General features: G+C 39.3%; 4 protein-coding genes across 4 annotated transcripts; 3 read left to right on the top strand and 1 right to left on the bottom strand.

The window, feature by feature from the left end:
• Window positions 1–28,324: 28,324 nt before the first annotated feature.
• Window positions 28,325–33,875, top strand: LOC121809887 (calcium-dependent mitochondrial ATP-magnesium/phosphate carrier protein 3-like). Its single transcript, XM_042210728.1, has 4 exons — window positions 28,325–28,968; window positions 32,352–33,125; window positions 33,201–33,291; window positions 33,360–33,875. Exons 1-4 carry the CDS (start codon window positions 28,509–28,511, stop codon window positions 33,541–33,543), a joined length of 1,509 nt encoding a protein of 502 aa, XP_042066662.1. The 5' UTR covers window positions 28,325–28,508; the 3' UTR covers window positions 33,544–33,875.
• Window positions 33,876–35,314: 1,439 nt separating this feature from the next.
• Window positions 35,315–36,193, top strand: LOC121807685. The gene is made up of 3 exons (XM_042207952.1): window positions 35,315–35,324; window positions 35,402–35,487; window positions 35,743–36,193. The coding sequence occupies exons 2-3, from the start codon at window positions 35,417–35,419 to the stop codon at window positions 35,990–35,992; spliced, it is 321 nt and encodes a 106-aa protein (XP_042063886.1). The 5' UTR covers window positions 35,315–35,324; window positions 35,402–35,416; the 3' UTR covers window positions 35,993–36,193.
• Window positions 36,194–44,678: 8,485 nt separating this feature from the next.
• On the top strand, window positions 44,679–47,611 carry LOC121809913 (calnexin homolog). Its single transcript, XM_042210764.1, has 6 exons — window positions 44,679–44,963; window positions 45,078–45,147; window positions 45,639–46,762; window positions 46,847–46,918; window positions 47,013–47,126; window positions 47,218–47,611. The coding sequence occupies exons 1-6, from the start codon at window positions 44,868–44,870 to the stop codon at window positions 47,350–47,352; spliced, it is 1,611 nt and encodes a 536-aa protein (XP_042066698.1). The 5' UTR covers window positions 44,679–44,867; the 3' UTR covers window positions 47,353–47,611.
• A 5,078-nt stretch (window positions 47,612–52,689) lies between these two features.
• Window positions 52,690–59,722, bottom strand: LOC121809388 (ribonuclease TUDOR 1-like). The gene is made up of 17 exons (XM_042209972.1): window positions 59,566–59,722; window positions 58,663–58,826; window positions 58,403–58,480; window positions 58,178–58,291; window positions 57,983–58,087; window positions 57,656–57,862; window positions 57,351–57,563; window positions 57,141–57,248; window positions 56,242–56,412; window positions 55,958–56,155; window positions 55,522–55,881; window positions 55,186–55,416; window positions 54,916–55,104; window positions 54,775–54,852; window positions 54,506–54,700; window positions 53,535–53,912; window positions 52,690–53,159 (listed from the first exon to the last, which is right to left on the bottom strand). Exons 2-17 carry the CDS (start codon window positions 58,810–58,812, stop codon window positions 52,974–52,976), a joined length of 2,961 nt encoding a protein of 986 aa, XP_042065906.1. The 5' UTR covers window positions 58,813–58,826; window positions 59,566–59,722; the 3' UTR covers window positions 52,690–52,973.
• Window positions 59,723–72,089: the final 12,367 nt, after the last annotated feature.

The raw sequence follows: 72,089 nt of genomic DNA on the forward strand, positions 1-72,089 counted from the left end.
GTCCTTGCTGGAATTGCGCCCCATTCGTCGATACGTGTCTTCCTTCTAGAATGTAGTGGTCCGTGATAACCGATTGACGCTTGCCAGCGCATCGGATATACGTGCCTTCTTTCTGTTTCGCAGTGGTCCCCCGGCTAACGGCTTGACCATCAACTTGATCAACCCACACTCTTTTTAGCCTTTTCTGCCTTCTGCGCCAGCATGATCAGTTTGGCCTTGTGGCCCTTGGTCAAGCGGTATTCCTGCACAATTAACACTCGCTTTCTGCGTAAAACTGATCAAATAGCCTACATTTTACCCTCTAAATCAATGCATGAAATAGGCCTTATCAATACATATGCATTTGGCAATTTTCACTCATGTGGGGATTGTTGGAATTGTGCTTGGTAACGATTTTGACTAATAATAAATGTTACAAGACATTTAATTTTATGAAATTAAATGTAATAGCGTCAATCTAAGTTCCGAGTAGATGACCGTAGCATATTCATTTTCTCAAATCCGATTCCCGGTGAGTGAGAAATAATATATTAAACTTATTCACAATAAAGCTAGAAATGAGCTATGAGAAAAAAACTAAGGGATTAATAACTAAGTGTTAATTATCTCACATCGGGGATGATAAACTTCTTTGATGAAGTATTTAATAAGATGAATTATTACGTGTAATAATTATTGTGGAATAAGATGGGTGACAGAGCCCGCCCGCACGCGCCACGACCGCCCGCCCTCAAGCTGTGAGCCTCGAACCGCGCACCATGACCCGTGCCCCGTACCCCATGCACCGGGCACCGTGTGCCTTGTGCCGTGTGCCTTGGTCTTTGGACGGTTCTTTGGAGTTGGTCGTTGAGCGTTGTTCAAGCCTTGCTTGTTCCTTTTAGACCACCTCAAACTCCACGCCATCCCCGTCGGACCCCGACGCATAACGGGAGACAAAAGGTCCCCGCTGGACACCGACACATAACGAGAGACAAAAGGTCCCCGATGGACCCCGACGGTCCATGGTGTATCCTGTCGTGTAGTGTGTCCAGATGCATCGTGTCTCTTCAGCTCCCAACAGCTAGTGCACCAGTCAGTAACCCCCAGCGGTTACGGTCCATGGCCTTGATCACAGACATTATGTCTGTTGACTCCAGCAACCCCTGCGGGTAGACTTGGCCTATAAATAGGCATGCATCCATTGCATTCAAAACACAACAAACCCAAGCATTCTTACATGCACGCTCTCTTCCTCTCTGCATAATCTTCCCGTCGAAGCTCTGCCCCCGCCTTACTCCCGTTAGCCGAAGCTCTGCTGCTAGCGGTGCTGCTACTTCAGAGACGAAGCCGTTTTATCTTTGGGGACGACATGCCAAACCGAGAACACTACCGGGGAGTATCTCGTCTTGGGGAAAGAGGACTACTCGACTCGGCTTACCGCTTTCCACAAGTTTTTCCGTGTAATTTTTTTTCTGTTGTTTCCGTGTAATTTTCTCTTTATTTTTACCGCGTAATTTTCGCCCGGCAAGTTTGTATCTCAAATTTTTTCGACAGTACATGTAAGAATTTTACGTCTTACTAGTGTAAGGGACTTCTTGGTATGATGGAATGGAATAAGGAGGGAATGGAATGAATGTGGGAATGGAATGGGCCATTCTTGTGCTTGGTAAGCACAAGGAATACAAAAGGAATGAAATTGTTATTCCTTGATTGATTTCATTCCTATGTGAAAGAGCAGGTTTGTGTCAGGTGTCGTTTCGAGCACAGGATGTATCCTACTGATCAGGATGGAACCCCAGCTATGCCTGAACCTGGTATCAATAATTCCTCAACCCACTTCTACTAACTAGTATAGTGGACGTAAAGGTCGAATCCCACAGAGATGAATGCGCTTTGGGAATTGTGGTGAAATTCTGGAGAGGTTTGGTTAGCTACCACCCTTTGGGTTAAGACTTTATCTAGGCTGGAAGTTAAGATGTTACTCTACTGATTAGGAGGTGTGAGAGACGTTTGATAAGCAGTTGTGTACGTGAGAGTAGGGGACATTATGTCTCTGAAAATATGTGTAAGGTACGGGATTACTATAAAAAGCTAAACGGAATATCAGAGGAAAAGAGGTAGTTAGGTGACTAGACTGACAGATCTGTAGGGTACCAGCTGAAAAGGTAGAAAAAGTAAAGGACAAAAGCAAAAAGTACTAAAAAGTAAAAGTGGTCACAAACTTGGATGTGGATGTTATCTTCTTCAACATGAATAAACTCAGATCAACAATCTCAGATTTCATGAACGAGAAACACAGATTAACAAATTTCACAGCTCAGATCCAAAATTAAAAACTCCAAATCGAAAGATTAATCTAGCGGAACTGAAATCATGCTTACTGGGTCACATGCAAGGTGGCAGAAACTACGAACTAAGCTTTCACATTTAACCATTTCAGATCTAAAATCTAACAGCTATCTAGACTTGCAAACTCAGGCAGATTAACTACAGAAATGAAAACATGCGATTCAACACTGGAAATTACTGTAACTACTGGATTTAAGCTACCTAGGCAGAATGAAACAGATTCAACAGAAAACGATGCTCAAAGACAGCTTCATTGCATAAAAGGTGTTAGGATCTAAATGAAATTCTTCAAAAGCAGACGGAAATTGAAAGTGCAACATGTCCAACGTGAGGAAACACGTAAAGATTAACTAAGAAAGCAATTAAAGATTGTTTGTCACTCCGGGCGATGAAACTGCTAACTCTACGAAACACGCTGGCTGGAACGAGATAATGCGGAACTCCGGCGAACTGATGAGCTTCAGGTGACCATGGCTGTCGGCGAGGAACGAGAATATGAAGGATAATGCTGAAGGATTGATCTACCGAAGAGAGATTGCTAACTAAGCGTAGGAGTTCATGAACTAATTGATGATGATTCTCTCTCCAAGTGGCTTCCGTTTATAGGGAGGCCTGCCCTTGATTTTTAGGGTAGACTTCAAACATGAAGTGACTCTTTTGCCCCCTTGCTTGCGGCTAATCTTCCCAGCTATCCTTCTTCTCCATCTCGAGCCTTTTTAGCATGCATACTGGTCAGGATAGCAACATCCTTACGCCCTTTTCACCTGAATTCTCCTAACATTCTCATACTGGCTGGAACACTTCCCTGCACACTTTAGCAACTGTTTTGCAGATATATTCCAATTATGCACATTATACTGACCAGTAACCAAGTCATAGAATACGACTTATCACTATGTTTGATAACTACAAATTAATATAGAAATATGTTTAAAACTTTACACACTTCACACATTTCACACACTTCACACATTTCACACACTATACACACTACACACACTGCTCACACGCTACACACATTTCACACACTACACACATTTCACACATTTCACAAATTTCACACACTACACACATTTCAAACACTACACACAGTTCACACACTACACACACTACACATTTAACACAATACACACACTACACAGTTCAACCACTACACACTACACACTTCACACACTACAAACACTACTCACATTTCACACAATTTTTTTTCTTCAGCTTTTTGATTTTTTTCGATCCAAACCGAACCGAATCGAAAAACTGAAATTTTTCAAAAGTTTAAACTAAATCAAACCGAAAAACTGAACTAAACTTGAAATTTTAGATTGTGTGAAGTGTGAGTGTAGAGTGTGTATTTCGTGTAAAATTTGTAAGTGTGTGTAATGTGTGTACAATGTGTATATTTTGTGTAGTGTGTTTATTTTGTGTGCAATGTGTGTATTTTTTTGTATAGTGTGTGTGTAGTGTGTGAAGTGCGTGAAATGTGTGTAGTGTGTGAAGTATGTGAAATGTGTGTAGTGTGAGAAATGTGTGAAGTGTGTGAAATGTGTGTAGTGTGAAGTGTGTGTAGTGTGTGAAATATGTGAAGTGTATGAAATGTGTGAAGTATGTGTAGTGTGTGAAATGTGTGAAATGTGTGTAGTGTGTGAAATGTGTGAAGTGTGTGTAGTGTATGAAATATGTGAAATATGTGAAATCTATGTAGTGTGTGAAATATGTGAAATGTGTGGTGTGTAGTGTGTGTAGTGTGTGTAGTGTGTGAAATATGTGTAGTGTGTGTGTGGATTTTTCAATTATTAAAAATTTTAAAATTTCAATTTTATTATAAAATTGTGATGATATTAAATTTAAATATACTATAAAATAATATTTTAATGGCAATTTAACAAGGAACGCTGAAATAAAAAACGATTCAATTAACAATTATATTAATTCTGTATAACTCCATGTACTCAACAATATAATTGGTATATCATTTTTGCTGGCACGATTCTATTATTGATGTGCGATACTATCCATTAACTTGAGTTTGTCATCGATTCCAAAAAAAAAAGAGATTCTAAATAGGAATGTTGTCCATAATTTATCGTTGCAACTTGCATAAGATGAAGATTTTTTTTCTTAGTCCATAAAATGAAGATCTTTGAGATTGACGAAGCATATGTATCACCACATGCAGTATGGGGCCTTATCTAGTAGGAGTAACTTGTAATGCTCAACAAAATTACATATTTATTTATCTATTTGCTGATATCTTATTAATTTCTCAACTGAAACTTAATGAATTTTGATTAAAACGAAGAAAAAGGTATAGTTGGATTTTAGTGTTTTTAAAGTTCCAATTTGACGTAACTATCTATTGTAATTCCACTCCCAAAAATCTTGAATACGCTGCTGACAAATTAGACAACCAAAAAAGATGTGATAATAATTACTATATGAGAAAAGAAAATCAAAGATGGTAACAAAAAAAATTAAATCAAAGTGATAAACTTATAGTTTTTGAGAAATTGAATACGTACGGCAATAAAAAACTAAATACAGAAATAATTTAAAATAAAAAAAAATTATTCAATTTATCAGAATATTAATAAGGTCATTCACAATATTATATCTTATCTTATCTACACTTTTTACTCTATTAATTTAAGCGACAACACATATAACCATTTATCGATTAACCATCTATTTTCTTTATTATTTATAGGGCCTACTAATTCATTTCTTTTCATTTTCTTTTTTAATGTATTTATTAATAAAATTTAATTAAATTATATTTTTAATTTAATAAAAATATGAGATTTATTAAAATAAAAATATTCACATACGTAGTATAAATTAATTTTTAATTAAAATTTCAAACAAATTCATATTATAACAAGATTATAAACAAGCTATCAGAAAAGAAAAGCGTAAGTATGATACTGTTTGACACGAGATGCGTACAACGGTATCTCGTCCCAACAAGACGAAATAAAGCCTCCAGCAACAACTGTTTGCGAGTAGGGGTATCGGATAATTACCAAACCAACCTGATACCCGACGGGTATCGGGTACTCAATACACGCAAAAGTCGGGTTCGTGGTCAAGATCGGGTACACAAAATGTCAATAAGCCGGGTATCGGGTATACCCAACACCCGACAGTGTATACGCGAATAACATACAATTGCCCGATTAAGATTTGGGAGCAGTATAATTTACCCTATGGCCATGTTTGGTTGGCGGGAAAGTAAAGTTGGCAAGGAAAATTAATCCTGGGAAAATGAATCCCGGGAATATGATTTCTAATAACTTTACTTTCCCGTGTTTGGAAAATATCAAGATTTGAAAGTATATATTTGATTTAAACACTAAACTAAAAATATACTTATCATTTTTTATTTATAAAAAATAATAATACATATTATTTAATAAATTATTAATTACAAATGATAATAATTATATTATTTTATTTATTATTACGATGGATAGTTTAAATATGGATTATACATCATAATATATAATAATAATATAATAAATAAGATTATTATTATTATTATTATTATTATTATATTTACTTAGTTTTTAATTGAATAAATTTTATAATTTAAAATTTCACTACAATTTTATTGTTAATTACCAATTTATAAATTAATAATTATTATATTATTATATAATTATAATTATATTTAATTATTTAATAAATTATTATTATTATGATAATAAAAATAAAAATAAATATTAATAATATAGTTATAATTATGATAATTTGAATTATAGTTATTTATTATCCTGAAATTAAGTATGGTTTATACTTTTAAATTATTTTTAAAACATTGTAATAAATAATAACGATGATGATGATGATGATGATGATGATGACGATGATGATGATGATGATGATGATGATGATGATGATGATGATGATGATGATGATGATGATGATAATAATAATAATAATAATAATAATAATAATAATAATAATAATAATAATAATAATAATAATAATAATAATAATAATAAGCTGTACTATATTGCATTAAATATGTAAGAATCCTAAAACTGAGAAAAAGAATACCTAAGAAAAGTTAGGATTCAGAATCCTGGTAAGTTGTATTAACTTTCCTTGTTTCAGGATTTTTATTACTTTCCCAGTTTGATTAAAAACGGAAACAAACACAAGAATTTAAAATTTAAGGAATCAGATTACTTTCTCAGATAGAATCCTGGCAACCAAACATGGCCTATATTTATAGTACAATGCATGCCACTACCATTACACTTTCAATGTGGGATACTATCAGCCACCGCTATCCCTATTATTTTCTCTCAAAATGTTCCCGAAATATGTAAATACCAAATCAAAGAATCAAAGAATCAAAGAAATGAAACAAAAGTTTTATTGTTAGAACTATAAAATATAATCATAGAAGAATATCAACTGAAATGAACTATCCATCGGGAGAGTATACAAAAATTTCAAAATATTTATTGAACATCATCGTAAACTTTGGGAATTAAGATCTAAATTCCTTAAAATCTTGCTTAAACATCGATGTCTTTTATTAAAATTCGTCTATTGCATATTTCTAATTTTTATTTCTTTCTTTAATCTTAATCTTGTCTTAGGGTGAAAAGTAAACACCAAAATATTTCTAAATTAATTACTCCCTATATTGATGTGTGATTGTGTTACTTATGAATGTGATTTCACAAATTTAAAATATCCCACCACATCGCTGGTGTTATGGAAGAAGGCTTAACATAATCAATATATAAATATTGGCGGATGATCTCTTAATCAAGTGCACAGCGGGTAATTGGGATACCTGATTACCTTGTCGGGTCGGGGTGCGGGGAAAAATATCTGTGGGTATCCGTTCTGACACCTCGGGTTGTCAGTGCACTTGAGAGTACCTATAACCGTGCTCTTGCCAACGAGCATGGTTATGGGCCCGGCGCCATTTTTTCTGTCTGCTCTTAGGCAAGAGCATAACTCCCACAGCTATGCTCTTTCGCAAGGACGAGCACAAGGGTTTCATCATTCTATTATTCAATTTAAATAAAAATATTTCCACAAAATTAATATACATTACTCATACCCGGAATAATATTACGAAATACATTAAAAATTAAAAATTACATAATTAAAATCCTAAAAATTAAAATTGTCATAATTAAACTCCTAAAAATTAAAAATTACATAATTAAATTCGTAAAATTAAAAAAATCCACTACTCGTTGACGAATTTCGCTCACATGTGTTTGATTAGGTCTTCTTGTAGCTCAACGTAAGTTCGGGTATCGCGCATTGTGTGCCTTGTTTCGATCCTCTCACCCACCGTCGTATGCACACCTCGGCGTGGGGGAGACCTCGCGCTTGAGCTTCCGGCTTCATCCTCGTCGTAGAAGCTAGCCGCCCTCGGTCCTTCGTCGGCTATAATCATGTTGTGTAAGATAATACACGTGTACATGATATCGGCGATATTATTCACGTACCACAGCCGAGTCGGGGCCTTCACAATGTTGAATCGGGCATGAAGGACCCCAAAGGTTCTTTTGACGTCTTTCCGTGCGGACTCTTGACGCTGCGGAAAAAGAATCTGTCTCGGGTCTTGCGGGTTGCTGAGCGTCTTCACGAAAGTCGACCACCTTGGGTAGATACCATCGGCGAGATAGTAACCCATGTGGTATGTATTTCCGTTGACGGTGAAGTCGATCAACGGTGCTACACCATTCAACACATCATTGAAGATGGGTGAAGAATAGAGCACGTTCAAGTCGTTGTTGGATCCGACAACGCAGAAATATGCATGCCAAATCCATAGGCGGTAGTCGGCGACCGCTTCAAGGATAAGTGTTGGGCCGCCGCCTTTGTGGCCGCTTAAATGTTGCCCCCTCCAAGCAGTCGGGCAATTCTTCCACCTCCAATGCATGCAGTCAATGCTGCCATGCATTCCAGGAAAGCCATGGACTGATTCGTGAAGACGAAGCAACCGTTGGCAATCATCGGTGAAAAAGAATCCGTCTCGGGTTTTGCAGGTTGCTGAGCGTCTTCACGAAAGTCGACCACCTTGGATAGATACCATCGGCGAGATAGTAACTCATGTGGTATGTATTTCCGTTGACGGTGAAGTCGATCAACGGTGCTACACCATTCAACACATCATTGAAGAGGGGTGAAGAATAGAGCACGTTCAAGTCGTTGTTGGATCCGACAACGCAGAAATATGCATGCCAAATCCATAGGCGGTAGTCGGCGACCGCTTCAAGGATAAGTGTTGGGCCGCCGCCTTTGTGACCGCTTAAGTGTTGCCCCCTCCAAGCAGTCGGGCAATTCTTCCACCTCCAATGCATGTAGTCAATGCTACCAAGCATTCCGGGAAAGCCATGGACTGATTCGTGAAGACGAAGCAACCGTTGGCAATCATCGGTGGTGGGTGCCCGAAGGAATTCATCACCGAAAGCTGTACGAAAGCCCTCGCAAAAAAATTTCAGACAAAGGATTCCGGTGGACTCACCGACATGCAAATACTCGTCAAAGAGGTCTGTTGTTTGCCTAGTAGGGAGTTGTCGGATGGCACACGTACACTTCTGCAATGCCGAGATACTTTGCCGACCGGCTGCATCTGGACCTGTTTGGAAGAATTCAACGCGGGCGGACAATGTGTTGACAATACCATAAACAAGCGCTTTGACATGCGAAAACGGCACCTAAAAGTAACTGCCGGAAACCGCAGCGGGTCGACAAAATAGTCGGCAACGAGCCTTTCGTGGGCTCCCTCCCGGTCACGATGGATGTAGCGGCGAGTTGATCTAGTTGGTTGAGGAGGAGGGGCGGGGGTATTCGCTGCGACATATGCTTCATAAGCGGCACGATGTTGTTCGTAGTATTCTAGTTCTTCGTGCTCTGCTTCCGCAATGAGATGGGTGAAATCCATTTGAGGTTTTGAGTGATAGATGAAGGTGTAGATAAGTTGTATGAAAAATATGAATGAGAGATGAATGAGAGATGAATGAGATGTGAAAAATGGATGATGAATGTGTGTATTTATAGATGATTTTGGGGGAAAAAAATTTAAAAAAAATACAGAAAAACAGGCAAAAAACAGGCATTTTTTTGGGATTGGGAAAATATTATTATTTTTTTATTTTTTGGTATTATTTTTTATTTTAAAAAAATAATAAAAAAAGATTTTCCAATGGAAATGTCGTTGGCCAATCACACGCTGCCACGTCACCTGCTCGCTGCCGCGGACGTGCTCGATGCATCGAGCAGCGCCGTGCCAGCGGCGGACGACGTCTTCCGTGCCGCTGGCACGGACGGACGGACGCCGTCCGTCCACCGTTGCAGATGCTCTGACCAAGATGCTCATAGAAATCGAATGCAATTAATTATTAAGACTCAAATATCCTCTAAAAATAGTTGTTACCAGCGATATTTTAAATTGTTTTGTAAATAACTTATATATACCTAACCGGGGGAGTGATTAATTACTAACTCATTCTCTAGTTGCTAACTAAAACTAATTTAAGACCATAGATTTTTAGAAATCTAGTGGTCTAAAATTTGCCACGTAATTTCCGTTTTTATTAATTAAATCAAAATAGATAAAAAAAACTATCAAATTAGGGATTTGGATGAAAATGTCAATATAGTGTTTTGAAAATATCAACACAATACTTTGAGAATGTCAACACATTGCTTATGTCGACACTTTGCTTTAAGAATGACATTCTACATGTATTATATTGACATACTCCCTCCGTCCCATAAAAATATGGGCGGATGAGATGGCACGGGAATTAAGACAAAATTGGTAAAGTAAGAGAGATGGGAGAATGGTATGGTAAAGTAAGAGAGAGGAGGAGCATGGTAGTTAAAGTAGAGTTAGTGGATAATGGGACCTATATTGCAAAGACAAGGAATATATTGCACCCAATTTTGAGATGAGAATTGAGGATGAAACCACTAGTTATAAATCATTGGATGAAGAGCCAGAATCACGCAAGCGAACAAGGCCTGATCCAAATGATGTGGTACTAAGACGTGGTAGCAGGGTCAGAACACCAAAGACATTTGGTCCTGACTATATTGCATTTATGATGGATGAAGAACTGACATCGATAAAAGTAGCCTTTGCTGGCCCAGACGAGTTGCATTGGAGAGAAGTTGTTCAAAGCGAAATTGATTCAATTTTGCTAAACCACGCGTGGGTGTTGGTTGATCTACCTGAAGGGGCTAAACCTTTAGGATGCAAATGGGTCCTTAAAAGAAAGTTTAAGGCTGATGGAACAGTGGACAAGTATAAAGCTCGACTAGTAGTCAAAGGCTTTAAACAAAAGGAAGGGTACGGTTTCTTCGATACCAACTCACCTGTAACGAGGATTACATCAATTCGAGTGCTTCTCGCGATTGCTGTTGTACACAGTCTTGAGATTCCTTAAATGGATGTTAAGAGTGCGTTTCTAAATTGTGACCTTGAAGATGAAATCTATATGGAACAACCTGAAGGTTTTGTAGTACCTGGACAAGAGAAAAAAGTAGGTAAACTGGTTAAATCCCTTTATAGATTGAAACAAGCGTTGTTGTAGTGGCACTTGAAATTTGATAACGTGATGTTATCAAATGGATTTAAAATCAACGAATGTGACAAATGTGTCTACATTAAAAACACTGATAATGGATACGTTATAGCGTGTCTTTATGTTGTTGATATGTTAATCATGGGTAGTAACACCCAAGTGATTAACGACACGAAAGCCATGTTAAAGAGAAACTTCGACATGAAGGATATGGGTCCAGCCGATGTAATTCCTGGAATGAAAATTCTAAGAACATCTGAATGAATCACCTTAACACAATCTCATTATGTTGAGAAAGTATTAAAGAAGTTCAATGCCTATGATGGTATCCCGGCTAAAACGCCTATAGAGCTCAACATTCACTTGAGCAAGAACAGGGGTGAGCCCGTTGCACAAGAAGATTATGCACGGGTCATTGGATGCATTATGTATCTTACTAATTGCACTCGACCTGATATTGCTTGCGTCGTGAACAAGTTGAGCCGTTATACGAGCAATCCAGGCAAAGAGCATTGGAAAGCTCTTGTAAGAGTTTTGAGGTATCTCAAGTATACTCAAAATCTTGGGCTACACTTTTCGAGATACCCCCGGTACTTGAAGGGTACTGCGATGCAAACTGGATATCCGATAACAAAGACTCACTTTCGACAAGTGGATATGTTTTTACCATTGGGGGTGGTGCTATCTCGTGGAAATCCACGAAACAGACTCGTATAGCCCGATCCACCATGGAATCAGAATTCATAGCTTTAAATAAAGCTACGGAAGAAGCCAAATGGCTTAAAAACTTCCTTGAAGATATTCCATGTTGGTCAAAGCCCGTGCCTCCAGTGTTCATTCACTGTGATAGCCAATCCACTATTGGGAGGGCAAACAATGGCTTGTACAATGGTAAGTCTCGACACATTCGTCGACGACATAATACCGTGAGACATTTGATCACAGCAGGGGTGATCACAATTGACTACGTGAAGTCATTGGATAATCTAGCGGATCCGCTAACCAAAGGGTTAAATCGTGATCAAATGAATATTTTACTAGAGGGAATGGGTTTGAAATTCACAAACTATAGAATTGTCATAGTGGTAACCCAACCATAATGACTGGAGATCTCAAGAACTTGGTTCAATGGGAAAACTAAGCTGTGAGAATTCGTGTGAACACTCATCTATATCTATTTCCTAGAGAGTAATAGAGTGTTGAAAAAAAACTTGCCTAGTGGTGAGGTTAAGTCTATGACTTTTAATGATCCCTAAAGGATCTCGTTGAGATGAAGTTCTCAAGGAGACCGAGTATGGCAAGATACTTAACGAGGAATCACCTATGTAAGTGTGAAGTGGGGTCTCTTCAAATAATACACTTATGAATCCAAAGTGGTGTCCAAGGCCTGAAATGGACACAAAACGTGAGAACGGACAAGGTTGAGGTGTTTAAGTGTTAACATCATTGTCTCGGTGCACGCCGTGGAGGAATAGTTCAAAGCATCATGCTACTAGTCCGCCTGTGTATCCGATGGTGTTGACTATGGAAGGTTTAAAGACAAAAACTACCTATCCTTATGCTTACATAACTCTTGAGGGTTGAGCTTGTATCTGCATACATGGTGGAAGATGAAAATTTCGCAGATCAAGTTATATGGAAAAATAACCGACCGGGTGGATCAGTTTGCAAATGTCATTGCGACTTGATCAAGGCGCTTTTCTCTTACACAAAAAATATTTATAACTCCCTAACATGCAACCTACTTTTAACAGTAAAGCAACAAGTACGGGGTCGATCCCACAGAGAAACTGGTGCGTTGAGTGTGTGTTTAGTGAACAGGGTTTGGCTGCGGCCACACTTTAAGTTGGGAGTTTTAAACTGCTGGATTAAACTAGGCAGAATGTAACTATCTACTTGATCAAGGAACATATCATCCTGAAAACCGTAAACTGATCAGGTAAGCGACAGACTGAAGAAAAATGACTTATCTACTTTAACATGCTACGAATCTACGAAACACTTTTCCATTCAACATTATGCAAGCTCAAACTTTGGATCTGGGTATTTAAGACTAAACTAAGCTCAAACAGTCAACAAGATTTCGAAAACAAACAACTTTGATTTAAAACAGAACTCAGAACAGATCTTGGAAAATGCGAAATACAAAACAAGAACGATTGCTTTCAACTACTTAACAAACACGGAATTTAACTAAGTAACTAGAACTGAAATGAAAGAAAGTGATAGATCCGAGAGATCCTCGGTCGAAAACTGAAACGGCGGTGAACGGATCTGGATCTCTCTGTCGCGCTCCCTTCTACTCTCTAGCTAACCATTCTAGCTCTCTACTGGAAAACAAAACTAAAACTACTGATAAAAGAAAAGAAAATAAACGGGAGAAGAAAGAAGATAAAAAAACCTCTCCAGCTATGGCGATGCGCCCTCTATTTATAGGCTTTTGGTAACAACCTCCAGCTGCGATAATAAAGTTGGCAGCGAATCTTCGTCCTTGCTGGAATTGCGCCCCATTCGTCGATACGTGTCTTCCTTCTAGAATGTAGTGGTCCGTGATAACCGATTGACGCTTGCCAGCGCATCGGATATACGTGCCTTCTTTCTGTTTCGCAGTGGTCCCCCGGCTAACGGCTTGACCATCAACTTGATCAACCCACACTCTTTTTAGCCTTTTCTGCCTTCTGCGCCAGCATGATCAGTTTGGCCTTGTGGCCCTTGGTCAAGCGGTATTCCTGCACAATTAACACTCGCTTTCTGCGTAAAACTGATCAAATAGCCTACATTTTACCCTCTAAATCAATGCATGAAATAGGCCTTATCAATACATATGCATTTGGCAATTTTCACTCATGTGGGGATTGTTGGAATTGTGCTTGGTAACGACTTTGACTAATAATAAATGTTACAAGACATTTAATTTTATGAAATTAAATGTAATAGCGTCAATCTAAGTTCCGAGTAGATGACCGTAGCATATTCATTTTCTCAAATCCGATTCCCGGTGAGTGAGAAATAATATATTAAACTTATTCACAATAAAGCTAGAAATGAGCTATGAGAAAAAAACTAAGGGATTAATAACTAAGTGTTAATTATCTCACATCGGGGACGATAAACTTCTTTGATGGAGTATTTAATAAGATGAATTATTACGTGTAATAATTATTGTGGAATAAGATGGGTGACAGAGCCCGCCCGCACGCGCCACGACCGCCCGCCCTCAAGCTGTGAGCCTCGAACCGCGCACCATGACCCGTGCCCCGTACCCCATGCACCGGGCACCGTGTGCCTTGTGCCGTGTGCCTTGGTCTTTGGACGGTTCTTTGGAGTTGGTCGTTGAGCGTTGTTCAAGCCTTGCTTGTTCCTTTTAGACCACCTCAAACTCCACGCCATCCCCGTCGGACCCCGACGCATAACGGGAGACAAAAGGTCCCCGCTGGACACCGACACATAACGAGAGACAAAAGGTCCCCGATGGACCCCGACGGTCCATGGTGTATCCTGTCGTGTAGTGTGTCCAGATGCATCGTGTCTCTTCAGCTCCCAACAGCTAGTGCACCAGTCAGTAACCCCCAGCGGTTACGGTCCATGGCCTTGATCACAGACATTATGTCTGTTGACTCCAGCAACCCCTGCGGGTAGACTTGGCCTATAAATAGGCATGCATCCATTGCATTCAAAACACAACAAACCCAAGCATTCTTACATGCACGCTCTCTTCCTCTCTGCATAATCTTCCCGTCGAAGCTCTGCCCCCGCCTTACTCCCGTTAGCCGAAGCTCTGCTGCTAGCGGTGCTGCTACTTCAGAGACGAAGCCGTTTTATCTTTGGGGACGACATGCCAAACCGAGAACACTACCGGGGAGTATCTCGTCTTGGGGAAAGAGGACTACTCGACTCGGCTTACCGCTTTCCACAAGTTTTTCCGTGTAATTTTTTTTCTGTTGTTTCCGTGTAATTTTCTCTTTATTTTTACCGCGTAATTTTCGCCCGGCAAGTTTGTATCTCAAATTTTTTCGACAGTACATGTAAGAATTTTACGTCTTACTAGTGTAAGGGACTTCTTGGTATGATGGAATGGAATAAGGAGGGAATGGAATGAATGTGGGAATGGAATGGGCCATTCTTGTGCTTGGTAAGCACAAGGAATACAAAAGGAATGGAATTGTTATTCCTTGATTGATTTCATTCCTATGTGAAAGAGCAGGTTTGTGTCAGGTGTCGTTTCGAGCACAGGATGTATCCTACTGATCAGGATGGAACCTCAGCTATGCCTGAACCTGGTATCAATAATTCCTCAACCCACTTCTACTAACTAGTATAGTGGACGTAAAGGTCGAATCCCACAGAGATGAATGCGCTTTGGGAATTGTGGTGAAATTCTGGAGAGGTTTGGTTAGCTACCACCCTTTAGGTTAAGACTTTATCTAGGCTGGAAGTTAAGATGTTACTCTACTGATTAGGAGGTGTGAGAGACGTTTGATAAGCAGTTGTGTACGTGAGAGTAGGGGACATTATGTCTCTGAAAATATGTGTAAGGTACGGGATTACTATAAAAAGCTAAACGGAATATCAGAGGAAAAGAGGTAGTTAGGTGACTAGACTGACAGATTTGTAGGGTACCAGCTGAAAAGGTAGAAAAAGTAAAGGACAAAAGCAAAAAGTACTAAAAAGTAAAAGTGGTCACAAACTTGGATGTGGATGTTATCTTCTTCAACATGAATAAACTCAGATCAACAATCTCAGATTTCATGAACGAGAAACACAGATTAACAAATTTCACAGCTCAGATCCAAAATTAAAAACTCCAAATCGAAAGATTAATCTAGCGGAACTGAAATCATGCTTACTGGGTCACATGCAAGGTGGCAGAAACTACGAACTAAGCTTTCACATTTAACCATTTCAGATCTAAAATCTAACAGCTATCTAGACTTGCAAACTCAGGCAGATTAACTACAGAAATGAAAACATGCGATTCAACACTGGAAATTACTGTAACTACTGGATTTAAGCTACCTAGGCAGAATGAAACAGATTCAACAGAAAACGATGCTCAAAGACAGCTTCATTGCATAAAAGGTGTTAGGATCTAAATGAAATTCTTCAAAAGCAGACGGAAATTGAAAGTGCAACATGTCCAACGTGAGGAAACACGTAAAGATTAACTAAGAAAGCAATTAAAGATTGTTTGTCACTCCGGGCGATGAAACTGCTAACTCTACGAAACACGCTGGCTGGAACGAGATAATGCGGAACTCCGGCGAACTGATGAGCTTCAGGTGACCATGGCTGTCGGCGAGGAACGAGAATATGAAGGATAATGCTGAAGGATTGATCTACCGAAGAGAGATTGCTAACTAAGCGTAGGAGTTCATGAACTAATTGATGATGATTCTCTCTCCAAGTGGCTTCCGTTTATAGGGAGGCCTGCCCTTGATTTTTAGGGTAGACTTCAAACATGAAGTGACTCTTTTGCCCCCTTGCTTGCGGCTAATCTTCCCAGCTATCCTTCTTCTCCATCTCGAGCCTTTTTAGCATGCATACTGGTCAGGATAGCAACATCCTTACGCCCTTTTCACCTGAATTCTCCTAACATTCTCATACTGGCTGGAACACTTCCCTGCACACTTTAGCAACTGTTTTGTAGATATATTCCAATTATGCACATTATACTGACCAGTAACCAAGTCATAGAATACGACTTATCACTATGTTTGATAACTACAAATTAATATAGAAATATGTTTAAAACTTTACACACTTCACACATTTCACACACTTCACACATTTCACACACTATACACACTACACACACTGCTCACACGCTACACACATTTCACACACTACACACATTTCACACATTTCACAAATTTCACACACTACACACATTTCAAACACTACACACAGTTCACACACTACACACACTACAAATTTAACACAATACACACACTACACAGTTCAACCACTACACACTACACACTACACACTTCACACACTACAAACACTACTCACATTTCACACAAATTTTTTTCTTCAGCTTTTTGATTTTTTTCGATCCAAACCGAACCGAATCGAAAAACTGAAATTTTTCAAATGTTTAAACTAAATCAAACCGAAAAACTGAACTAAACTTGAAATTTTAGATTGTGTGAAGTGTGAGTGTAGAGTGTGTATTTCGTGTAAAATTTGTAAGTGTGTGTAATGTGTGTACAATGTGTATATTTTGTGTAGTGTGTTTATTTTGTGTGCAATGTGTGTATTTTTTTGTATAGTGTGTGTGTAGTGTGTGAAGTGCGTGAAATGTGTGTAGTGTGTGAAGTATGTGAAATGTGTGTAGTGTGAGAAATGTGTGAAGTGTGTGAAATGTGTGTAGTGTGTGAAATATGTGAAGTGTATGAAATGTGTGAAGTATGTGTAGTGTGTGAAATGTGTGAAATGTGTGTAGTGTGTGAAATGTGTGAAGTGTGTGTAGTGTATGAAATATGTGAAATATGTGAAATCTATGTAGTGTGTGAAATATGTGAAATGTGTGGTGTGTAGTGTGTGTAGTGTGTGTAGTGTGTGAAATATGTGTAGTGTGTGTGTGGATTTTTCAATTATTAAAAATTTTAAAATTTCAATTTTATTATAAAATTGTGATGATATTAAATTTAAATATACTATAAAATAATATTTTAATGGCAATTTAACAAGGAACGCTGAAATAAAAAACGATTCAATTAACAATTATATTAATTCTGTATAACTCCATGTACTCAACAATATAATTGGTATATCATTTTTGCTGGCACGATTCTATTATTGATGTGCGATACTATCCATTAACTTGAGTTTGTCATCGATTCCAAAAAAAAAAGAGATTCTAAATAGGAATGTTGTCCATAATTTATCGTTGCAACTTGCATAAGATGAAGATTTTTTTTCTTAGGGCATTAGCAATGGGGCGCCCTAAGGCGCGCCCTAAGGCGCGCCCTATGGCGCGCCACGTCAGCAGTTTTATCCTCCTACCTCCCCACCTGCAGTGGGGCGCCCTAAGGCGCGCCCTAAGGCGCGCCCTATGGCGCGCCACATCATCATTTTATTTATTTGTTTAATTGATTTAAATGTTTTCAACTAACAATTAATAACGAGTAAATAAAAAGGTCGAAATAACAAACGGGGACACATTAATAAAAAAAGAAGTTACACCGTTCAACTTACAAAAAAAAGAAGCCATTTCGTAGTAATTATGTAAATGTAAGTTTCGAAAGTGAAATTGTGAAATGAAATGTAAAACGAATGAACTCTATTTATAAAACAACCAAACCGCGTGCCATCGTCCGCGACCTATCGTCCGTGTACGCCACAATGGGGAGGACGATGGCGCGCCCTTAGTATCGGCCGCGACGATCGTCCGCGACCTATCGTCCGTATCCGCAATGGGCGCGGACGATCGATGGCGCGGACGATGCGCGCCATCGGGCGTGCCATCGTCCGCCCATTGCGGATGGCCTTAGTCCATAAAATGAAGATCTTTGAGATTGACGAAGCATATGTATCACCACATGCAGTATGGGGCCTTATCTAGTAGGAGTAACTTGTAATGCTCAACAAAATTACATATTTATTTATCTATTTGCTGATATCTTATTAATTTCTCAACTGAAACTTAATGAATTTTGATTAAAACGAAGAAAAAGGTATAGTTGGATTTTAGTGTTTTTAAAGTTCCAATTTGACGTAACTATCTATTGTAATTCCACTCCCAAAAATCTTGAATACGCTGCTGACAAATTAGACAACCAAAAAAGATGTGATAATAATTACTATATGAGAAAAGAAAATCAAAGATGGTAACAAAAAAAATTAAATCAAAGTGATAAACTTATAGTTTTTGAGAAATTGAATACGTACGGCAATAAAAAACTAAATACAGAAATAATTTAAAATAAAAAAAAATTATTCAATTTATCAGAATATTAATAAGGTCATTCACAATATTATATCTTATCTTATCTACACTTTTTACTCTATTAATTTAAGCGACAACACATATAACCATTTATCGATTAACCATCTATTTTCTTTATTATTTATAGGGCCTACTAATTCATTTCTTTTCATTTTCTTTTTTAATGTATTTATTAATAAAATTTAATTAAATTATATTTTTAATTTAATAAAAATATGAGATTTATTAAAATAAAAATATTCACATACGTAGTATAAATTAATTTTTAATTAAAATTTCAAACAAATTCATATTATAACAAGATTATAAACAAGCTATCAGAAAAGAAAAGCGTAAGTATGATACTGTTTGACACGAGATGCGTACAACGGTATCTCGTCCCAACAAGACGAAATAAAGCCTCCAGCAACAACTGTTTGCGAGTAGGGGTATCGGATAATTACCAAACCAACCTGATACCCGACGGGTATCGGGTACTCAATACACGCAAAAGTCGGGTTCGTGGTCAAGATCGGGTACACAAAATGTCAATAAGCCGGGTATCGGGTATACCCAACACCCGACAGTGTATACGCGAATAACATACAATTGCCCGATTAAGATTTGGGAGCAGTATAATTTACCCTATGGCCATGTTTGGTTGGCGGGAAAGTAAAGTTGGCAAGGAAAATTAATCCTGGGAAAATGAATCCCGGGAATATGATTTCTAATAACTTTACTTTCCCGTGTTTGGAAAATATCAAGATTTGAAAGTATATATTTGATTTAAACACTAAACTAAAAATATACTTATCATTTTTTATTTATAAAAAATAATAATACATATTATTTAATAAATTATTAATTACAAATGATAATAATTATATTATTTTATTTATTATTACGATGGATAGTTTAAATATGGATTATACATCATAATATATAATAATAATATAATAAATAAGATTATTATTATTATTATTATTATTATTATTATTATATTTACTTAGTTTTTAATTGAATAAATTTTATAATTTAAAATTTCACTACAATTTTATTGTTAATTACCAATTTATAAATTAATAATTATTATATTATTATATAATTATAATTATATTTAATTATTTAATAAATTATTATTATTATGATAATAAAATAAAAATAAATATTAATAATATAGTTATAATTATGATAATTTGAATTATAGTTATTTATTATCCTGAAATTAAGTATGGTTTATATTTTTAAATTATTTTTAAAACATTGTAATAAATAATAACAATAATGATGATGATGATGATGATGATGATGATGATGATGATGATGATGATGATGATGATGATGATGATGATGATGATGATGATGATGATGATGATGATGATGATGATAATAATAATAATAATAATAATAATAATAATAATAATAATAATAATAATAATAATAATAATAATAATAATAATAATAAACTGTACTATATTGCATTAAATATGTAAGTATCCTAAAACTGAGAAAAAGAATACCTAAGAAAAGTTAGGATTCAGAATCCTGGTAAGTTGTATTAACTTTCCTTGTTTCAGGATTTTGATTACTTTCCCAGTTTGATTAAAAACGGAAACAAACACAAGAATTTAAAATTTAAGGAATCAGATTACTTTCTCAGATAGAATCCTGACAACCAAACATGGCCTATATTTATAGTACAATGCATGCCACTACCATTACACTTTCAATGTGGGATACTATCAGCCACCGCTATCCCTATTATTTTCTCTCAAAATGTTCCCGAAATATGTAAATACCGAATCAAAGAAATGAAACAAAAGTTTTATTGTTAGAACTATAAAATATAATCATAGAAGAATATCAACTGAAATGAACTATCCATCGGGAGAGTATACAAAAATTTCAAAATATTTATTGAACACCATCGTAAACTTTGGGAATTAAGATCTAAATTCCTTAAAATCTTGCTTAAACATCGATGTCTTTTATTAAAATTCGTCTATTGCATATTTCTAATTTTTATTTCTTTCTTTAATCTTAATCTTGTCTTAGGGTGAAAAGTAAACACCAAAATATTTCTAAATTAATTACTCCCTGTATTGATGTGTGATTGTGTTACTTATGAATGTGATTTCACAAATTTAAAATATCCCACCACATCGCTGGTGTTATGGAAGAAGGCTTAACATAATCAATATATAAATATTGGCGGATGATCTCTTAATCAAGTGCACAGCGGGTAATTGGGATACCTGATTACCTTGTCGGGTCGGGGTGCGGGGAAAAATATCTGTGGGTATCCGTTCTGACACCTCGGGTTGTCAGTGCACTTGAGAGTACCCATAACCGTGCTCTTGCCAACGAGCATGGTTATGGGCCCGGCGCCATTTTTTCTGTCTGCTCTTAGGCAAGAGCACAACACCCACAGCTATGCTCTTTCGCAAGGACGAGCACAAGGGTTTCATCATTCTATTATTCAATTTAAATAAAAATATTTCCACAAAATTAATATACATTACACATACCCGGAATAATATTACAAAATACATTTAAAATTAAAAATTACATAATTAAAATCCTAAAAATTAAAATTGTCATAATTAAACTCCTAAAAATTAAAAATTACATAATTAAATTCGTAAAATTAAAAAAATCCACTACTCGTTGACGAATTTCGCTCACATGTGTTTGATTAGGTCTTCTTGTAGCTCAACGTAAGTTCGGGTATCGCGCATTGTGTGCCTTGTTTCGATCCTCTCACCCACCGTCGTATGCACACCTCGGCGTGGGGGAGACCCCGCGCTTGAGCTTCCGGCTTCATCCTCGTCGTAGAAGCTAGCCGCCCTCGGTCCTTCGTCGGCTATAATCATGTTGTGTAAGATAATACACGTGTACATGATATCGGCGATATTATTCACGTACCACAGCCGAGTCGGGGCCTTCACAATGTTGAATCGGGCATGAAGGACCCCAAAGGTTCTTTTGACGTCTTTCCGTGCGGACTCTTGACGCTGCGGAAAAAGAATCTGTCTCGGGTCTTGCGGGTTGCTGAGCGTCTTCACGAAAGTCGACCACCTTGGGTAGATACCATCGGCGAGATAGTAACCCATGTGGTATGTATTTCCGTTGACGGTGAAGTCGATCAACGGTGCTACACCATTCAACACATCATTGAAGATGGGTGAAGAATAGAGCACGTTCAAGTCGTTGTTGGATCCGACAACGCAGAAATATGCATGCCAAATCCATAGGCGGTAGTCGGCGACCGCTTCAAGGATAAGTGTTGGGCCGCCGCCTTTGTGGCCGCTTAAGTGTTGCCCCCTCCAAGCAGTCGGGCAATTCTTCCACCTCCAATGCATGCAGTCAATGCTGCCATGCATTCCAGGAAAGCCATGGACTGATTCGTGAAGACGAAGCAACCGTTGGCAATCATCGGTGAAAAAGAATCCGTCTCGGGTTTTGCAGGTTGCTGAGCGTCTTCACGAAAGTCGACCACCTTGGATAGATACCATCGGCGAGATAGTAACCCATGTGGTATGTATTTCCGTTGACGGTGAAGTCGATCAACGGTGCTACACCATTCAACACATCATTGAAGAGGGGTGAAGAATAGAGCACGTTCAAGTCGTTGTTGGATCCGACAACGCAGAAATATGCATGCCAAATCCATAGGCGGTAGTCGGCGACCGCTTCAAGGATAAGTGTTGGGCCGCCGCCTTTGTGGCCGCTTAAGTGTTGCCCCCTCCAAGCAGTCGGGCAATTCTTCCACCTCCAATGCATGTAGTCAATGCTACCAAGCATTCCGGGAAAGCCATGGACTGATTCGTGAAGACGAAGTAACCGTTGGCAATCATCGGTGGTGGGTGCCCGAAGGAATTCATCACCGAAAGCTGTACGAAAGCCCTCGCAAAAAAATTTCAGACAAAGGATTCCGGTGGACTTACCGACTGCAAATACTCGTCAAAGAGGTCTGCTGTTTGCCTAGTAGCGAGTTGTCGGATGGCACACGTACACTTCTGCAATGCCGAGATACTTTGCCGACCGGCTGCATCTGGACCTGTTTGAAAGAATTCAACACGGGCGGACAATGTGTTGACAATACCATAAACAAGCGCTTTGACATACGAAAACGGCGCCTAAAAGTAACTGCCGGAAACCGCAGCGGGTCGACAAAATAGTCGGCAACGAGCCTTTCGTGGGCTCCCTCCCGGTCACGATGGATGTAGCGGCGAGTTGATCTAGTTGGTTGAGGAGGAGGGGCGGGGGTATTCACTGCGACATATGCTTCATAAGCGGCACGATGTTGTTCGTAGTATTCTAGTTCTTCGTGCTCTGCTTCCGCAATGAGATGGGTGAAATCCATTTGAGGTTTTGAGTGATAGATGAAGGTGTAGATAAGTTGTATGAAAAATATGAATGAGAGATGAATGAGAGATGAATGAGATGTGAAAAATGGATGATGAATGTGTGTATTTATAGATGATTTTGGGAAAAAAAATTTAAAAAAAATCAAAAAAATACAGAAAAACAGGCAAAAAACAGGCATTTTTTTGGGATTGGGAAAATATTATTATTTTTTTATTTTTTGGTATTATTTTCGATTTTAAAAAAATAATAAAAAAAGATTTTCCAACGGAAATGTCGTTGGCCAATCACACGCTGCCACGTCACCTGCTCGCTGCCACGGACGTGCTCGATGCATCGAGCAGCGGCGGACGACGTCTTTCGTGCCGCTGGCACGGACGGACGGACGCCGTCCGTCCACTGTTGCAGATGCTCTGACCAAGATGCTCATAGAAATCGAATGCAATTAATTATTAAGACTCAAATATCCTCTAAAAATAGTTGTTACCAGCTATATTTTAAATTGTTTTGTAAATAACTTATATATACCTAACCGGGGGAGTGATTAATTACTAACTCATTCTCTAGTTGCTAACTAAAACTAATTTAAGATCATAGAATTTTAGAAATCTAGTGGTCTAAAATTTGCCACGTAATTTCCGTTTTTATTAATTAAATCAAAATAGATAAAAAAAACTATCAAATTAGGGATTTGGATGAAAATGTCAATATAGTGTTTTGAAAATATCAACACAATACTTTGAGAATGTCAACACATTGCTTATGTCGACACTTTGCTTTAAGAATGACATTCTACATGTATTATATTGACATACTCCCTTCGTCCCATAAAAATATGGGCGGATGAGATGGCACGGGAATTAAGACAAAATTGGTAAAGTAAGAGAGATGGGAGAATGGTATGGTAAAGTAAGAGAGAGGAGGAGCATGGTAGTTAAAGTAGAGTTAGTGGATAATGGGACCTACATTATTAAATTGATATTTACTTTCCAAAAATGAAATGCACATATTTTTGTGGGACGGACGAAAATGGTAAGTGCACATATCTTTATGGGACGGATGAAGTATTTTATATACTATGTTGACATTTGTTGTTGTACGAAAAAATTGTAAATTTTTGAAATTTTTTTCAAATTATGACATCAGAACATATACAAGTGAGATCTCGTTAGAATCCTTATGAAATTATCTATAATTTAATATATGTTGTGCGAAAAATAATTTAAAGCGAGAAATTTATATGTGTTTTAAAATTAGGTTATATTTTTTAAAAGTTAGTTACAACTAAATTGACCTTAATACCCTGATTGAGGTTTTTTTATTGTATTAATATTTAGGGGCTGATGATCTAGACCCTTGATTTGAATATTTAAGAGTTATTATTTAATTGTAGTTAGTAATTAAGTATTCAGTTAGCAATATAACAGTCTCCTACTTAACCAATTGTCGGGAATATATTAATTAAACTGAAAAAATTTCACAAGAGCTCAATGCCAAAATAATGATAAAATATTGTATATGCACCAAACGATTCAATTACAGGACTTAATGCATCCATTACAGTTAAATTCAAGTAGGAGTATGATTTAATTATTTTCCACTTCAATTTATTATTTCCCAATTCAAATTAATTCAATAGGATAAACACATCGTAGTCTGCTTCAACTCGACCAAATATTATTAGAGCAAATGAGCTAATGAATAGGCCTACAACTCCAAGCAATTGTATACTACTACTACTACTATATAATACTATTGCATAAATTATACTGTGTTGGTGCTCTTATTTCAAGTTGAAGCTCTTCTTTTTCATTCTAGTAACAAGATATATTTTTAATCTCTTTTGCTAATTTTTTTCCTCATTGTGCTCAAGTTAAGATTGCAAAGTGGAGTAGCATTAATAGCATCTTAGTAGCTCTAGACTAGCTTCTACGTAATTAAACCTTTTGAAGCATCTTAGTAGCTGTAGACTAACTTCTACTTGTAACATTTTCGTTTAGACCTTTAATAATATAGCAGAAAACGTTATAAACTTAGCTAAATATTAGGGGCCTAATTTGCTTGAATACTTTAAAATAACAGCTATTAAATGTTATAGCCAAAAAAACTATAAACTTAGCTAATATACTTTAAAGGACTATTAGTCTCTAAAATTGCAAATTTTGGGCGAATTCTTATATTTCCCATGAACCACTAAATATCATAAAATTTTAAATTTTTTTTGAATTTCCTCACCCAATCTGATTTATCTATTTCTGGCAAAATTATACTGACATAGACGTCGTATAACTCCATGTTGCACTACCCCTCGTCTCGCCCTTCCTTCGTCCTTGGTCCTCAATCATTCCAAGGTCCTCAAATGCATTTTGGCAATCAACATTGAGTACTCGGGTTTGTATCAACGAAAATGCTTTTGCCTTCCGGTTGTTTCCGGTGATCGGATCCGCTGAAGTACTGAAGTATCGAAGTAAACTTGATGGACACTTCAAAGATACTCATAGACTCCTAGTTTCCTCAGTGGCATGGACAACACGTGCGTCAAATATATTGTATGAGAGCTGAATTTTGAACGCTGCGTGGGGACATCCGACATGTTTGATATATGAGGGATGTAGACATCTTGCGGTACTAATGGGTGAGGCGTCGAAGATCCCACCAATCTAGGGGTGCCCCATTATTGCGGGAAACATGTGAACATCTTATATGTTGGCATACCATTGTTGTCATTGGTTGCTGCCGCCAGAAATAGTGCAAAACATTAGAGAGAAAATCGAGTGGTAGATAGAATTTTTTATGTAAAAAAAACAAAGACTTGAATGAGATATTTATGCTTGAGAATAAAAGATATTGGAGGATAAAAGAATTGGAAAAACAATAGGTAGAAATCCATTAAGTAATATATAGTCCTTTTTTAATAACGTAAATTTTGAATATAAAATTAAATGATTTTCAAAATGATAATAATTAAAAATGCTGAAAAATGAAGCTCACTCGCATGTCTGCGAGTGGACTTCACGATGAGCTATGATTTCCCCTCGAGGGTGAGGGTGGCCCATGTTGGACTTCACGATGAGCTATGAAGCTCAACTTTTGGATATGTTTGTGAAATTTCGAATTTTCAACTCGAATTAAGGCTGTGGAAAAATACCGAAATACCGGTCTTATCGTACAGAAAAAATACCGAAAATACTGAATATTTGGTATACCGTAATTTTCGGTACGGTATGATACCTTACCGAAAGATTTCGGTAAGGTAACGATATGAATTTTCATATACCGCGGTATACCGCTGCATACCGAAATTTGGTATATACCATAAATTAAGGTATATGCCGTAAAATATGAATATAATTATACATAAAATATAATTTTGTATATATTTAAATTATAAAATCTATTGTGAAATACAAATATAATTATGAATAAAATATATTTAATATATATTTTAAATTATAAAATATAAATAATATTATAAAAACTCAAATTATCTATTTTTATTGAGGTTGAAAGTAAGGTATACCGCAAAAGTACGGTATACCGAACTTTGGTATGGTATACCAAAAATGGGGTACTCTATCGGTATGGAAATTCGTCATACCGAAAATAAGGTATACCGAAAATATTGATAAGGTAAATGTATGATTTTTGCACATACCGATTTTACGGTATGGTGGTTTCGGTAAGGTATACCGTTCCTATCCACCACTAACTCGAATCATGTTCGTAGTTCGGATACAATCGATTGTTTGGATACTTTGGTTCGAATTTAATTTTCACAAAATTTCGAATTTCTGTTTCGGATTAGGCAAAAAATCTAATAAAAAACTGAATACTCAACGTTCCACCCATCACCGCGCTCATGCATGACGCCCATTCTCTAACACATCCCATATCGTCGTTCCTTGCCAATGGGACGTGAGACGGCTATGATCAAATAAATTAAAATTTTCCTCGGACTCTAAAGATATCCAAATTTAGGTCACGTCTCCACCCCAAATCATATCGCTTCAACTATTTAACCAAATTCTACAACAAAATTTGGGCAAGTAATAATTGATCAAAATTTGGTGTTTGTGGCTGTGGTTCGCTCCCAAATTATTTCTATTGCAGTATACTAGAGAATAATTTGATTATTTTGATTATAATTTTAATAATATTAGTTTAACTCAATTATTTTACAAATGATTCGAATGAATTAATAAACAAATTATTTGCATTATTTCATAAAGATATGTAATAGAATTATTAGATTCGATTTTGGCCTGGACAGTAATCAAATCGCACCAAAAAGTTTGGATAAGAGAACAACCATTTTGATTTCGAATAAGATTTTTGCTCATTCGAATCCAAAAATCCAAAAGTTTTAGAAAAATAAATCGGATTCTAAAATCCAAAATCTGAAGTACGAAATCCAATTTGAAAACTTGAATTGCACAAAAATATATAAAATCCAAGACCAAAAATCCAAAAAATTGAAAATCAAATACCTAAACCCAAATTCAAATATTCCAAAATATCATTAATGGTTGTTAATTTATATTTGTTAGATTTATATAATTATAATAAGTAGTCTAGGACTATATTTTTATTATATATAGACTTCATATGGGTGTAATCAATTGCTAACTTTCTTAAGTTGCTAACTTGCTAACTCATCAACGTAGTCTATTAAAAATGTCAATACGGTGACATTAAAATGTCAACACATTATTTTGTCGAACTTTAATATAATGTGTTGATACTATATGTTGACATTTTAATATCACCCTGTTGACATTTTTAATAAACTGTATTGATGAATTATCGTAGTATAACGCACCCTAGACTCCATATATATAAATATTTTCGGATTTTTGGATTGCTTTAGATTATTTAGATGCAAGTGGAGTTGGAAAATGTCACAAATGAATTGAAAACTTGAATTAACCAAATCGAATCATAATTTTGTTCGTTTATTTTTGGAAAAAAGGTGATCACATGTTCAAACATATAGATATAGTACTCCAAAATTGAAGAATAAATATAAAACCACTCTGTTAATGTAACGGTCGCCGTAGATATTGGTTAAAACATTATTAAATTATTTTCTGGTTTGTGTCAACTATGGTGGAAAAATAAACGAACCGGAGCTCCAAATAGCGATTCGGGTAAGGCAGAAGATCCTTCCCCCAAATTCCATTATTCCCTCTTTCCCTTCCTCCATTAACATTTAACACCTTCTCTCTCCAGCAGATCTAACAAAAATCCCCAAATTCCCCTGTTTCCTCATCATGCCGTGAATTCTGCCCATCCAATTCCCCGATTCTGATCCTTTATTTATGACTACGGGAGTCGAGAGGCATGCGAATTTCCCAGCACCAGCTGCTCCTGCAATGGCGCCCGAAGCGACGGACCGATCCGGATGCTGCAACCCGGTTAAGAAGTCGGGCCCCGTCACGCTCGACCACGTGCTCTCCGCCCTGCGCGAGACTAGGGAGGAGCGGGACTCCAGGATTCGGAGTTTGTTCAGTTTCTTCGACTCCGATAATCTAGGGTATTTGGATTCCGCTGTGATTGAGAAGGGGCTTTCCGCGATGCAAATCCCCGCGGATTACAAGTTCGCCAAGGAGCTCTTGTTAGTCTGCGACGCCAATCAGGACGGGAGGGTTGATTACCAGGAGTTTAGGAAGTATATGGATGATAAGGAGCTTGAATTGTACAGGATTTTTCAGGCGATTGATGTTGAGCACAACGGCTGCATTCTGCCCGAGGAGCTCTGGGATGCTCTTGTCAAAGCTGGTAATGTTAATTGCTTCTGTAAAATTAGTCAATTGCATTTCTGCACTATTATGCTGATGGGGATGGGGATGTTGATGTTGTTAAAAATTTTATTTAATTTGTATTTATATATCCGATTGCGATGTTTTTAAGAACCACTTTGAGATGACGGCTTTTTTAGTTCACATCACAGATACTCTATAGGCAATTAGGCACAGTTAATGGAAATATCAGATACTACATCACAGGACTGTTCTGATGAACTGTAGCTGTCTCGGAGACTAGAGGCAAGAGCTTGAATTCGAAGCCGAGACAGACTTGAACGCAAATGCCTTTTGTTGCATTCACTGTGTGTGATGTGCATTCTAGATGCATGTAGAATTTCAGTATGCAAATGATATAAGTAGGGACAACAGGATGAATGCTCAGAAGAGTTTGGATTGTTTTGACATTGTTATGTGGCATCCCTTTAGGTAATCTCAGATTCTCAATCATTATCATGTACTCTACTCCAGATTAAGGTGAATGGCTCAAATGTGGGTTTGTATTTTCTTGAGCTCTGTTTGGAGCTTGCATTTTGTTTTCATTTCGTTCCAGAGCAGCGAGGAAAAAAAAGCTCAATCACATCCAAGCACTAAAAAAGAAACCTTGCATGAGATTATGCTGAGTTTCTGAACTTAGTCTAGAAATATAAAATAATGGACATATGGTCAATATTGGTAGCTTATTCCTTGGGTAAAAAATTATATCTCATTTTCTTATGTGGTGGACAAGTTTTTGAGTTTGAAGGCTTCATATAACATTAATAATAACAAAGAGCCAAGGAATTATCACCGCAACGATCAAAATAGGGTCACATAGATCTGATAGTGCTTGCATGGAGCTGGCTCCCTTGGCAGGCTTAGCTCAAATGGGAATTTTTTTAATTTTTCAAAATATTGGGACTATAACACCGATGTTATTATATGGATCTATGTCCATTCTTTTCTAGATATCTATCTAGTTCAATCAAATTTTGTTTAAATTTTGCAAATTTGTTTATCAACATTGTAGATTGTTAAATATTTTGATGGTCGTGTTGACTTCAAATGAACCTAAACCATATCTAAGTTTTCCATCTGATTTGTGGTCATGTTTCTTATCCACTTTCTTTCTCTCCATTTCAGTTCTATGATTACATGTTCAACTTTTCAAAACACCAAAAAGATCTCCAATTTGTAAAGCTTTGGGGATTCATCACACTTGCATGCATGTTGAATTCACCTTTTTATTTTGTGGCTGTGGGGATTTCGGGCATGGAAGAATGTCACATATGATATTTTAGGTACCATGAAGATCAGAATTTGGAAACTTGTACCGCCCACAAGAGACTTCTGCATTTTATGAGGCCAGCATCTTGTAAACAACTTAGCCATTTGTCAAGGACTCTCTCCATCCCTTGTTAAATGAGTCGTTTCTTTTTGGCATTGGATTTAAGAAAGTGGGATTTTGTTAGTTAAGTGAAGAAAGAACAAAGTAAGAGATGGAATAATGTAGAGAAGATAGAGTAATAAAGAAAATAAAGTAAGGGTGTTGATTTTTGCCAAAAAAAGGAAATGACTCACTTACCTTGGGACGTCCCAAAAAGGAATACGAATTACTTAACAAGGGGCGGGGGGAGTATTATTTTTCTAATGAACAAAAAACATTGAATCTTCTATTGATTGGTTTTGTTCTTTGTTTGCCTAAGATAACAGCTACTCCTAAAGACTGTAAAACCCCTGTCAGTTAGTTGAGATCTGTCTTACAAGTTGGACTTCGAGGTTTACATATAAAGATTCATATAAACTGGCATACACTGATATATGTAAATAGGTATAAGTTTCGATGAGATCCTTGTTCTTTTCTCCCTCTCGGATGGATAAGGTTCTACCAGATTGTGTGGTCAAATGAGTGAAGTGATTTTGATGAAAATAATAATAGAAGCTCACTGTTGTTCCTTATTCAGATGATTGTAAGAACACTTAGAATTACATTTTTCTTGCAATATATTGGTTTGCATTTGTCGTTGAGTCTGTATCCTAGCTTCTCCAATAGCTAGGTACCAAAGTAAGTAAAGTTAGATTTTCATTCTTCTTGGGTTCAGTTTTTGTATGTTTCTTTCATGCTACTCAGTTAAGAGCTATAAGTTACACAAATCTTTGTGTTTCAGTCATGTGTGTTTCCATATTGATATAATGATATGCCTGCTGCTTGCATGCGATGGTTTACAGTGTCTCCATGATGTATTATCATTGTTGCCATGATATACCTCTTACCGTAATGTTGTACCGGGTCCCTTGATCTCCTGTGACATGCAAATTCTACATATACTTCTCATTCTCAAGTCTATGGTGAACTGGCTCCTATGTCTTATTAGGGACTGTTCAATTGCGATGTTTACTTGTGTCTAAAGACCATGTCTAATCCTATCTCTTGTTCGGTCAGCATTTTCTCAAAAGCTCGGCCGTGACAATGTATCTTGGCCCATCTCCACAATGCCAAGATTACATTGTATCCCATGATATATCTCACCTCACCCCTATGACCAATTTATTCCTAGATAAACCACATTTTGGCTTATCCCATATTGTATCAACTATTATCTTGTCTAACAAACCGAACGCCGCCTTAGTAGATTGTTTGTACAGTTTCCTTTGTAGCTTGTTTTGAGTGTTTATTTAAGTATTTGCTTAAAGCATCTACTATGGCTTCTAGTTGTTCATCCTCTCATTCTGTTATTTAAATGTTTTCTTAAATTTTTGTACATTTAGGGTATGTTCATTTTGATTGTGAGGGAAAATGAGCGATAAGATAACTCTCACCCTTTGAATCATTCCTTTCTTTTTCATCTTAGTCTATAAAAAAAAGAATTTCACCCTTTCTTGTTCCTCATTTTCACTTAATCACTCCAACAAGGAAAAATATTATTGCAAGGTATTGGAGTGATAATATTATCCCTCCTTGGAAAAGAAGGGATAAGAAACTGTGAAGTTATTTTTTATAGAAAATGATGGAAAAGAGAGAAGGGATTTAAAGGGTGAGATCTATTGACCTTACTAAAATATTTACATGAAATAGCTGCTAGAACATACTTGACTACACTTTTTTAATTCTTCAATATCATTTTGATATTTTATATTCCTATCTAACATACTACCCTCATTGAATAGTCCAAAATGAAAACCAGTACAGAGCCAATACAAAAATTGAGTGCCCATCTTGGTGCCAATGTCGTTCAGTTGGTTTACAGAATTGTGAACTCGATCTGCTACTTGCCCTTAATTGTGCCCATGCATTAATTGTGTGTGCATCTTTTGGGTGAAATTATCTCATTGCTCAAGTTTCTGGAATACAATCTTCATCTTGTCATTTTGTTTTTGCAGGGATAGAACTTGATGATGATGAACTTGCTAGTTTTGTTGAGCATGTCGATAAAGACAATAATGGAATCATAACATTTGAGGAATGGAGGGATTTTCTGCTTCTGTATCCGCATGAAGCCACCATAGAGAACATCTATCGTTATTGGGAAAGGGTATATCTTGTAGATATTGGTGAACAGGCAGTGATTCCTGAAGGCATCAGCAGGCATGTTCATGCAACAAAATATTTAATTGCAGGTGGAGTTGCTGGAGCAGCTTCTCGTACTGCAACTGCACCTCTTGACCGTCTAAAGGTGACTTTACAAGTTCAGACTACGCATGCTTCCATTGGTCCAGCAGTTAAGAGGATATGGAACGAAGGTCGCTTTTTAGGTTTTTTCCGAGGCAATGGGATAAATGTGCTGAAGGTTGCACCTGAAAGCGCCATAAAGTTTTACAGTTATGAAATGTTGAAAAATGTGATTGGCGGAGATGATGGTGATATTGGGACTCCAGGACGACTTCTGGCAGGTGGTTTGGCTGGTGCAGTGGCCCAAACCTCAATTTATCCAATGGACCTTGTCAAAACTCGGTTGCAAACTTATGTTTGTGACATAGGCACTGTTCCAAGCCTGGGTAAACTATCTAGAGATATATGGGTTCAGGAGGGACCCCGAGCATTTTACCGAGGGTTAGTCCCGTCTCTTCTTGGAATCATACCTTATGCTGGTATCGACCTAGCAGCCTACGAGGCATTGAAAGATATGTCCAGGAAGCATATTCTTCAAGATGGTGGTATGGTGTATTTAGTTTGCGTTTACAAATTCATTTATTCTCTGTCCTACCATTCACTATGTTGATATCATGCAGAACCTGGTCCTCTTATACAACTAAGTTGCGGGACTGTCTCGGGAGCTCTTGGAGCGACATGTGTGTATCCGTTGCAGGTAGTAAGAACAAGGTGCGTATCATCGGGCTTTTCTCCTAGAAATATCAAAAGTGTTAAATCTAACTAGAGTTGCATTTCAGAATGCAAGCTCAGCCCTCAAATAAAAACAATAGAATGTCAGATGTATTCTGGAAAACATATCGGCATGAGGGCCTTCGAGGCTTCTATAAAGGCCTTTTCCCGAATCTCCTTAAAGTCGTGCCAGCAGCGAGCATTACCTACCTAGTTTATGAGGCCATGAAGAAGAGCCTGGATCTGGATTAGCAACTTGATTCTTGGTGGAGTGGAGAAACCGATGATGATGACGAAGAAGACGACTACTACTACAGGTGAATAAGATTGTTTGTGGAACTGGTGATAATTCTTGAGTTATACAACGATTTTGATTGCCCCTTTGGATGATAGCATAGGAGTGGGAGCTGAGCTATTATGGGGGGGTTTGACTGACTAACAGTTACTATATGTATGTGTCATGAGTAATACTACTTAGATAATTGTTGTAGGTTTTTGCCACAATTCCTGCACGGAAATTGCCCATTTGCGGAACTAGTCATTTTTGCTACATCATTAATAATACCCATAAATCTTTTTCTATATTTCATCATGTTTCATGCATTTTGCTCAAATCGTTTGGCCCTTTTACCATAATTTGTTTTTTTTTGTTTCTTGCTCAAATTTGCGTATTGCTCTTTTTATTTAATGATAAATTTATTAGGAAAGAACTGCTTACATTTATAAAGGGGCGTAATCAATGCAAATTCTAAATACTGTACTTCTACAAATTTAAAATTATGATTTGGATCGTTAGAAAATGTCAACAGATGACCAAATAACAATAAAAAAATGTCAACAGTTGACGTTGTGTTGATACTATGATGACATCAAAATCTTGAAATTTTACAATGGGTTGACATTGTGTTGACACTGTATTGACGAGTTTGGAGTTTGTATAATATATAGTGTTTGCATTTTATCACTACCCTATTTATAAAAAAGTAAAAAATACAATTCTTATACTCCCTCCGTCCATGACTAAATGTATCATATCTGACTGGCATGGGTTTTAAGAAATTGTTTGACTCAAGTAAAGTGGGTAAAAAAAATGTTAGTGGAATGTAGAACCTACTTTTATATATTGGTTTTCTAATAAAATGTGAGTAGAATGAGTTAATGAAATGTAGAGTCCACTTATCAAATATAGTTAAAGTGAAATAAGGTATTTATTGACCGATGAACGAAAAAGGAAAAAATTGGATATTTAATGACAAACGAGAGAATAACTAAGAACCGGCGTGCTGCTGCTTCTAGATACCAGCCAGGTATGGGGAAGTAAATTGACAAAAATGCATTCAAAATTTTAAAAAAAATGGAAGAAATAATATTTTTAAAACAATATAAAAAGATCACAATATGATTATTCTACATGGTTATCGATACTTAAAAAGTTAAGTCAGGTAAATACAGACGATGTTATGCAATAATTAGATACTTCTATCCCATAAGAACATGTACTATTTCCTTTTTAGTCCGTCCCACAAGAATATGCATTTTTTATTTTAGAAATTCTTTTTTCTCTAATGGGGATGATTCATTTATGAACAATACTTTAGTTACTTTTTTCTCTCTACCTCTCTCTTACCTTATCAATTTTGATTTACCCAATTCAATTGGTCTGTCTCAAATATTTGTGTCGTTTATTTAGTTATTTTTCTCTCTACCTCTTTCTTACCTTATCAATTTTGCTTTATCCTGGTCTATCTCAAATATTTGTGTTGCTTAGAATATGTACGGTTCCCTAAACACAACATTCCATCACAATTATTCGTAAGCATAATGCTTGAATATAGTATAATTAACAATATTCTAGAAATTTAGGCAGAGGGGCCTAGAAGATCATTAACAGTAACCAACTTTTGTGACTTTTAATTTAAAGATTCAAGAGTCTTCCACACAAATGAAGTACATTCATTTTCACTCTATAAATTACAAAATCATAAGCACAGGCAGAAGCATAATTTTGAATCAAAATGGCTTTTAGAGCTGCGGTAATGTTTTATTTTCTCTATTTATTTTCCCTATTTAGGAATTTGGTTACAAAATAGTAATGTGTAATTAATTGCAGTCTCAATTGAAATCAATGGTGAAATGCGACTTAGGTGGAAGATCGACTTTCACGACTTCTACTATTGCACCGGATTTGAAGGCCAGGTATTATTTCCAATACAAAAAACTCGCCAATTATTCGTGAAAATTTTCGCTATTAATGCTCCAATTCCATTGGTAATGGATTGTTATTTACTTATTTTAATCTCAATCCGCTATTGAATTATAGTAATGGATTGTCAAAATGCAATTGAAAGTTATTGTTAATTGAAGTTGTTTTAACGCACATTTTACTACTGATGTAAAAAATGAAATAAATTACGTTGTTGAAACTCAATCTGGCACGATTATTATTGCTAGATTGAGAAAGGGTGATTTTGCGCCGGTGAGCATTGTGCTTGGGATGGTCGTTGTAGCGACGTCGTTAGGCATGTATACAGCCTTGCATCAGCTCCATTCGGCCCCAAACGTGCACCTCAAGAAATCGAGAAGGGAAACTATACCGGAGGTGGCAGAGCCGGAGAAAGTGATGGCCGAGGCTGACAAGTTTGTTAGGAAATCTTTCTTTAGGAAGGTAGCTCATTTGAAGGACCCAACCGGTTTTGCCTAAGCCCATTGCAGGTCAAGGTATATATATAATTAAATCTATATATATCATAGTATTGAGTAATTTTAGTGTAGGAGTAGGCCTTTCATGTTGATAGCCCAAACCATAGTAATTTTTCCTAAACCATAGTCGTAGCCTAAGATGTCATGCTTTTTTTTTTGTTGTAAATTTATGTAATAATGTAAACATAATATGTTTATTGTACATCTAATATCAATATTATGAGAACAATAAATTATAGCGTTGTTGTGATGTCTCTCCGTAACACCAATCATTTCTAATTCTCTCTTCCTTTAACCAAAACGTAACTATACTCAATAATAGAGCTAGGCGTTTGGCTCTGCACAGGGGCGATGCAAAATTTATACTTTCTAAATTTTGAGACGATAATTTTCATATAAAAAAATTCGACAATATTACCACAAAATATCATTTATCTATCTCTTATTTGACTAATTATATATTAAAACTCATGTTGAACTAAATGTTCATATTTTCATGGACTGAGGATATACATATTTGTTGGTAATTTTGTTTTGAAAAAGTGAATACGTCTCGCTCTCGTATATTTTCCTGTGTGGAAAACACATTGTTGGTTTCTGGGATTACAAAGATAACTACCGGGCGTAATACAACCCAAAAGAAAGGAAAGGAAGAACTGAACTTAAAAATACAACGTATAATCGAAACTACTAAACCAGTGTGATTAGCCGAGTCGAGGAGGCCTCTTCCCGCAAGACGAGATACGCCCCGGTAGTGCTCTTCGGTTTGGCGTGTCGTCCCCAAAGGTAAAACGGCTACGTCTCTATTGATGCAGCACCGCAATCAACAGAGCTCCGGCGAACTGGATGGAGGAGAGGGCAGAGCTTCGACAGAAAAAACTATGCAGGGAGAGGGAGAGAGCTTATGATGCAGAATGCTTTTTGAATTGTGTAGTGATGCATGGAATGGCTGGCCTATTTATAGGCTCAGTCCACTGCAGGGGGTCAACAGCCATGATGGCTGTCATCATGGCAATTCGTAACCGACGTCGGTTACAGACGTGTGGCAGGAGTGTGCCATCCGTGTGTGGAGCGTGTGGATTTCTCACGTGGCAACCGTGACTGTGCCTCGCTTGACGACGTGTCAAGCCACTTGGATTGCTGACTCGGCGGTGGTCCAAAAAGAATAGTTTGGGCCAAGCACCAAGCCCAAAGACCACCCAAAGACCAATTGCCAAGATCCAAGTCCAAGTCCAAGTCCAAGATCGAGATCGAGATCGGGCTCGGGATCGGGCTCGGGCCCGGGCCCGAGGCCCGAGGCCCGAGGCCCGCGGCCCGCGCCCGCGACCACGAGCACGAGCACGAGCACGAGCACGTGCACGGGCTCGGGCTCGGGCGGGCGGGCGGCGGCGGCGCGCGCGTGTGCGCGCGTGTGGGCTCTTTCACCCATCTTGGTCCACTATAATTATTAAGTAACATAAAGTCACTTAATTTATACACATTAAAGATGTGTTAATCCTCCAATGTGGGATAATTAACACTAGTTAATTATTCCCTAAGCTCCATCTCCAAGCTTTAATTAAAAGCTAATTATGCCCAACTTTAATCCACTATTTCTCACTCACCGGAAATCGGATTTGAGAAAGTGAATATACTACATTTACCTACGTAAAATGTAGATCGACGCTATGTCATTTAATTTCACAAAATTAAATGTCTCGTCACATTTATTATTTGGTCAAAATCCATTGACCGGGCATATTTAATCCATGATTTTTTACAATCCCCCACATGAGTGGAAATAGCCGAATGCATATGCATGCAGACACAAGCTCAACCCTCGCGAGGTATATAAGCATAAGGATAGGTAGTTGTTGACTTTGAACCCTCCATAGTCGACACCATCGGATACACAGGCGGCTTAGTAGCGCGATGCTTTGAACTAATCCCCCACGGCGTGCACCGAGACAATGGTGTTAACACTTAAACACCTCAACCTCATCCGTTCTCACGTTTTGTGTCCATTGCGGTCTTGGACACCACTTTGGATTCATAAGTGCGTTTTTTTATGAAGCGACCACACTTCGCACTTACGTAGGTGATTCTTAGTCAAGTACCTTGCCATACTTGGTCTCTTTGAGAATTCCATCTCTTTGAGATCCTTAAGAACCATTAAAAGTCATAGACTTAGCCTTTACCACGAGGCAAGTTCTCTAACACTCTATTGCTCTCTAGGGAATAGATATAGTTTGAGTGTTTTTCCATGAACTCTCATAGCTTAGTTGTCCCTTTGAACCAAGTTCTTGGGATCTCCAGTCATCATGGTTGGGTTACCACTATGACAATTCTTTAGTTTGTGGATTTCAAACCCATTCCCTCTAGCAACTTATTCATTTGATCACGGTTTAACCCTTTGGTTAGCGGATCCGCTAGATTATCTATTGACTTCACATAGTCAATTGTAATCACCCCTGTTGTGATCAAATGTCTCACGGTGTTATGTCGTCGACGTATATGTCGAGACTTACCGTTATAGAAACCATTGTTTGCCCTTCCAATAGCCGCTTGGCTATCGCAGTGAATCAGCACTGGTGGCACTGGCTTAGACCAACATGGAATGTCTTCAAGGAAGTTCTTAAGCCACTCGGCTTCCTCACCAGCCTTATCCAAGGCAATGAACTCCGATTCCATTGTTGATCGGGCTATACAGGTCTGTTTTGTGGATTTCCACGATACAGCACCACCCCCAATAGTAAAGACATATCCACTTGTTGAAAGTGAGTCTCTATTATCGGATATCCAATTGGCATCACAGTACCCTTCAAGCACCGGGGGGTATCTCGAGAAGTGTAGCCCAAGATTTTGAGTGTGTTTTAAATATCTCAAAACCCTCACAAGAGCTCTCCAATGCTCTTTGCTTGGATTGCTCGTGTAACGACTTAACTTGTTCACGGCACAAGCAATGTCAGGTCGAGTGCAATTAGTCAAGTACATAATGCACCCGATGACCCGTGCATACTCTTCTTGTGCAACGGGCTCGCCTTTGTTTTTGCTCAAGTGAACGTCGAGTTCAATTGGAGTCTTAACCGGCGCGCCATCATAGGCTTTGAATTTATTCAATATCTTCTCAACATAATGTGATTGTGTTAAGATGATTCCATCATTCGTTCTTAGAATCTTCATTCCAAGAATTACATCGGCTAGACCCATGTCTTTCATGTCAAAGTTTCTCTTTAACATGGCCTTTGTATCGTTAATTACTTGAGTGTTGCTACCCAAGATTAACATATCATCAACGTAGAGACACACTATAACATGACCGTTATTAGTGCTCTTGATGTAGACACATTTGTCGCACTCGTTGATTTTAAACCCATTTGATAACATCACATTATCAAACTTCAAGTGCCATTGCAATGGCGCTTGTTTCAATCCATATAGGGATTTCACGAGCTTGCATACCTTTTTCTCTTGTCCAGGTACTACAAACCCTTCGGGTTGTTCCATGTAGATTTCGTCTTCTAGTTCACCATTCAGAAACGCGGTCTTTACATCCATTTGATGAATCTCGAGATTGTGCAATGCAGCAATAGCGAGAAGCACCCGGATAGATGTAATCCTTGTTACAGGTGAATAGATATCGAAGAAGTCATGTCCTTCTTTTTGTTTAAAACCCTTTACTACTAATCGGGCTTTATACTTATCAACTGTTCCATCGGCCTTAAACTTTCTTTTAAGAACCCATTTGCATCCTAAAGGTTTAGCACCTTCGGGCAAATCAACCAACACCCATGTGTGGTTTAGCAAAATTGAATCAATTTCGCTTTGAACAGCTTCTCTCCAATGCAGCCCGTCTGGGCCAGCAAAGGCTACTTTTATCGATGTTGGTTCTTCATCCAACATGAAAGCAATGTAGTCAGGACCAAAAGTTTTTGGTGTTCTGACTCTATTACCACGTCTTAGTACTGTATCTTTTGGATCGGGCCTTGCACGCTTGCGCGATTCAGGTTCCGCATCTGTTGATTTAGAACTAGTGGCTTCTTCTTCCACTTGTTTAGAACTAGTGGCTTCTTCAATTCTTGTCTCAGAATTGGTTGATACTTTTTCCTTATCTTTGCAAGGAAAGGTATTTTCGAGAAATACAGCATTCCTCGACTCAATTGTTGTTCCTACTGTGATAGTCGATATTTCAGACTTGTGAACAACAAATCGATATGCACTACTGTTAAGTGCATATCCAATGAAGATGCAATCAACCGTCTTAGGTCCGATTGTAACTTCTTTGGGCGGAGGAACCATCACCTTTGCCAAACACCCCCACACTTTGAGGTATTTGTAGGATGGCTTCCTTCCCTTCCACAACTCATAAGGAGTAACATCTTTTCCTTTGAGAGGGATTTTATTCAAGATATAGTTTGCTGTCAAAACAGCTTCCCCCCACATGTTATGTGGTAATCCTGAACTGAGTAGCAGTGCATTCATCATCTCTTTTAGAGTTCGATTCTTGCGTTCTGCAACACCATTGGATTGTGGTGAATATGGAGCAGTTGTTTGATGAATTATACCACTTGCGTTGCATAACTCCTCAAACGGGGCTACATATTCGCCTCCTCTATCGCTTCGAATCATTTTGATTTTACAACCAAGTTGATTCTCAACTTCGTTCTTATAATTTTTGAACGCCTCTATTGCTTCATCTTTGCTTCTTAAAAGATAAATGTAGCAATATCTTGTGCAATCATCTATGAAAGTGATAAAGTACTTTTTACCACCTCTAGTTTGCAACATCTTTAAATCACATACATCCGTGTGAATTAATTCAAGGGGTTTTGTGCTTCGTTCAACCGAGTGAAACGACAACTTAGTCATTTTTGCTTCAAGACAAATTTCACATTTATCTTGGATATCCAATTCATTAGCCTTTAGTAAATCTAAATTTACTAATCTTTTAATGGCTTTTGAATTTACATGTCCCAATCTACAATGCCACAAATTTGAAGACTCAATCAAATAAGAGGAAGTAGATGCTTTATTCTTATTGGCCAATGGCTTCGCAACACTTCGAGTTGCTACACTAAGCTTGAAAAGCCCATCGGTTACATAACCTTTTCCGATGGATTTTCCAAACTTATACAAGACAAACCTATCGGACTCAAATACAAGTTTAAACCCTTTATTAACTAGTATTGATCCTGACACTAGGTTCTTGCGGATGTCCGGGACATGCAGCACATCCTTCAAAGTGATAGTTAGGCCAGACGTCATCATGAGAATCACGTTGCCAACGCCGAGGACTTCTGACGATGCTTGATTCCCCATGTTGATCTTCCTCCCTTCAACAGCAGTGTAGGAGGCAAACTTGCTCCTGTCGGAGCAAACATGAGCAGTAGCGCCGGTGTCGATGTACCAGCCTCCCTTGTTATCAACAAGGTTAACCTCTTCAGTGACCACTGCAATGAGGTCGTTCTCATCCCAGTCCTTGAACTCCTTCTCAACGACGTGGGCTGCCGGCTTCTTCTTCTTGCTGCGGCAGTCTTTGGCAAAGTGGCCCGGTTTGCCACATTTGTAGCAGTCGCCTTCAAACTTCTTTGAAGGCTGCTTTCCCTTCCCTTTGTCGTTTGGACGGTTTGGGCGAGGGCGTTTGTTGGAGGGACCGCCCCGCTCCAACAGGTTGGCTTTGGCTTCATTTGGGGTGAAGCCTTTAGCCTTCTGATCACTTTTGCGCACGTCGGCCTCAATGCGCAACTTCACGATCAAGTCTTCAAGGGTCATCTGCTTTCGCTTGTGCTTGAGATAACTCTTGAAGTCCTTCCAACTTGGAGGGAGCTTGTCAATGATCGTGCACCTTAGGAATTTATCGGGCAAGGTCATCCCTTCAGCCACTAATGAGTGGATGATCATTTGGAGCTCTTGGACTTGCTCCATGACGGGTCGAGAGTCGACCATTTTGTAGTCCATAAATTTGGATGCTACAACCTGTTCAGTCCCTGCAGCATTGTCTATGCTATATTTCTTCTCTAGGCTTTCCCACATTTGTTTAGATGTGGTTACATTGGAGTATACATTATAGAGGCTATCATCTAATGCACTTAAAATAAAGTTTTTACATAGATAATCCCCTTTTCTCCAAGCTTCATAGTCCGCCATGACTTCGAGCCTAGTCTCTTGGTCGCTTGGCGCGGGCGGCTCGTTCTCCGTGAGGAAGTTGGCGACGCCCAATGTTGTCAAGTAGAACAACATCTTCTGGTACCACCGCTTGAAGTCAGATCCTCCAAACTTTGGTGGCTTCTCGGCAGGTGGCATCATTCTTGGTGCCAAAGGTGCCGCAGTTGGTCCTTGGAAGGAACCAATTCCGTTGCCCCCGAAGGAGCCAACAACTTGGTTGGGCATAGAGCCCCCACCATTCATGTTGGGCATAGAGCCCGCCATGGTCGTACCAGCCCCGAAGGGACTAGCACCCGCATGAGACCCGAAGGCCCCAGCATTCGTGTTGATCCCGAAAGATCCAACACTAGTATTGAGCCCGAAGGCACCAACACTCGATCCATTAAAGGATCCGAAGGAACCACTAAAAGTGGAACCAACCGAACCACCAAAGGTGGAACCAGTGGACGCCCCGAAGGGGTTGTCCCAAACCCAAGGGACGGTGGATGAAGCGGCTGGGAAGCCAGGAGTTGGCATCATCGAGGGAATCGATGAAGTGTTGACCGGTCCAGTGGTCGCCATGGTGGAGGGAATGGCGGCGGCGGTGGTGGCAGCGGCGGTGTTGGAGTCGGTAGACATCTCCAGCAAAGGTGTTTAATATTTCGAAAGTTTTAGTTCAGTTTAGAAGTCCAAATTCCTTCAAAGGCAAGTTATCTCGTCTTGCGATTGTTGGTTTCTGGGATTACAAAGATAACTACCGGGCGTAATACAACCCAAAAGAAAGGAAAGGAAGAACTGAACTTAAAAATACAACGTATAATCGAAACTACTAAACCAGTGTGATTAGCCGAGTCGAGGAGGCCTCTTCCCGCAAGACGAGATACGCCCCGGTAGTGCTCTTCGGTTTGGCGTGTCGTCCCCAAAGGTAAAACGGCTACGTCTCTATTGATGCAGCACCGCAATCAACAGAGCTCCGGCGAACTGGATGGAGGAGAGGGCAGAGCTTCGACAGAAAAAACTATGCAGGGAGAGGGAGAGAGCTTATGATGCAGAATGCTTTTTGAATTGTGTAGTGATGCATGGAATGGCTGGCCTATTTATAGGCTCAGTCCACTGCAGGGGGTCAACAGCCATGATGGCTGTCATCATGGCAATTCGTAACCGACGTCGGTTACAGACGTGTGGCAGGAGTGTGCCATCCGTGTGTGGAGCGTGTGGATTTCTCACGTGGCAACCGTGACTGTGCCTCGCTTGACGACGTGTCAAGCCACTTGGATTGCTGACTCGGCGGTGGTCCAAAAAGAATAGTTTGGGCCAAGCACCAAGCCCAAAGACCACCCAAAGACCAATTGCCAAGACCAATTGCCAAGATCCAAGTCCAAGTCCAAGATCAAGATCAAGATCGAGATCGAGATCGGGATCGGGATCGGGATCGGGCTCGGGCCCGGGCCCGAGGCCCGAGGCCCGCGGCCCGCGCCCGCGACCACGACCACGACCACGAGCACGAGCACGTGCACGTGCACGGGCACGGGCTCGGGCTCGGGCGGGCGGCGGCGGCGCGCGCGTGTGCGCGCGTGTGGGCTCTTTCACCCATCTTGGTCCACTATAATTATTAAGTAACATAAAGTCACTTAATTTATACACATTAAAGATGTGTTAATCCTCCAATGTGGGATAATTAACACTAGTTAATTATTCCCTAAGCTCCATCTCCAAGCTTTAATTAAAAGCTAATTATGCCCAACTTTAATCCACTATTTCTCACTCACCGGAAATCGGATTTGAGAAAGTGAATATACTACATTTACCTACGTAAAATGTAGATCGACGCTATGTCATTTAATTTCACAAAATTAAATGTCTCGTCACATTTATTATTTGGTCAAAATCCATTGACCGGGCATATTTAATCCATGATTTTTTACACACATACCTACACAAAATTTGAATGATATAAGATTATTCTCTGCTACGATAAATGCATTAACTTCAAATCAAACTCTACTAAATATAAGAAAAAGTAACTTGCTAAAGTTAGTAACCTGAACAAAACCTTGTACTATATCAATCTATCAAAAATTGTCTATTTTTAGATATATGAAAATTTTCTAACAATTTTTCTTGTTTCACTCAACTATTCAATTTTTGTCTTTTATCTATCATATTTTATGCATTACATATTCCAAAATCACATGTCATAGTTGAGACAATTATTCATGAACAGAGGGAATATAATACTCCATTCGTCCTAAAATAATACTACATCTTTTCTTCATTTTAGTCTTTCTAATAAAATTAGTTCAATTTTTATTTTGGCAATTTTTTTTCTGTTGAGGTGAATCTCATAAACCCATTTTACACGATAATCACTTTTTCTCTGTGATTCTTATATTTTACTCCCTCAACCCGCAAGCCGACCCAATTGCCAATACGGATCAAAATAGCACGGAGCTCGTCACTCACTGCCACGTGGCTTTCTATGATTGGTCCACTTCTCGTGGTAATCCATATCATTGGTCGAAGCCACTCGACCCCATTTGCCACTGCCACATCTGTATATGCAAATCCCCTTTGACACGTTCTACAAATACTGAGCAACTAATCAAAAGCTCTCTCTACTCTCTTCTCAATCTCAATCTCAATCTCAATCTCAATCTCAATCTCTCTTCTCTCTAGAGAGAGTTCTTACGCAGATCTTTACATCTCTCTCTTATCGCAGCAAAAACATCATTTTGCTCTGTTCCTGTTGTTAAATGGAGTATCCGAATCGGAAGATTTGGGTAGTGCAGTGTTTGCTACTATTTTCCACCGCCTGCTTCATTTCTCAGCTCCACGCTTCCGATGACGTGGTATGGAGTCGTTTATCGCCAATCAATCATGTTTTCATTTGATTCAGCTTTAATTTCTTTGTTTTGAGATCTGTTGTGGATGCTTGAGTTAATGCTTAATTCTGGTGTTTGTAGATTTTCTACGAGTCGTTTGATGAGGACTTTGAGGGAAGGTGGATCGCGTCTGAGAATCCAGACTACACAGGTTAGAATTTGCGATGAGTTACTTGTGGTTTTTGCTTTTGATATTTTTTGAATCAAAGATACTGTATATAACTATATATCCATTAATCGATAATTGTATGAATTAATTATTGTATCTTTTTTTTACAGTAACGACTTTTCCTGTGTAAATTTTGTACTGGTTAGATTCTATGTTCAGATTCTGAATTAGTTGCTTCACTACACAGCTGAATCGGCTTGGTGAGCGTAATTGCCCACGGCTTTGAGCTGAATTTGGAAATTGATTTAAACTAAATGTTACCCAACCCGATCTTTCTATTATTAAGCTACACTTGATTGGCTTTACTACCTATGATAGCATTTTATTATACAAAAATGTTACTCTTATAGCACTTTTGGTGGGTGAATTGGTTAGTGACATGGTGTTGGTGAAAGAATTGCCACTAATATACAACAGCATATATCGATTTATATCAAGTAGCTTACTTTTTTTATTTTCAATTGTGATGTCAGGTGTGTGGAAACATGTCAAGAGTGAGGGACATGATGATCATGGACTTCTTGTTGGGGAGAAAGCGAGGAAGCATGCCATTGTGAAGCCACTTGATGAGCCTGTGATCCTCAAGGATAATACTGTTGTTCTTCAGTTTGAAGTTCGCCTCCAGAATGGCCTTGAGTGTGGTGGTGCTTATATCAAGTACCTCCGTCCTCAGGATGCTGGGTTTGTTCCAAAGCGATTTGATAATGAATCTCCGTACACGATAATGTTTGGCCCTGATAGATGTGGAGCCACAAACAAGGTTCACTTCATCCTGAAGCACAAGAACCCGAAGAGTGGCAATTTTGTCGAGCATCATCTCAAGTTCCCACCATCAGTACCTTCAGACAAGTTGACCCATGTTTACACTGCCATCTTGACACCCGATAATGAGGTGAGGATCTTGGTTGATGGGGAAGAGAAGAAGAAGGGCAATTTCCTCTCAGGTGATGACTTTGATCCTCCTCTGATCCCTTCCAAGACTATCCCTGATCCGGATGATAAGAAGCCCGAGGATTGGGACGAGAGAGCAAAGATCCCTGACCCAGAGGCAACGAAGCCAGATGATTGGGATGAGGATGCTCCATTGGAAATTGAAGATGAAGAAGCTGAGAAGCCTGAAGGTTGGTTGGATGATGAGCCTGAGGAGGTTGATGATCCTGAGGCAGCCAAACCAGAGGATTGGGATGATGAAGAAGATGGTGAATGGGAGGCTCCCAAAGTTGATAACCCTAAGTGTGCTGAAGCTCCTGGTTGCGGTGAGTGGAAGAGACCAATGAAGAGGAACCCTGCTTACAAAGGGAAATGGCATGCCCCACTCATTGACAACCCCAACTACAAGGGCATCTGGAAGCCCCAGGAGATTGATAACCCTGAGTACTTTGAGCTCAAAAAGCCTAACTTTGAGCCCATTGCTGCCATTGGTATTGAGATCTGGACAATGCAAGATGGTATTCTGTTCGACAACATTTTGATCTCTTCCAGTGAGAAAGAGGCAGAGACCTACCGGGAGACAACGTGGAAACCAAAATTCACCGTAGAGAAGGAGAATCAGAAGGAGGAGGAATCTACCGACTCTGATGGCCTGAAAGGCTTCCAGGTAATCGATATATACATATATATGTCTGCAGTTCTCACGAATTTTCTAGTTCCGAATCTAACATCTACTGTTTTGTGTGATCAGAAAGTGGTGTTTGAATACCTATACAAGATTGCTGACCTTCCATTCTTGGGCGAGCACAAAATTAAAGTCTTGGTGAGTGATCTGTGCCCACTGGAGATCAAATAAGTTTTATCAGCATTTTGTTCATTAAAGGTTACCTTATACTTGGGAAATATTTTACGTGCAGGACTTCCTTGAAAAGGCTGAGAAACAAGCCAATCTCACAATTGGTATCCTTGCCTCCATTGTCGTTGTTATCCTCTCGATTTTGTTGAAGCTCATCTTTGGAGGAAAGAAGCCTGTGAGTGTTGTCCATAATTGGAAAAACTTCATTTTCTGCATCTCTACATCTTAAGGCTTATTTACTTAACCCTAATGTACGGTAAATTCAGGCTAATGTGGTAGCTGAGACGAAGAAAACAGAAGTTGCTGAGAGTTCGGATGATCAGGGGAGCTCCGAGGCGAAAGATGAGAAGAACGATGATGCTGCTGCTCCTCGCCGGAGGGCCCAAAGGCGTGACGACTGAGGAAGGAGGGACCGGAAATGAGGTAGAATCACAATGATATAAATGAGGCGGCCGAGGGAATGATGGAAGAAGATGCTCCTGCAGCAACACGTTGGGGGAAGTTAGTAATAGGTTTTTTGGAACTTGTTTTGACAATGTTCAGAATTTTCATTTGCAGTTTTTTTTTCTTGATTTAGGTTTTGTATTACTGGACCACTGATTGAGATATGGTATTATCCTCTCCATACATTCAATGGTGATGGGCATTCAAATGAGGCAATTTTTTTTATTCTTAGTGGGATGTAGGAAAATGTTTGGCTATAAAGGGTATCTCAGTATGTTGTTAATTATTGATGTGATCTTCATGTTATTCTGCTGGAGTATTCCCTGGCAAAGTTATAAAGATAAACAGGAGTGAACACTGAACACGCCCATTTTTCAGTTCCTAATTCAAGCAAATAAAACTCGCAATTGTAGCTTTTTGGAAACAAACACTTGATAAAGTCTGACCACTCAGTTTATACTAGGCCTCGGTACTTGATCTTGACACTACAACTTGCTTCTTCGAGCTCTAAGATACTAGGTTCTTTACAACCCAACCTTCATCCCACAAGAATATGCATTTTCCAATTTTCGGAAACATTTTTCTGTGTATTGAGGTGAGTCTCATTCCTCACCTATAATACTTTAATTCTTTTTATTTACTCCCTGTTTTACTTTATCAATGGTGCATTAAGAGCATCCACAATAGCGGACGAACGGTCGGACGAGCGACCGGCTAGCGGCTCGTCCGTCGCGTTCGTCCGCTATTGGAGTCGGCAAACACGGGACGGATGAACGGGTAGGACGAGCGGTCGTCCGCTGTGGTTGGACGTTCGCCGATCGGTCATCCACTGTTGTGGCGACGCGATCGACGAGCGATCGACTAACAGACTTTTTTCATTTTTTTAAACTTTATATATACGCCTCATTGCACTTCATTTCATTCGCACCACATGTATTAACGAGTTTCTCTTCATTCTCTCTACATTTCTCATTTGATCTGTGGATCAAAAAATGGCTAGTTGTGGGGATGCTGACGAATCGCAGCGAATTAACGAACAATTGCGGGCCTATACGTCCGCGGAGATAAATCGGTTGGTGAAAGAGCACTTGTGCCAGCATCCGCAGCAGCATCAGCAGGCGGTACCTCGCCACATCCATCATCGAGCTGTAGTATACCGGGACCACATCGGTGCCCACCAACGGTTGTTTGACGACTACTTCGCTGAGCAGCCGCGGTTTGGGGAGACCTTTTTCCGACGGCGTTTTAGGATGCATCGGCCGCTATTTATGAGTATCGTGAACGCTTTAGAGCGTCGGTACAAGTATTTCCGGTTTAGGGAGGATGCGAGTGGTAGGCCCGGTCACTTGCCTATACAGAAATGCACTGCAGCAATCAGGCAGTTGGCCTACGGAGGTGCGACCGACATGTTCGACGAGTACCTTCACATAGGCGAGACGACTGCCCGCGAGTGTCTGCAGCATTTTCGAAAGCCTACCCTCGAAGACTGCTAGGCTCTGATGGATATGCACATAGATTGTATGCATTAGGAATGAAAAAACTGTCCCACCGCCTGGAAAGGGATGTACACGACCGGCTTCAAAAGAAAGAATCTCACGATGATCCTCGAAGTCGTAGCTGACTACTGGCTATGGATCTGGCATGCGTATTTTGGGTTAACCGGGTCGAACAACGACGTCAACGTACTTCAGTCGTCGCCCCTTTTCAATGACCAGTGCAACGTCGTTGGTCCGACCATCAGTTTTATCGCCAACGGCAACCAACACGATATGGACTACTATTTGGAGGATGGGATATACCCTAGGTGGCCCGTGTTTGTGAAGATGATCAGATGCCCAACAGAGCCAAATAAGATTTACTTTGCGCAACGACAGGAGGTGGCACGCAAGGATGTGGAGTGGACATTTGGTGTGCTCCAGGCTCGATGTACGCATGTATTATCATGCACAACATGATCGTCAAAAATTAAGGTCCAGAACTGACTGACTGGGCCAATAAAGATGTTTCCGGTGCAAGCCACGGCGTGGCCACTGCCAATGTACGAATGAGGATACCTCATGGGGACGCCGAAGGGTCCGGGCATTTGCCGATCTTCCACAACAAGAAGCCCATATTCAACCTCAGCAAGATATAATTGAAGAGTTATGGGCGCGGAGGAGTGCACGTTGATATCTATAATGTAATTTGTTTGAATCGTTGTTTTTTTTAAATTGTACTATGTTAATTTTTATTTAATGAAATTATTATTGCACTTTCTCCGTCCGTATTCGTATTGAATTTTTAATTCCGTATTTGTGAATTTATTTTATAGGCTAGTCCTAGTGCTAAGCTATTATTGTGTTGTGGTTAGTCCTAGTAATGTGGTAGACTGTGGTTAGTCCTAATGACGTGGCAGGATGTGTTTTTGGTTTGTCCTAGTGCTATGCTATTGGTTAGTCCTACCTATTGTGGATGCTTTAAAACACGTGTCTAACCCAAAGTGCATATTCTTGTGGGGCGGAGAAAGTACAGACAGTATCCAGAAATTGACCTCCTATCATCCATATCAGCTGCCCAATCTAAATCTAAAAAAATTACAAATGCAGAATTAGATTTTTGAACATGAAGTCCATTAGACATCACCAAACCGAACCGGCCCGGCTGAACCGGCCCGGAACCGTCACCGGCGGTTCCGAACCGGAACCGGAACCGTCGGCGGCGGTTCCGAACCGTGACCGGAACCGGCGGTTCCGACGGGCCGGTTCAGGTTCATGAAATTTGCGAACCGTAACCGGCGGTTCTGAACCGCCGGTTTTCACCTGAACCGGCGGTTCACCGGTTCCGACACCTTTTCAGGCTACCACCGGCCTAGACGTAGCCTTTTCAGAAACCGGGTCAGAAACCGCCGGTTTTTGTCAGAAAACCGTTGACGAAACCGGCGGTTTCTGACCAAAAACCGGCGGTTCAACGAGTAAACCGGCGGTTCCGCCGGATTTCAAAAATTTGAAATTTTTTCTTTTTTTTTCTTTTTTTAATCACATTTTTCCCCTATAAATAACCCCCTCATCTTCATTTTCTACTTACCCCATTCTTGTGTTGATAAGAATTTCTCTCTCAATCTCAATTTCTCTATTCTCCATCCTCTTTCTCTCAAGTTGTTTACGTTATTTGCGCTCATAATTTACTCACGTTGTTCTTGTTTACGTTAATATCACATAAACACTACTCGACCAAGACTACTTCCCCGACGAAGAAGAGTAGGCGCCAATACTTCCGATCAAGCCAAATAGGTAAGCAAGGTAAGAGAACTACGTGGACTTTGATTCCAAAATGCAATTGAGCATTGAGGATACGTAGGCATCTCAACTTATATTTCAACTTAAATTTTAAATTTAAGTTTAAATTTAAGTTGAGCTCAAGTCCTTTTCCTTTATTTCTTTTTTCTCCCCTTTATTTCGAATATGTAATTTTGTAAATTGTAATGAAGACTTTAAGTCTTTTGTAATTTATAATTTTGAAGTTGTAATTTCTAATTTTTATGTTGTAATTTGTAAATTTTAACTTGTAATTTGTAATTTTAAAGTTGTAATTTGTAATTTTGAAGTTGTAATTTGTATCAATAAAATTACATTTGTACATCGCTTCATTCTAATGTTATTTACGCAAGTTTTTTTACATTTTAAACTTGAATTACAATTTACAAAATGCAAAAAAAAAAAAAAAAATCAAAACGAACCGCCGAACCGGCCGAACCGGCCCGGAACTGGCCCGGAACCGGCCAATCACCGGCGGTTCCACGGTTCACTTGAACCGGCGGTTCCACGGTTCACGAACCGGAACCGCCACACCTTGGCCGGGCCGGTTCAGGTTCATCAATTTATTGAACCGGAACCGGCGGTTCCGAACCGTGAACCGCCGGTTCCGGAACCGTGGTGACGTCTAAAGTCCATAGTCTCCATTCTAACTCAAGTATCTTAAGATTCTTTTGACAGCCTTCCAGTGTATAAAGGGGCATAAATCAATCATTATTTGACCCCTAAAATCCACAACACATTCCCATGTTTCCTTTCAGCTAATTCATTCTGTTATAAGGACAAAATATGGGATGCAATACACCAGATTGTTGCCTAAAATTTAGATGAGCCTTAATTTTTTTCTCCCCAATAATTTTGTAGAATCTTCAATTTAGCATTTAGCTGATATTTAACCATTGCTTTAAAGTTCGGAAAAAACATGCTCAACATCTCCTTTTGATTTCAAAAGATAAAGCCATAAGGCAAAGTGTTAGAACTAGATGTTGAAAAAGCTACAGGAAATGAAGGCAGAGAACTAAGTGCAGGAACAATACTCTTGGTCTTATTGATTGTCCAGCAAAGAAGTGCTTGAAGTCTTAAAGCTTGGATGAGATTTGTGGAGAAAGATATGATGAAGTCCTTAGTCAAGAGTGCCCTTGAGAATAGTTTCTTAACTTCCTTGGATACATGATCTCTCAAAAAAGAAAACATTGTTTTTTTTGGCAAGACACTCAACAAATATTTTGAAATTTGAGGAACATCAAGCAGACTGTGCAAGTACAAAGTTCTAGTTTTAGAATTGGAAGCAATTTGAAGGAAGAATCACTAATATGACTATATGAGCAACTTAATAGTGTTATTTCAATTTCCTAATGAGCAGTTCGGTTTGTAAAATTTTACCTCGAGATTAAATATATTGTGTGTTTGGTTCATGAGATTGAATCCCACAACTCAATCCAAGATGGATAATAATGTGATATTAGTCATAGCCAACCCCTTCCAATAATATCAAAACTTAATCCTAGATTATATTTCGATATTATTTTATCTAGCAAACCGAACATCTAAATGTAAAATCTTACCTCCACTTGTAGGCACTATTGCAGGAACTTAGGCTAGATGATAAAATACTGATGTGACCGGAGGAAGAGAGAAATGGACTGATTGATTTATGTTCCTCTGTAAATGCTCTAAACAAATACTCCATCCGTCCCATAGAAATAGGCTATTTAGGGTTGATATGAGTTTTAATGTGTAATTAGTAAAGTAAGTGAGAAGAAGAAAAAAGTAATTGAAATTGTATAGTGGATGGTAGGGTCCATAAAATAAAGTAAAAGAGAAGGAGAAAAACGTTAGCATAAATGAATATAAACTATGTGACGGACGAAAAAGTAAATATGACTTGATAGACGAAGTAGTTTCATATGTTTCCTTTCTTTGCCACTTTAATTTAGTTAATTGCCCCACAACAAAACAAAAAGGATTATAGTCTATACCAACTATAGATATTTGAAGGGTAAATAAACAAAAATTATCCTGATAAGTACATTGACGCCAAATACTACCAAGAAGGATAAAAGTGTTCGCCTGCTTTATTAATTATGTCTATAACTCGAATAATAAATAAAGAACAGAAAATTGTTCACTCAACTACCTAAAAAACAGTGACGTGGAGTTGGGTAAGTTGCAAGTAAAACATTTTGGCCTTCACTAAATGGTATGTCCCTCTCTATCAGCTCCATTTTCAGACACTGGCATGGTTTACCATCCAGGTATTGGTACAAAGCTGGAGATATATCAACTTCTCACCGCCTTCCGGCAGCTTTACTCAAGGGAGGCGCCTCGTCATCATCTGAAGCGATGTCTCCATACTCCCACATCCCAAGTCTCTTCTCTCGGGCTTCCGTCTGGAATTTTTCCAGTTCATCCATCGCCTGCTGCTTATCCTTGGGCTCCCATCTACGCCTCTTCTCCAATCGACCCAGCCCCTCCTGCAACCATATTTACATGTTAGACCGTAAAAATATGGGCAATTGAAATGGCACGAGAATTAATGTATAATTGATAAAGTAAGAGAAAGGAGGAGAAGAGTAGTTAAAGTAGTGTCAGTGGATAGTACGACCTATATTATTACTAGTGTTTAATAAGTTGTATTGGTGGGTCATAGTGGTATAAGTTGTAAATAAATTGATGTATATGGATAGTGTTGGGGACAACTTTCCATAAATGGAAATGCTCATATTTGTATGTGGACGGGCGGAAATGGAAAGTGCACATATTTTTAGACGGAAGGAGTATAATCTTTCTGTTTTCCTAATATTAAGATGTAAAATAAGCATATAAGAGGAGGCACTCTATTATCATACCTGTAGCATAACTGCGTTTATGCTCGTCTCAACCTCGGTATCAATCAGAGTTACCAAAAAGACAGTTCCGGTGCCCTGTCCTTTCACTTTTCCACCTGATGTGTCCTTCTCTTCTATGATAGCTCTGAATTCTTTTGGAGTGCTCAAAAGGTGCTCGCTCAAACGAATTGCTGCTTCTTGACCATAGTCATCCGCCAAGCCTGGAACCTTGACGTATGCCAGGCTGCATAGCTGAGCAAGGCCTGGTGCAGCAGACACCGAAGAATCAAGAGGCCGCAACTGGCTGTAGGGGACGCTTTCTTGATTCCCGTAATCAATGTAAAACACCTCAAACTTGTCATTCGCAGATTGCACAGCACCACGCGGGGCATTAACAATCTACATAATCAAACCAGATTGGGTTATAAAAATGTAGGGACCTAAATACTGATTACTAAGAAACTACGGTATAAAAGAAATATTCCCTCTGTCCCAACTAAGTTGAGTCGTATTCCTTTTTGGGATGTCCCAACTAAGTTGAGTCATTTCCTTGTTTGACAAAAAACAAAACATCAATCACTCTTACTTTATTACATCACATTCTTTACTCTCTCTTTATCTTCCCTACTTTATTCCACTCTCCTACTTTTCAACACAATTTCTTAATATCGTGTCCAAATGTTTTGAATCAACTTAGTTGGGACGGAGGGAGTACTTCACTATACATTCACTAAGTACACATTAAAGCTAAATGAGGCAACATCAATAAAACCCGAGTAGAGCCCTGAGAAGTTGAGCATCTTTTATCTAAGACGCGCAAAGAAAGAAAGTGGCCAGAGTATCTTCATGATGGCCATACATAATACAAGATCAAGAAACACCACCAAGCAGAATCAATTGACTATTATATTATTATACAATAAAGGCCCGCATAAATTTTAAGAGCAACACGGCAGTACTATATTCAAGAAAAGTAATGCAATGCCACTTACCATAGCACGGTTCCAAGATTTATCAGCACTGAACTGAGCCAGAACAATATCCCCCTTTTTCGGATTAAAGGCGCCAATTACAGGTGCTTCTTGAAGGCTTAACGAAGAAAGCTGTTTCTGAATAGCAGCCACTTTCTGATCAGCAACTGACTGAATGTAAAATTTACCACCTTCCAAGACTTCTGTAACTGTAACCTGGAAAAGAACATATGATTATCCATGACTGCCTCTGAGATTACTGCCAGTGAGCACATGTGTGGAACTCATACCTTAAACTCCTCTTTTTGTCGTCTTTCAACAGAAGTGCCGTTGGTAACTTCCTCTCCCTCAACATAATTCTCCCATATCTGCAACAGAAAGTATCAGCAAGAGTACCACAAATCAGAACATGGATTAATGTATATATTTACCTTCAACTTCTTCTGTTTAGCTGATTCCTCAGCTTGAACCAGGAGATGAGCTTCTGGGATCCTATCAAGGCCAAAGGAAGTTTGAAGTTTAGCCAAACCCGCCTCCAGAAGTGGAATTGCAACATTGGTTTTCGACTCCCACAAGGTACCCAAGAAAGTTCCTGTTCTATCAACGGTTTCCACTTCAATCTGCATGCAGGTACAGCAACAAAACAGTGAGACAGAATGCACGTAAAACAGAGAATGTGAAGCCTAAAAGAAAATCACTACCTCAACATCCCTCTGCATAATTTTCCGCCTCATAAATGCAATGGCTTCTTCAGAATAAGGCTCACCACGGCCAGGACATCTGACACCAGACAAGGACAGGGCAATACTGCATGTTGCCTTAGGAATATCTATTTTGTATCGATGTCCACTGAGAACATATTCGACAATAGCAGACATCCTTCTATTACGTTGCAAAAATGGTAGGAAGTCTTTCGCTTTCTTTGCATTAGCCTGCACATGTTTATTTCCACAAACAGTGCACATATTTAATACAAAAAAACACTATATGTAAATTGAAAACACAGAAATAGTAATTAAATATGGTGTAGAACTAACCGTTAGCAGATCTGTCATATGCCTTACAGGAGGATCCTTAGCAGAATGCATACCTTTCTTCCCAGAAATAGCACGTGATTCAGCAGATAAGAGAGCATCATAATAATTTGACCTCTCCTCAAAATCTCGATGCCTAACTGTGGTGGCAAAACCACGACCAGCTAAAAGCTCAGCAATGTTAACCCCATTTGGTTGGTTGCCTGCTCCGGCAGCAGCAGGAGCAGCATCATCCCCATCCTTAGCCGGATTAACAAGAAAGACAGTTCCAAAATCCATCACCCTTGTATCTCCAGACCCAGCTGGAGCAGCACCTCCATCTGTCAGGCCAACTTTCCTGGAATACTCCATAGAAACATTCACCTAAACAAGTAACGAAGATATTAAAATTAGAGCACTCAATCAGAGAGAAGTGCAAAAGAAAGATCAAGAACCACACCTGACGACCAATTAGGCGCGTCCTCAGGAATTCCTTAGCATCACGAGCATAGGGATCAGGTTTTTGATCTCTACGAGGATTTCCCATTTTAGGGCCCCGTATACTTGAGAGATTGACTCGCCGCTCTGCAGCAGGATCACCAAATGGCAAGGAATCATCAGCAACAACAATACAGTCTGCACTCGCAACTTCAATCACCTGCACAAAATAAGTTGTCATCAAATAATTAACTAATTCAGAAAATTTTCCAAACCACGAAATGTCAAATCTAGGGCATGACTTACTTTTCCTGTAAAGTTCTGGTCATGAATGGCCTTCGAGTTTGTTGCTGGGGGGACATAATTTGTCCAGATTCTTAATCTCGACTTCTTTGCTTGAAGTTCTGCATTCTTTAACCTTCGTCTGGCCTCATCTTCAAGCAAGCTCGCACTCCAGTCCACATATTTAGCTAAGCCCTGGGGCAATAACACATTGAGGAATGTTATATAATTCTGGAATAAGAAGAAAATACTGAAGGGTTGCATATGCATTAGATAGTACTCCCTCCGTTCCTTGTTAATAGAGGCATTTCTTTTCGGCACGAAGTTTAAGAATAGTGTGTTAAATGGATGGTGAATAAAGTAGGAGAGAATAAAGTAAGAGAGATGAAGAGAGAATAAAGTAAAAGTAAGAGTTACTTTTTGCCAAAAATGGAAATGACTCAATTATCTTGGAACTTCCCGAAATAGAAAAATGACCCTATTAACATGGAACGGAGGGAGTACTAGTGAGAGTGTGTGTGTGAGAGAGAGAGAGAGAGAGAGAGGGAAAGTGAGCGAGAGAAAAAGATAGAAAACACAGACAGCAATTATAAGAAAATAATAAAGCAACAATTACCAATGCATTGTCAAGGCAAAATAAAATTGTAGTTTGCCAATCATCTTCAACACAACATAAAAAAAAAGAGTGAAAGTATCTCAGAAATCAATTGTTTTTATTATTATGAAATTATTATATATAAGATATAAGATATTCAAAATGTTTAGTAAAAACTTAAATAACAATGGGTGGCAATGAAACATTATGTGGGATGTTGTCAATTCATAGAGAAGAATCTTGTGTGCAAGACATAAGCTATCACATAATCAGGAGCTTAGGGAAAAAAAACAGAACGACACCATATCAACATTATGTAATGGCTTACATTTTCAATAAGCTCCAATGACAAATCCTTTGCTGATTCACCATCAGGATAGTATACCGAACCGGTGAGATTGCTAAATTTGTCAACACCCTCTAATACAATCCTGACCTGTATCGCATAAATTGACATATACATTACAAACTTGAACAATACAAATACATTCTTTGAAAGAAAGAAAATGACTAAGTCTTCATGTTTAAGCAGTCTCACATCTCTGTGCAACACACGGATTTCTGTGAAATGCTTGGCTTCTTTCCCAAAGGGATCTGCAGGAACTTCATTTACTGATGCAGATGATGCAGCAAGCTTCTGAGCAGATGTTAAAGGAGCTCGGCCTTCAACTGTTGAATCTCCATTTTGTTCAGTAGAAACCACCTCAGCAACGGCAGATTCTGCCGCAGCCCTTCTACCAGGAGATGGTGCCTAGTATAAAAATCAATATTGATGCATCAATATTCATAGTAAAAAAAGAGAAAACCATCTAAAAGAGTATATACAATCTATTTAATATATACCTGAATCCCAGCAACAAACACTTGGACATATTGAAAGTCTGGTAGCAAATAAACACGGATTGTGCTTCCATCGCGACACTGGTCAACAATAGCCTCCAAAGGACTGCCCTTCTTAGCAGCCAATAGAGCCATAGCATCAAAATTACCGGGGTCGCTAACCGCTGAAGGAGGCAGATCCCTAATGGCCGCCTCAGCAGCACCTGGGGTCTAAATGGAGCAATTACAAGACATATATCATCAGTATAATATTTTGAACCATATAATATCTAACCAAATAATTAAAAAAATCAGAACACTAAAAATTAGAAAAAATATAAATATACAGACCCTGATCCAACGACCAAGACCTTGTTGTTTGGCCTGCTCTTCAAGGCGCAGCAAATCCGCTAAGTATGGACTAGCTTCTCCTTTCTGTTGACCTTGCTCCCTAACCTGTGTAATGTGGGAAATATGATGTGAGATAATGCAAGAATCAGCGAAAACAGTAACACAGTCAAAAGGATAAAAATAACAATGGAAAACCTTTGCCCAGCCTCCAGCAACCACAAGCAAAGCCACATTCTTATCCCCAAGGAAAACAGAGCCAAACTCCCGGTTTATGGATGGTACAGTATAATCCACTCTAAAAGTGACCTCCTGTAATGTAATAAGCATAAATTTTAAGCCTAAATATAAAATATACATACAAAAACTCATATTTAAATGAATAGATATCTTAGGGACCAAGAAAACAACAATAAGATCCACCTTTCCAATGCAAAGCTTCCTCAAGAATTCTCTGCTCAGCCATGCAAATGGCTCATCGAGCCCACCTCTCCGGGGAGCCTATAATAGAAACAAAGTAACACAAGGACAAAAGTACGCAAATACTCAAAGCACCAAAAATCTAGTGAAGACACAAAATCTCGTGGCCATTCAGAAGCTTTAAAAAAATCAATAGCTATTCATAGACATGATCGGATCAACCAAAAGTAATGCATAATTACATACACGTAAAGAAAACATACCAATTTAGGAGCCATTAGAGAAGACAAAGTAATTGTCTTCTCTGGGGGAATCTCAGCCTTCGTGTTCCCCATTATCACCAAGCAGTCACCAGATGGAACAGCTTTTACTATTCCCCTCAACCATCCTGTGGCTCCAGCTGCTGATGCCATTTCAACAGCAAATTCTGTATAACAAGAGGTTTGAGAGTGACTTAGAAATTGTAAAAATAAAAGCAACAAGAACAACAGAATTTAGCTCCAATATTCCTTCTAAATCAGCTTTTATGTATGGTCAATAACAGTACCGTGTAAAAAACAAATCAATCAAACCATTCAACTGTACTGCTGAATAGCATAAAAATAGGATTCAAGATCAAAACTCTGTTTTCAAAACTAATCAAAATATAAGGTTGGAGAAAAGGTTAATCTTGATGGATCACAAGGAGGAGAGACTTGTATCAGTAAATGTAATGAACGAATCGCCAAAAGTATTAATTTTTCATCAAAGAAAGATTTAGAATCAACACAAATTATATAGCTGAAACTAACAGATAATCACAATATTCCATAACCCCATTCAAACCTTATACCAATCTAATTCACAAATACAGTAGGCTAATAAGACACAAAAATGACTCTTTGCGAACGAATAACTCCAAGGTTTAACAACAGAATCAATGCAGGTGATCAATTATTGTCTGGCAGTTTTCCCATGGCATAACCACACGAGCAAATTCCATTGCAAAAACCTTAACAACACATGCAATCATACATACGATAGAGATCTACGGCTAACCACCAGCGATCAGCACGATCTCACACAGAAACGCCAAAATAAATCCAGAAGAAAGTCAATTCACTGAACAGAAGTCGTACATTGATAAAAATAAGCTCCAGATCACTGAGATCTGAAATTAGACATACCTACAAAACCACCAGAAAATCACCGATAAATCCTAGGCTGGAGGAGGTTGAAGAGAGAGACGAAAACGATCCGATTTCCGATTCGATTACGATGAAGTCATCAAATCGAATCAGTTATTTCTAGAAGCTGAAATTGAAGTGTCTTTTCACTTTTATGATTCAGTTGTTTACTCGAATTGAAGCGAAATATGGGATAAGAGCATCTCCAATGGTCGGCGTCACCACCGGAGCGCCGATTTTTCGCCCACGCCGGTTTGACGCCGAACCATTGGAACCGGCGTGGGCGAAATCGGCGTCAAAATCGGCGTCGCCATGCCGATTCCCGCGCTGACGCCGGTTCCCACGCCGATCCTCACGGGCGCCATTGTGGCTCCCGGATCGGCGCCAAACCGGCGTCGGATTTAAATATTTTTTTTTTTTTTCGCAAAACACAATATATACGCGCGTTGAACCTCATTTTCATTCGCACCACTTGTTTTAACGAGTACTCTCTCTCTACCTTACTTTCTGTACAAGATCAATAACGAGCAATGGAGAACAACTACGAAGGTACTCCAGTTAATCCCGGGGGATGGTCTCAGACTCCCCCGGCTCCCGGTGTAGGGTCTCAGACGCCCCCGACTCCCGGGGCAGGGTCCCATACTTCCCCGGCTCCTGGGGGAGGTGGTTGGCCTCCAATGAGCGGGTACTACAACGTGTACCCGTGGCAGCAGATGATTCCGGGGTGGGCACCCGGCATGCAGCCCCCTATGCAGACCAGTGGCAGCAGATGATTCCGGTGTAGGGTCTCTCGATTTTCGGGTTTGTACGCCAACGCCCTCCGCATGCAGACCAGTGGCCAAACAGAGGAAGACTGCAGGAGGATTGCGGAAAGAGCCTACCCCGATCCGGATAAGAAGTACTATGAGTTCACCTACTGGAACTGCTACGTTGTGCTCAACGAGTCGGAGAAATTCCGGGCAGGCGTCGACGCTGGCTGGCCGAAGAGGCAGAGACTGAACTATACCGGAGATTATAGCGGCAGCAGCGGTGGTTCGTCAGACCTCCCCGAGACGGCCCAGGAGGTCCCGACTCCTCGGTCGTTCGGTCGCCGACCTCGCCCGGTTGGGCAAAGGCGGGCGCAGCAGGTTGCGAGGGGGGGCACCCCGAGTTCCCAGGACGTCCATTCGGCATCCCCCCTCGGCAGGTCTACCGAGGAGCTCAAATTCTTCGCGCGCCAACAAACGCGCGCTCAAATGGTGAAGACCTTAGCCGACTTCCAAGCGGCGGTGGACCCCGAGGTGAAGGATTTTCTTCGCGTATTGCTCCAGAGCCAGCGTGAAGAACTGGAGGCGATGAGGAGGGACACCGGCGGGAATAGCCGCGGCGTAGGTGGCGACGGAGGCGGCGGCGACGGAAGTGAAGAAGCGTTGGGCGACGACGGAGACGAGGACGGCGGCGATGAGTGATTTTGTTTTACTTTTTTAAATTAATGTACTTTTTACTTTTTGTAATTTTTTTAAATTGTTGTACTTTTTTTTAAAAGTAATGTACTTTTTAAATTTTAATATTATTATTCGAATTTTCCGTATTTGTCTCGTAAATTAAATTATGTATGTTGATACAATTGTAAATTAAATTATATAATTGTTATTAGTGATGTGGATAGGTAGTGTGAAGGCTATTTGATGGCTATTTGATGTCCAGTTGATGTGGCAAGCTGATGTGGCAGGAGAATTGTAGTGCTGATGATGTGGCAGTGTGAAGGCTATTTGACGGCTATTTGACGTCCGCCAGCATTGGAGATGCTCTAATGTGTTCAAGAGAGAAGACGGCGGAGCAAGTAAAGCATAATTTATCCATGTCTATGTAAAGATTGGCCTTTTATAGCAAGGGGCAGTAAGCCTCAGCTGAATCACCTCAACTTTTCTCAGAATTACGAAATGTGCCACAGAAATTCAATAAATCTGGAGGAGTATTATTTCCAAATTCAGCAGTTGCGGATTTCGGTGGCATCAGGTTTGCTTGTCCACCTTCATTGGTGCGGTACATCCTAATTGTCGACTTCATGCCTATTGCCCCTTCGTCCTTGGCGAGACGATCCATGGGTGAAGTTGAACATAGATGGGGTCTTTTCTGCTTTGATTGGACAGGCTGGTGATGTTGTGGTTCTTTGTTGAGGGCCTTTTGCACGCTCCTTTGTAGCAGTGTCGGGCTTTGTGGCGGAGCTTCTTGCTCTTCTTCATGGTCTAACAACGACTATGGAGTTCTGTAGCAGTGGTCGAGATAGATGTTGCAGCAGTGGTCGCAGAGTTCACTTCGTGTCGGAGGGAAGTAGCGGACGTGATACATCATATGGCTCGCATCCGTCTTTTGTTCTCACAGTTGTAGACTCGCTTCTCTCACATTCATCGAGAGGACAATCGAGCAGCTGACTTCTTAGCAAGTACCCTGCCCTTACATTCTATGATGCGGATACAACACCTCGAGACACTTGTTATGATGGACTAGTTGGGCTATCCGAACTTCAGATCCAGGTATCCAGAATAATGTTTAACTCAATTATCATAGTGTAACGTTTTCATTAAAACATTAGAATAATGAGACAAAATCCAATAATTATCCTTCCATTTTTTCACGATTTCAGATGATATATATCAAGTATTTATAGCGATAAAAACATTTTGAGTTGTTGAGAGTGAGCATGGACAACTAGAGATGCCCACCGGTTCCAGGGGTTAACCGGCGAACCGGAACCGTGGCGATTTTCTCGAACCGGAACCGTCGCAATTCAGGTCGCGGTCCGGTTCAGGTTCATTATATTTTGAACCGGAACCGTCACCGAACCGCCGGTTCGGGCGCGGAAACCAAGGCGTCAGGGAGGGGGCCGAGGGGGCAGCTTTTCAGGCGGTATAAATGGCCGGTTCCGGTGGTTTTTTGACCGGAAACCGGCGATTAACCGCCGGTTCAGTGGCTTTCGGTGGCGGTGCGGGACACGAGGCGACATGGCGCAACTTTTGGCAGACGGTTTGTTGACCGAACCAGCGGTTTTGTCCCGAAAATCGGCGGTTAACTGGCGGTTTTCAGCCAAAACCGCCGGTTTTCCGAAAATTTAAAATTTTCTTTTCAGATTTCACATTCGAATTCTTCCATTTCCCCCCCATTTTTATCTATAAATACCCCTCTCTATCCTCATTTACATTCACCCCACTCTTGTGTTAATAAGAGTTTCTCTCTTCAATCTCCCAATTCTCTCTCTTTGTCTCCAATTTCTCATTTGTGCTATTGTGCTTCCATTTAATTACTCAAGTGCTACTCTTATTACGCATTGTTATTTATACTTGTTCCCGTAGTTCTATAAGTTGTCTTTCTTTCTCAATTGCTAAAACAAAAAAATATATATATTATTCCATATTTCTACATATCAAGATGTCTTCATCCCGAGAAGGTCGTGTTGATAAGGGAAAGGAAAAGTCCAAGAGGCCATCTCGGAGATCCGTTATTGATGAGATTTCTCAAATGAACATGGATGCGTGGCAGGTTAATATTTATTATCTACTAATTTAAATAATTTTGATTTACATTACATTATTGTTCATAATTTTATTTGATATTTACAATACAAATATTATTTTGTAGAATCGAGAAGAGCAAGATATGGCACATGCTATTGCTCTCTCTCGCTCTCAATCCCAAGGCGATGCTTATGTTGGTACCGGTAGTAGTGCTCCCGGTCACGGTGCCTATTCTCAACAATTTCCAACCCCTGTGAATCTTGATGAAGACGATGATGATGATGATGATGACGATGAGGAGGAGGGGGAGGAGGTAGAAGAGGTTCAAGAAATGCCACCCCCACCACCACCAAGGAGTCGTCGTGGTCGTAGTCGTGGTCGTGGACACGCTCCTCAACCTCCTAGACCAGTTGAAAGGTCTTTAACCTCAAATATCATGGTGAAACATTTCAAGAAGGTACAAGATAGTAACGATCCTGACACTTATAATGTGTATTGCAACTATTGCGAAAACGTATACACATTCCGAAAGGGTGGAGGATATAGTACATTTACCCGTCACATGGAGAAAGCGCATCCGGTCGAGTTTGGTATCGCTCCAACCCAAACTCAACTCAACTTTCAACATGTCGGGACCGAGAGTGGGACGGGTTCATCCCAAACATCAGGTATGTGTAGCAATACTCTTTTGAAATATGATCACAAAAATGCTCTTAATGTGATGTCTAGATTTGCCGTTATGAAACATTTTCCATTCAATGCTTTTGATAACGATGCTTTTGAGTTGAGTATGCGACAAGTTTATAATGTCGCTGCAAGAAAATTGAGTTGAACTTCTATGACTCGAGCCGTTGATAGACAATGCATGGAAAAGAAGGCGCAATTAGGTACGTTTATTGTTAACTTAGGGCATAAAGTTCCTATTTGATCTGATGTGTGGACTGATTGTTTTTACAAAAATTCGTATATGAGCATCACTGTGCATTTCGTTGATCATAGTTGGTCTTTGAACAAACGTTTGATTGCATTTCGTGAATTTCCCACACCACACGCTGCACAAGCAATTGCTCAATTGATCATTCAAGTTTTGAATGAATTACAATTGATCAATAAAATTTTTTCCATTGGTTTTGACAATGCTAGCGCTAACACTGCTAGTATAGATGAACTAATCAGTGCATGTTCTCCTGTTATTGATGGCAAATATTTTCATGTGCGATGTATTGCCCATATTTTGAATTTGTGTGTTCAAGATGCGATCGATTTGTGGCAAAAGTATGTTGATCCTATTAGAACTGCTGTGAAGTTGATTCATAACAAAGCTCCTATTGGTAGAGCTTGGAAGAAATATTGTCATAGCAAGCAATGCAGGTACACCAACTTTCGTTTGGATATTTCAACTCGTTGGAACTCGACGTATGATATGTTGGAGTCGACTTTGAACCACATTGAATATTTATGTGATTTTTTTAGAACTTGCCCTCATGTTCCTTCTGATTTGCTTTTGATACCCGCTTGTTGGGACCACAGCATGGATTTGTTTCGATTATTCCGCGCTTTCAAAAATGTCATTGTTGAGTTATCCGGTGTTTATTATCCTACTTCTGTGCGCGTTTTGGAGCATTGCATGTATGTGGCAATTGGTTTTAAGACATGTGTGAAAAATACTCAATTCATTGAGTTGAAGGCTATTTTGTTTTACATGATTGAAAAATGGTTAAAATATTTTGTCTGTTTTCCAAATGTGTTTTTTATTGCAAAACGCTTGGATCCAAAGTGGAAGTTGCATGGTGTTTATAAAATTTTAGACATGGACTATGGTTGTTTGCACGATTTGGATTTTTCTCAACTCCGCGAAATGGGCTTGACAAGAGGAGAATGTTTCGAACTAAGTATTCCGGATGTTGATGAAATCAAACTAAGGTTAGATAGTGCACTTCGTTCTCTCTATGCGGAATATGAAATGCGGTATAACACCGATCACCAGGTACATGCTCCTCCTAGTCCTTCTACATTTGATTTTGGTAGAAGGAATTTTAGCAATGTCATGATTGATCCAGACGTAGTATCACAATTGCAAGATCTATACGGTACTACAACCAATAGGACTAGAGCGACTAGTGAGTTAGATATATATTTGGAATCGCGCTCTATTTTTCAAGATGCAGGTCCTCCTACTCAACAAATTGACGTCCTTAATTGGTAGGGAACACATGACAAAGAGTTTCCGATACTCTCCATCATGGCTAAGGAGATTTTCGCTGTTCCCGCTTCCACCGTCGCTGTTGAGCAAGCTTTTAGTGTCGGCGGTTGTGTCCTAGACGATAAAAGGAGCAATCTCTCCGCCAAGAACATGGAAGTCACTATGTTACTTGATGATTGGGCAAAGGCGGACATGAGAGCACAAGAGCCGGATTTCGACTTCCGTGTAGAGAGTGATGGTGAAGAATTTTCCTCCGATGGCGATGACGAGGTCAGAAGCGAGAGCACTCAACAATAGCAATGATCAGGGGGCGGCGAACGGCGAGCACGGCCGACCAAAAAGGTAAGCAAGGTAAGAGAACTACGTGGGTTTTGATTCCTCAATAAAATTGTGGATACGTAGGCAACTCAACTTAAATTTGAAAAGTTTAACTTTGAAAGTTTAAGTTGAGCTCAAGCCCTTTTCAATTTTTTCCCCTTTTCATGTTTTTTTTATTTACGTTCCGAGTCCGACGACACTTGTAAATTATATTACATTGTTGTATGTTGTATACTTGTAAGTTGTATATCTATTGTAAATTGTAATGTATCGTTGTCCGTTACAACTCAAATTCAATAAAATTGATATCATTTTCTCCTTATTCGTCTTATTTCTATTTGAATTATACATTGTCTTGTTCCAATTTATTGTATAAATCCAAATTTCAAATTTAAAAAAAAATCGAACCACGAAACCGCCTAAACCGCCGGTTTTCGAACCGGACCGGAACCGTGAAATAGCCTCATGGTCCGGTTCCGGTTCCGCCTTCGACCAAACCTGATTCTGCGGTTCCGAACCGGAACCGTCGGTTTTCGAACCGTGGGCAACACTATGGACAACCATGTGGAGGTTGTGTCCAGTGAGAGTCGGCGTGTCTAAGTGGGTAATTTATGCTATGTCAAACTAGGCATTTTTGTATTATTTGGAAAATTCTTCATTTTTTCCAATAAATTTTGGATAATAAAAGATACCAATACTCCATTCGACGGCAGTCTTATAATATTAGTAGTGGACGGTTGAGTTTTAGTAAAATATGAGAGTAAAAAATCGTACAAGTATTGTTAATTGAGGTGGATAAATAACAGATAGAGTTAGAGAGATAACGAGAGAGAAAAATGGTAGGCCATATTAACCAAAACAGAAAGAGACATAGTTGTACTTATCTCACTGTGATCAAATTTAGTGCTCCCTCAGTCCGCCATTAGGAAACCCGGTCACTTTTGGCGCACTCTTTTTATAAAAATGTTAATAAATACTCCCTCTGTCCCAAGGAAGATGACCCCTTCCTTGGGCAGCATGAGATTTTATGCAACTTTATTTTGTGTGTTGAGTGGAGAGAGTAAAGTAAGAGAGATAGAATTAAGTAGAGATAAAAGTATTTCCATTTTAAGGAATGAGTCATCTTGGTTGAGTTAAACTAAAAAGGAAAGTTGGTCATCTTCAATGGGACGGAGGAAGTAGTTAAAGTGGAGAAATGGTAAAGTAAGAGAGATAATGTTAATATTATTCTCTCTTACTTTATCATTTCTCCACTTTAACTATTTATTATCATTTTTATAAAACGAATGGGCAAAAGTGATCGGGACTCCTAATGGCGGACATATGAAGTAATACAATCTTGTGTCATAATCATCCAAGATAAAAAATGATTTTTGAATCGACACTACAATCGTTCATTATCCACATATATCAAGGTCATGCATGTTAGCTGGAGTGTCTTTTATAAGGAAACGATTGAAATATGTATGAGAATGAATTTACTATTCGGTATATGATACGCTCGGATTTTGCACTGTTTTAAGGCCATTATTATTTGAGAATCAAAGTTGTATTGCATTTAATTATTTGTATATTTTAATAATTTTGATATTTTGATATGTTTTGTGAAAAATGTGTAAAATACAACCTAAAAAGATAGAAAAAATCGAATTCAGAAGTATGGAGCAAAAGCGTCGGCTGGGCCTAAGCCAGCGGCCGCCGGAGCTCATGGACTGCTGAAGAAGCAGTTGTTTACCTCGGAATTTGTGCCTGGAAGAAGGACACGACCAGCGACGCGCTAAAAGTTGCACCGAAAGATCAGAGGCTTGGCAACGGTCCGCTGGAACTCAACCAGCAACCCCCTGGAAATGGGCAGCGCATGAATTAACCCATTTTCTGCCAAAACTTACCTTGCTGGGTTATAAGATATACCATATTGAAGAGCACGACTTGAAGGCTATAAATACCACCCCTAAAGCTTCATTAAAGGAACTTTATGTTGTATTCTATACTTGAGAAACAAACTGAGAGTTCTTGTTCAATTGTTCTACATCTTTACACTATACTTGGAGTTTGAAGCTCGGGATTCAAGAGAAGATCAAGACATACAAGATTCTTCCTTCGGGTTATATATTAGTAGTTTTTATGCTTACAGTGATTTCATGCTGACTATAAATTTATGTTATTTGTTTATGAGTAGCTAAATCTGTATAATTCTAGGATGTGTTAATAACGACTTGATTTTATACAATTTCTATTTTATGATGTATGTTTATTTATATTGGCTTTATATAACGTTGTTCGATAACGTTTCATGTTTGAATGATGGTGGATGATGAAAATTTCGCGGATCAAGTTATATGGAAAAATAATCGATCGGGTGGATCAGTTTGCAAATGTCGTTGCGACTTGATCAATGCGCTTTTCTCTCTCACAAAAAATATTTATAACTCCCTAACATGCAACCTACTTTTAACGGTAAAGCAGCAAGTACGGGGTCGATCCCACAGAGAAAATAGTGCGTTGAGTGTGTGTTTAGTGAACAGGGTTTGGTTGCGGCCACGCTTTAAGTTGGGAGTTTTAAACTATTAGATTAAACTAGGCATAAAGTAACTATATACTTGATCAAGGAGCATATCATGCTGAAAACCGTAAACTGATCAGGTAAGTGACAGACTGAAAATAAATGACTTAGCTACTTTAACATGCTACGAATCTACGAAACACTTTTCCATTCAACATTATGCAAGCTCAAACTTTGGATCTGGGTATTTAAGACTAAACTAAGCTCAAACAGTCAACAAGATTTTCAAAAACAAAAAACTTTGATTTAAAATAGAACTCAGAATAGATCTTAGAAAATGCGGAATACAAAACAAGAACGATTGCTTTCAACTACTTAACAAACACGAAATTTATCTAACTAGAACTGAAATGAAAGAAAGTGATAGATCCGAGAGATCCTCGGTCGGAAACTGAAACGGCGGCGAACGGATCTGGATCTCTCTGTCACGCTCCCTTCTACTCTCTAGCTAACCATTCTAACTCTCTACTAGAAAACGGAACTAAAACTACTGATAAAAGAAAAGAAAATAAACGGGAGAAGAAAGAAGATGATAAAAAAAAGCTCTCCAGCTATGGCGATGCGCCCTCTATTTATAGGCTCTTCGTAACAACCTCCAGTTGTGGTAACAAATTTGGCAGCGGATCTTCGTCCTTGCTGGAATTGCGCGTCTCATCCGTCGATACGTGTCCTCCTTCTAGAATGTAGTGGTCCTTGATAACCGATTGAGGATCGCTTGCCAGTGCATCGGATATACGTGCCTTCTTTCTGTTTCGCAGTGGTCCCCCGGCTATCTGCTTGACCGTCAACTTGATCAACCCACACTCTTTTTAGCCTTTTCTGCCTTCTGCGCCAGTATGATTAGTTTGGCCTTGCTGCCCTTGGTCAAGCGGTATTCCTGCACAATTAACACTCGGTTTCCACGTAAAACTGATCAAGTGGCCTACATTTTACCCTCTAAACCAATGCATGAAATAGACCTTATCAAATGACACATTCTATGATGATTTCTTGGCATGTAAAGTTATCGAGAGATGATTTTCATGTTAGACAGACTTAGTTAACACTACAACTAATTCCCCCCTAAAAATATATTATTAATTGAGAGTGAAAACATCTTGATGGTCTAATTGAGCCTTTTGGAGTTAATAATCTAAGCATGACAACCTTAATGTTTAATCTACATTGTGTCGCATGAGCAATACTTATGTGACTCGTTCTAGTTAAGCATGAACTGTGCAGGGATATCGTAATCATGTCTTATATAAACCATAACGGTGAAAGCACATCCTGAAATTCCCTTATTTACATCTGTTTTTCTCAAATATTCCAATCTAAAATTGTTTATTACTTTCTTTTATTGTTTTTATTTACTGTTTTCTTTTATTATCAAATCAACCACCGTATCTCCAAATAGTGATTGAAGCCTAATATTAGATAGACAATATGTGATAGCACTCCCTGAGTTCGACAACCTATGTTTACCCTTAGTCATACTATCTTTACCTTGTCATATTTACAAGTAGTTGTAGTGCTACAAAATAATGCATCAGTATATAATGTATAAGAAAAACTTGTTTGTTCAACTTATACATAAATTCCATGAACTTCATCAACAATAAAAATAAGAGACAAATTATGTAATAAAAATTAGTTATTCTAACAATATATGTGAAAAAGATTATAAAATACAAAGTAGCACCAAACATATTTTTTTAGTATATATTCTAATACTCTCTCACTTATACTTAAAATATGTTTTGAGTGTATAAAAATTGCATACTATTCTTCTGTTTGTACTAAGATCAAGTCCTTGATGCATCTAACAATCCACCACTTCCGCATGGTGATTAAATTTCCCACCTAAAATGCTTTTTATGAAAGGATCTCTTAGATTGTCTTTAGTACAATCATGGTTAACTTAGTGTCTCAACCATCTCACTATATGTCTGATGATATCATTCCCCAACTCTATGGGTTTATTGGCCTTGAGATATAATTACACATAGATAACATGTAGTAAAATCTAAAATCAACAAATACAATTAACATAGATTTCGAAAAAAGCATCAGTGGATGGATTCAATGGTCAATAACATGTCCTATGTTGCTAGCACTTTGATATAGAAAATTAGGGATTTTCTCTTTGTTCTTGGTTCTCTAGAATGTATAAGTTGAATAATACTCTCTTTGTCCCAAAGTAGTTGAACTGTATTCTCTTTTGGCCATCTCAAGGTAGTTGAGTTATATTTTTATGGCAAAAAATGTATTCACTCTACTACTTTGCTAATTATATCTCTCTCTTAATTTATTTTCTTTCCTACTTTATTTACACTTTACTTAACCTTTAAACAATCTTTTTTTCTTAATCTTCATGTGAAGAAATTTCTCAACTAAAATGGAATGAAGAAGTATGATGTTTCCCATTCCCTTATATGGTGTGAGACTGTGAGTCCTGTGGATTCAAATCGGGCTATATTACAATTTGTCCAAATTTATTTAGACTTGTCACTTCGTGAGTGATGTGTAAATTGCTAGCTAGTGTAACTGGTAAACAATTTAGTTGTACGGTGAGTAAGTGACTTTATGAATATTCTCGGTCCCTAAGAGCAGTAGAAATAGCTCAGCCATAGTCCAGCCATAGCCTAGCAACAAACTCCTCCTACTATATCAGCAGCACTAAAAACTCCTCCTGCCACATCATCAGGACAAACAACTGGACAAGCAATAGCCCAGCCACAATAAACAAAATTATAAAAACAAATAATTAACAATCACACAAAATACGGAATTAAATTTACGACACAGATATGAGAAAAATCAATAATAATATTTAAATTAAAAAAGTACATTAATTAAAAAAAGTACATTAATAAAAAAAACTCCTCCGCCTCACTCCTCGCCGTCGTTGCCGCCGCGGTTGTCGCCGCTATTCGGGACCCCCAAATCTGCGGCATCTGAGCCCGCGTCTGAGCCCCCCACCTGTGCCGCGGTGGGATTCAAATCGGCCCGCATACTCACGAGCATTGCGTGAAGAAAACTCTTCTCCTCGAGGTCAGTTGCCGCCCTCCATTCGGCTAAGATCTTGTACATCTGAGATTGCGTTTGTTGACGCGCGAAGAAGAGGAGCTCGGCTGTCGACCCGCCAACAGGGGAGATGCCGACTGGACCTCCTGGGAGGCCAGGCGAGCCCGTTGCACCCGCCTTTGACCAACCGGGTGAGTGCGGCGAGCAAACGCGGGAGGGGACGGGAACTTCTGTACATCCTCGGGGAGTTCGTGGGAACCGCCGCTGCTGCCGCCGCTGTAATCACCGGCATAGTTCAGGCGCTGCTTCTTCGGCCAGCCAGCATCGACACCTGCCCGGAACTTCTCGGAATCCATCAGCACCTCATAGCAGTTCCAGTAGGTGAACTCCTTGTAAAGCCAGGGCACGGGGAAGGCTTTCTCCGCTATCCTTCTGCAGTTCTCGTCAGTTTGGCCACTGGTCTGCATTCGGAGGGCGTTGGTGTACAAGCCCGAAAATCGGGAGACCCCAGCCCGGATTCTGTCCCACCCCTTCTGGCACTCCTCCCCGCTGCGTGGCCTCTCCTCCGGGCAAAATGCCTTGTAGGCTGCTGCTATTTTAGCCCACAAGTTGACGATCCTCAGATTGTTCGAGGCGAGTGGATCATCGCAAACACTCACCCACGCCTTGGACAGCGCAACATTCTCTGCATCCGTCCACTTCCTCCGTGTCGGGCTGTCGTCACCAGTCGGCTGCGACGACTCGCTGACCACCCTCTTCCCCTTCTTCTTCTTTGGCGCGCCCCGACCCCGCCCTACTCCCCCCGTTTGAACGGGAGTGTCCGCATCCCCGAGATCTATCCCCAACTCCTCTAAGGAGAAAGTATCACACCCAGTGAACTGCATCTCCGCTGGGGTCGATGTGTGCGAAGAAGCAGTAACAAAATCAAAACTGGGGCGAT

This window comes from Salvia splendens, chromosome 6, assembly GCF_004379255.2.
Source record: "Salvia splendens isolate huo1 chromosome 6, SspV2, whole genome shotgun sequence".
NCBI lineage: Eukaryota > Viridiplantae > Streptophyta > Magnoliopsida > Lamiales > Lamiaceae > Salvia > Salvia splendens.

Coding starts and splice junctions, on each gene's coding strand:
- LOC121809913 (XM_042210764.1), top strand. CDS start 44,868: ATGGAGTATCCGAATCGGAAGATTTGGGTAGTGCAGTGTTTGCTACTA. Junction 44,964..45,077: donor TCCACGCTTCCGATGACGTG/GTATGGAGTCGT, acceptor TGGTGTTTGTAG/ATTTTCTACGAGTCGTTTGA. Junction 47,127..47,217: donor TCTTTGGAGGAAAGAAGCCT/GTGAGTGTTGTC, acceptor CGGTAAATTCAG/GCTAATGTGGTAGCTGAGAC.
- LOC121809388 (XM_042209972.1), bottom strand. CDS start 58,812: ATGGCATCAGCAGCTGGAGCCACAGGATGGTTGAGGGGAATAGTAAAA. Junction 58,292..58,402: donor GGAAGCTTTGCATTGGAAAG/GTGGATCTTATT, acceptor ATTACATTACAG/GAGGTCACTTTTAGAGTGGA. Junction 56,156..56,241: donor ACCAGAACTTTACAGGAAAA/GTAAGTCATGCC, acceptor TATTTTGTGCAG/GTGATTGAAGTTGCGAGTGC.
- LOC121809887 (XM_042210728.1), top strand. CDS start 28,509: ATGACTACGGGAGTCGAGAGGCATGCGAATTTCCCAGCACCAGCTGCT. Junction 33,126..33,200: donor GCATATTCTTCAAGATGGTG/GTATGGTGTATT, acceptor GATATCATGCAG/AACCTGGTCCTCTTATACAA. Junction 33,292..33,359: donor TTGCAGGTAGTAAGAACAAG/GTGCGTATCATC, acceptor GTTGCATTTCAG/AATGCAAGCTCAGCCCTCAA.
- LOC121807685 (XM_042207952.1), top strand. CDS start 35,417: ATGGTGAAATGCGACTTAGGTGGAAGATCGACTTTCACGACTTCTACT. Junction 35,488..35,742: donor GCACCGGATTTGAAGGCCAG/GTATTATTTCCA, acceptor TATTATTGCTAG/ATTGAGAAAGGGTGATTTTG.